This window comes from Symsagittifera roscoffensis, chromosome 7 (genome assembly GCF_963678635.1).
Source record: "Symsagittifera roscoffensis chromosome 7, txSymRosc1.1, whole genome shotgun sequence".
Classification (NCBI taxonomy): domain Eukaryota; kingdom Metazoa; phylum Xenacoelomorpha; order Acoela; family Convolutidae; genus Symsagittifera; species Symsagittifera roscoffensis.
Window position 1 is genome coordinate 14,581,459 of NC_087068.1, and position 72,089 is coordinate 14,653,547.

A 72,089-nucleotide genomic window follows, 5' to 3' on the forward strand; every position below is an offset into this window, starting at 1 on the left:
CTCTAGCTGATAATCCTTCAAGAAGCCTGGTATACTGGCTCAATTAAGTTTGCGGTAACTTTTCAGTTTTTTTCTGACTCCAGCTTCGTCCTATTAGGAACAATAAAGACAAAACTGATAATTAGACCTTAGAATTGTTTTGTTTTACGAGTAATTTTGTGGTAAAGTAGTTTTTTGTGTTCGGGTGTGTTTTAGTTTTTTTCTTTGTTTTTCACGCCAAATCAGTTATCACAAAGAATCACCGGAAATTTTTCCATCTAATCTAAAAATTTTCCCAGTGTCGAGAAAAACAGGTTTGAAATGTTTGGTTTTTCGTCCAATTTGGAGGTAGCGAGCATGCTTACAATAGTTTATTTTTATAGCATAAAAGCGTACAACTGCTTAATTTAAGCGGAAAAATTTAGTTTTATCCAACTAGAGCTCGTTTTAAGAGTATTTTAGCGCTTTTTTGAAACAAAAACGTCAAAAATTCAAAAAACTGTAACAAAAATTTGAAATTTTTTTTTTGAAAATTTTGTTGATTTTTTTTCTAGTCATTTTTCTACATTTTTTTCCAATTTATTTATTTTACTATGACTGTCGATTATGCCTGAGCTCTAGTTTTTCGTTCAGATCCTTTTATCGCATCACGTAAAAAAAACTACTATAATTTAAAAAAATGTGTTGTATTGTTTAAGACTATGGTCGGAACAATCTGTGCCACTTGTACAGCAACTGGGATCAATCAAATTTTAATTTTCAGCTGATTAAAGGCTTCTTTCAATTTCTCTGCAACCAATTCAGGCGCAGGGCTATTACTTTGACATGCGAGGAATGAAACTTTTAATTAGAATCGGATCAAATATTTTTTTTCCTAGGCTTTGTACTCGAAACTGGTTGGAGAGGCGTTCTTGTTGCTTTAAGATCCTAAAGAGTTTGAGTTAATGTAGCCTAGCTTTCTTTGAAAAGCTACGGATCTTGACAACCCGCTCATAGAGCTTAATCTTGCCTTGAGGAGGTCTGATAAAGTACTGAGTTCGTATGTGCTCATTGTCTTAAAATTTTCAAACTAGTTACTTGAATACTTAATTACTTTTCAAATCTTTCTTATGTCGAGAAACATGTATGTGAGGTATGTCTGAGAATTTTTACTTAAATTATTGGGGGAAAAGTAAAAACTGTGCAAAAAATCGAAACCAAAAACTGTTTTCTGCAAAAAAGGTAGTCTGTATTGAATTATCATAACGTAATGCCAATTTGAAGGTTCAACAAAAATTTTTGCTGTATTTTGGCATGCTATTAATCAGAATTGATCCGAAGTTGCAGTTCCCCTGATAATTTTGAACATCCCTCCCCCACAATGAATAACGCCCTTTTGTCCAAAAAAAGGCCCAAGAACCCCGGAAATATGTGACCCACGCGAATTAAAAACTCAATTTGTGTCAAAGATTGAGCCCTATATGTCAAAAGCCAAAAAAAAATGTAGGTTAAAAGGTGATACAAACGTGGAGAAAGTATTTTTACGTGTGTCATTGGCTCAAAACAAAAAGTTGTAATCAAATTAAAAGGAATCAAACTAAAAAATCACCTTTATGGCCAACTTAGCAAAACTGAAGACCTCGTCTCACAGAAGAGTTTTAGTTGTTCGAAAAGATTCCCTGACGTGGTATATCGGATATGCATCCTCAGAAATTAGATTATGCCTGTGGAAAAAAACAGCTCATAAAATAGTTTATAACAGTGTCCATGTTTAACCGACGAAATATCTGAAAGCTAGTCTGCTTTTACACTGGCACAGATTGCTATGTATAAACTATCTGCAATTCAGTTTAACATATCTAATATATTATTGAAACAAGTGTATTTTTTCGGTCAGTTTTTTACATGTCAAATATTTTCAATGTGGAGAAATTGTCTAAGCCGTTTATTGGAAACAAGTCAAAATATATTGAATGTAATCTAAATTAAATCAAGTTCCCTAGAAATTGAATTTCAGTGTTTGTATCGGAAAAAGTATTTTTTTCTCGTACATATTCATACAAAATGCACGAAATTTAGCCTTTTGAAGAGTTTAGTTGCTGCAACTTACTTCATAATATCTGCAAATTTATTTAAAAATCTCCTTAAATTGAAAAAATTGAGTATTCGGTTTTCCAGAAGTTGCAATGAGCGAAATCGATAGTGTTAATATAGCTGCAACTTCCAATAGCCAGTCGGCTGACCAGCAGATTACCTCCCAGTTGACCCCTAGGCTGGACAGTGGGTTGGTAGACAGGATAGGGTTTGTGTTGGCTGCCTGCGAGACTGATGAACAACTTGAAAATGCGGTGAACAAGTATTTGCTCACTCTGCTGGTCAATGTGTCGACCGAGGAGGTGGATACAAGAACCAAAGTGAGTACAAGTTTCTGAGCCATAGCCAGTCGATTTTAAACCCGAAATGAAATACTGGAACGAACGTCTGGCTTTCTTCTAATTTATTTTTCTATTTTCTTTTGATCTTCGAACTTGCTTAATATGGGAGCTTGATCTTCGAACTTGAAATATGGGAGCTTATGAATCTCGCAAATGTTTTTTCACTTATGAAACTCACTAATTATGGGGGCTATAGGAATTATATGTTCACTTTTCATTTTGTTGGACGACTTTTCAGTGAAAACAGAGCCGGAACAGCGATATTTCCTGTGCAACTTTTATTTTGATTTTTATCTTAATGTCGTTCTGGTTCAACTTTCCAGGAGTGGATTTGAGGAGTGGGGAGGCGGGGGATCCCAGAAATGCGACACTTCAACTGCTAAAAGAGCCCCTCCCTAGGAAAATTCTAAATCCGCCCTTGCAAGTCCTGATGAAGTTTTGTTACTGTTCTAGGTGATGGAGATTCTAGTGCATGTGAACAAACGCATCAAATCTCATACCGGTGTGTCCATACCAGTGAGGCAACTCATCTCTCAATTTCAACATACAAGTGCCACGCTATTTTTCAAGGTTATCATAAAGACTCTTTTCGTTTGAAGATATCTGAGTTTTCTTAAATATATCTAAAAATTATCTATCTATTCAGTATTTAACGCATTTCACCTGACACATGTGTTATAATGCAAATAAATTAAGGCGCGCTATTTTAGAACTGCAGTCGGGCGCAACGTTATAGAAATTGCTGTCACCAAAAAAAAATTTTAAGTCAACGCTCCAGAAAAAAATCAGCCGATTTAACTTCAAGGTCAAATGCTACCTCCAAAAAAAATCAGCCCGATTTAACTGCAAGGTCAAAAACACCTGCCAGTCAAATACTACCTGCCTCGTCGAAGTATTTAGTGAACATTTTCATTTCGAAGATCGGCGAGCGAGCTTAAAACATTATCCTTTTTTGTTGTAGAATAGCCAAAACCTACTTTGAGTGCTGTGCAATTTTTTCAAACAAGCCGTTTGATTAAGATATGGAAGCTGAGCTCAAATTCAAGTTTTTTGTTAACACGTGAACTCCGAAATTTTTTTTGAACCGATATGCGCTACGAAAGACAATTTTGAACATCCCTCCCCCGCAGTGAATAACGCCTTTTTGTCCATAAAAAGGCCCAACAACCCCGGAAGTATGTGACCCACGCGAATTAAAAACTCAATTTGTGTCAAAGTGTGAGCCCTATATCTGAAAAGGCAAAAAAATTGCAGGTTAAAAGGTAGCACACGTGGAGAAAGTATTTTTACGTGTCATTGGCTCAAAACAAAAAGTTGTAATCAAATTAAAAGGAATCAAACTAAAAAATCACCTTTATGGCCAACTTAGCAAAACTGAAGACCTCGTCTCACAGAAGAGTTTTAGTTGTTCGAAAAGATTCCCTGACGTGGTATATCGGATATGCATCCTCAGAAATTAGATTATGCCTGTGGAAAAAAAACAGCTCATAAAATAGTTTATAACAGTGTCCATGTTTAACCGACGAAATATCTGAAAGCTAGTCTGCTTTTACACTGGCACAGATTGCTATGTATAAACTATCTGCAATTCAGTTCAACATATCTAATAAATTATTGAAACAAGTGTCATTTTTCGGTCAGTTTTTTTTACATGTCGAATATTTTCAATGTGGAGAAATTGACTAAGCCGTTTATTGGAAACAAGTCAAAATATATTGAATGTAATCTAAATTAAATCAAGTTCCCTAGAAATTGAATTTCAGTGTTTGTATCGGAAAAGTTTTTTTTTCTCGTACATATTCATACAAAATGCACGAAATTTAGCCTTTTGAAGAGTTTAGTTGCTGCAACTTACTTCATAATATCTGCAAATTTATTTAAAAATCTCCTTAAGTTGAAAAAATTGAGTAATCGGTTTTCCAGAAGTTGCAATGAGCGAAATCGATAGTGTTAATATAGCTGCAACTTCCAATAGCCAGTCGGCTGACCAGCAGATTACCTCCCAGTTGACCCCTAGGCTGGACAGTGGGTTGGTAGACAGGATAGGGTTTGTGTTGGCTGCCTGCGAGACTGATGAAAAACTTGAAAATGCGGTGAACAAGTATTTGCTCACTCTGCTGGTCAATGTGTCGACCGAGGAGGTGGATACAAGAACCAAATTGAGTACAAGTTTCTGAGCCATAGCCAGTCGATATTAAACCCGAAATGAAATACTGGAACGAACGTCTGGCTTTCTTCTAATTTATTTTTCTATTTTCTTTTGATCTTCGAACTTGCTTAATATGGGAGCTTGATCTTCGAACTTGAAATATGGGAGCTTATGAATCTCGCAAATATTTTTTCACTTATGAAACTCACTAATTATGGGGGCTATAGGAATTATATGTTCACTTTTCATTTTGTTGGACGACTTTTCAGTGAAAACAGAGCCGGAACAGCGATATTTCCTGTGCAACTTTTATTTTGATTTTTATCTTAATGTCGTTCTGGTTCAACTTTCCAGGAGTGGATTTGAGGAGTAGGGAGGCGGGGGATGCCAGAAATGCGACACTTCAACTGCTAAAAGAGCCCCTCCTTAGGAAAATTCTAAATCCGCCCTTGCAAGTCCTGATGAAGTTTTGTTACTGTTCTAGGTGATGGAGATTCTAGTACATGTGAACAAACGCATCAAATCTCATACCGGTGTGTCCATACCAGTGAGGCAACTCATCTCTCAATTTCAACATACAAGTGCCACGCTATTTTTCAAGGTTATCATAAAGACTCTTTTCGTTTGAAGATATCTGAGTTTTCTTAAATATATCTAAAAATTATCTATCTATTCAGTATTTAACGCATTTCACCTGACACATGTGTTATAATGCAAATAAATTAAGGCGCGCTATTTTAGAACTGCAGTCGGGCGCAACGTTATAGAAATTGCTGTCACCAAAAATTTTTTTAAGTCAACGCTCCAGAAAAAAATCAGCCGATTTAACTTCAAGGTCAAATACTACCTCCAAAAAAAATCAGCCCGATTTAACTGCAAGGTGAAAAACACCTGCCATTCAAATACTACCTGCCTCGTCGAAGTATTTAGTGAACATTTTCATTTCGAAGATCGGCGAGCGAGCTTAAAACATTATCCTTGTTTTTGTTATAGAATAGCCAAAACCTACTTTGAGTGCTGTGCAATTTTTTCAAACAAGCCGTTTGATTAAGATATGGAAGCTGAGCTCAAATTCAAGTTTTTTGTTAACACGTGAACTCCGAAATTTTTTTTGAACCGATACGCGCTACGAAAGAATGATGCAAATTTTCGAATTTTAATCCCTTAATCTTAATGGTCAGAAGAACTCTGGGAACCGATGCACGTTATTTTTAACTTTTAATTTTTGAAGGTCATCGCTTGATGAGTTTGTTTGGAAAACCGTAAAAAATTGCAAACCGATAAGCAGTATAAAAAAACACAAGATTTTAAAAAATTTAATCGCCTAAGAAGTGTTTTTGCGAATCGATTCAAACTATAAATAAATTTTAATAAATATCACAAGTTTCATCGCCTGAATGGCGTTTTTAGAAAAAATTTCTAGATGTTAGCTAATTCAAACAAGAACTTGAGAGATTCAAAAACATGTCATCGCTTAAATACCTTGCTTTGAAACAATTTTATTCGGAGCGAACAAATTCAAACTATTAAAAGTTAGATTATTTTGAAAATTTCATCGCTTAAAATCTTGCTTGAATAAAATAAAACTTGCCTCATTTTTTGCGAAGCGATTCACAGAGTCAATCAATTTGAAACTTTTTGAGCGCGATCCCGTGATGAGCTTGCTTGAAAATTTTTCAAATTTGGCTAATGAAAAAATTTTGCGCCATGAAAACTTAATTAGTCATTTCAAAGTTTATTAGCTTGATTGGTGAAAGTTGAATTATTGATAAAAAAATACTGGAATATGAAAAAAAATCTATTTTTTCCTTAAATTATTTTTTACTGGATGCTAACGGCCTATGACATAGGTTGCGTTTACCTGACAATTTTAGTCTTGAATTATAGTTTTGATTGCGATATTTGCACTAGCGAACTCAAGTGAGCGTTAGTGTTATACTACGACTATTATTTTTTCTAACCTAAGTCGCAAATTTTGGTGCCACGCTTGAGGCACCTTTACCGTTTTTTGATAGAATGTGCTTTGACATTCGAATAGTAATAAGTTAACACAGTTGAGGCCTTTTAAATTCATCAAATGAACCAAAAAAACTATTTGTTTCAAAGAACATAACAATAATAAAAACTCGTTTTTTTCAACTCAATATATCTCGCAATTTTTTGAAATGAATAATTCATAAATAATGTGGCTTTATGCTTTTCAATTTATTAAATTCAAAATTAGTGTGCCTTCAGTTTGTTATATTCCAAAGTATTACTTGCAAAATTGTGTCTATTATGTTTTTGGTGCATAGCATTGGCCATTTGCTAGCATATGTAGCTGCTTTGTTTGTTACTGGTGTTTGCCAGTTTTTAAGCGTTCGTGGCAAAGAGGGCAGGGCGTGAGACTCAATTCTCGAGGTCGCAGGTTCGGAGCCGATGCGTAGCAAAGTTATACTAATTCGAGGCTTATCTCTATCTTTTATTATTTCACTTTACAAAGCTGCTGTTCTGTCGTGTTCTCGTCGCGCAGCTTCTAGTGTTTGCGAAGTGCAGCTTTGCCTCTGTGTTAAAGTTTTTTACAAACCAATTCTATGTTCGACGATCTGCTTTGATATAAAGGGTGTGAATCGAAAAAAAAATGATAGAGAAAAGATAATTCAATCAGGCAAAAATGTAATCATATTATTTTGTTTAGAATTTTGCAATAGTCTACATCAAAATGGGTTTCCATCGTCTCTCATATCCTGAAAAAGTGTGCCTGATGCCAGATCTACTCAAATGTCTCAATAATCAACAATTAAGCCACAAATGGGCTTTGATGACGCTTTTTGTATCTGTATTCGGAGACGCCAGCTTCGAGCCACAAGTCAAAATCAGTCCTGTGAAAGAACCGAAAAGTGATTTTCAAGCAGTCTTGACATATTTAATGGAGGTTATTATGAGATAAGAAAGAATTTGGTATGCATGAAAGTGACTCTTTTTCTGGAGTTCAGGGATAGAATATATTTTCGAATCGAAGTAAGAAAGATTTTTTGTATCATCAACAACCGTATGAAAACGTAGCTTTCGTTTTTGCACTATTTTTTGCTTGCGACTTCCCAAATCAGCTCATTAAATTTTTGTCATATTAAGAGGATGAATACACAAAATTCAGGAACAAGTGTATTTTGTGGTTAATGTTCGACAAATCAATAAAAAAGTGGCTAATTTTGCCGAAGTTTTTGTAAAACATTACCTAGATTATAATTATGTACTTTTTGGTGGCAATTTAAGTCTGCTTGAAATTAGCGGTCGAGTCTCAAATTGATCCAAGCAACGTGCTGAATGAGCACATAGTCAAAACTATGACAATGGAAACTCTTCGTTTTGTGACCCAGTTCTTTACTGATGTTCTCTTGTTGCCTTATGTCAGAAATCCGGATCAGGATAATATACCGGGAGGATATTCAAAGAACTCTTTCAAAGATGTTTGCCAGAATTTAGATACGACTTTCACCGAAGCTTATTTGGAAAAGGTGAGCGTTGCAAAGTTTTAACACTCGAAGTGTTCTAGTTTTTTTTCTGCTCTTTCAAGCATAGCTTTGGCTGCGCTCGTTTATATTATTTTTTCACAGTTTGACTTTTGGGACTTTGTTTTGAGTTTATGACAAGTGAAATGTGCTCAAAATCTTTCTCTTACTCCTAGTTTCAAAAGCAGCAGATTTCAAGTAGAAACAAAAAGTTTCAAGCGGTAACAAAAATATTTCTTAGGCCAAATTTTTAAAATCATCCTTTTGTAACTACCAAGAGGGATTTTTAAGTAGATTTTAGGTTTGAAATAAATTGCGATGCCTGCCTTTCGTTCTTGCTGCTTAACTAGATGTTCGGTTTTTGCTTTGTTAGGTCAAAATAGGAATTGTGCGGCTGCTGTTCAACAGTGAATCGACAAGTGAGCTCAAGTTCTCTCCTATCCTGTTGGCTTCAGCCGATTCACACTTCGCTGTGAATGACGTTGCCGAGAATGCACTGCGACTACTCAACGAGTAAGGACTACTATTATAGTTTGCATGGATAAAAATATTTTAAAAATATCGTATAAAGAACTTGCCCCCACACAATGATTTTTATATTCTATCATGAAACTTTCTAGTAAAAAGAAATGAAGCCTAGTGAGTTTTCTTATGGAGGTCTTGCTGTTTTTTTTTTAGTTATTTTTTTCAGGAAAAAGTTTTTAAAATTTGTTCACGCTCAATTTTGATTTTTTTCTGCGGTTTGACTTCTGATCAGTTCAGTGCATTTCTAATGTTAAAAGGATGGCAAACTTCACTATCGAACATCAAAATTGGGGTTCACAAAAAACGTGGTCGACTTCTAATTTTGAAAATGGAATCTATACCGAGCTCGTAAATATAATTTTTTGTTCTGGTGTTTTAGTTTTTTTTTTCGTTTTGTTTTCGACACAAAATCAGGTACCACATATAATGATCAGAATGGGTTGAGCGTTCAATCATGATTCGAATGATTCAAAAAATGTTTTCTCTCAAAAGTTTTTGAGAAAAACTGTTCAGAATTTTTTGGATTTTAGTCTGATTTCGAACGAGTAAGTCTTGTAATAAGTTTTTTATAGCTTACAACTCAAATTGAGCCATGCGAATATAGTTTTACACCAGAGAAAATTGTTTTCGAAGTTTCGTTTAGCGTATTTTTTAGAGAATTTTTTTTGAAATAAAAATCAACTTTTCTCCAAAAACATTTTTTACAGAAGCGTTATCAAATCGGAATAGAGGTTTTTTTTTCGGGTGAACAACTAGTTTAACAAAATCAGTTGAATCAGGTGTCATGTCTCATCCGATGGAATGCCCGGCAACATTTATTTTTTTGAGTTTTTCCGCGTTTTAGATGGCCGTTCCATTCGAACTTTATTTCCATTCGTTCCATTCTTGTAAACCAACCCTTATTTTTCTTTTCCTTTTTTCGCTGATTGTTTTCTTTATTTTCCAACTCAAGTTTTATTTGGCTTAAGTGGTTTCGACTGATGCGGCATTTGCTAAGTTGCCTCATAATTAGTCGTTTGAAGAGCCAAAACTTTTTAAAAATGTATTTGTGTTCTTGGGGAGATTTTGAATTTTCTAAAGCCCAAAAGCTTTTACAGCAATTTGAAAGAAAAAAATCGGGTTTTCTTCTAACTTTTTTGTTATTATTTTGATCTAAACATTCAGTGCACAGCAACCAGCTATCCTTGTTTAGTTTTGTTTTGATGACTGTTTTTTGTTTTGTTTTTTATTTTCAGTATGTTTAAACTAATAATTTCAAATCAATTTTTTTTAGGTCAGTGGACTTCAACAGCCTCAAATTAGTTCAGAAACTGTGTTTGATGTTCAGCGGAGATAAACGGCCGAAAACTGTTCGTATTGATATTGATTGATTTTCTCTTGAGTTGTTTCTATCTAAAAATGGTAGTTGTTTAGTTCTTTTTGAATGGACATTAAACGCTTAAAAGCTTGTTTTTGAAATAAAGTATAATATACTAAAATTGTAAAAAAAATTGTTTAATATACCGAATATATCATTTCGGAGAAAATTGTTTGATATACTGAGGATATTTTTTAAAATACCAAAAATTGTTTAATATACCGATTTGGTGCGTTTCAGCCTGCTGATGACAAAACTACCCCCGTGAATACAAAAATGAAGCTGAAAATCCTCCCAGTGCTACTCAAATCAAGAGTAGTGACTAACCAGGCTATAGATGTAATCTCTCTCGTGTTTGAGTCGTGCTTCGGAGTTGGAGTGACGAACAAGTTGCGTCATTCAGCGCTGCTGTTTGTTCATCATGTGGCCACTTTTGCGTCTGACGTCAGTTTGAAGACAGTCGGACCACTGATGAAGGTCGGGCCGATTGAATTTAAATCCGCTGAACCTGATTGATTGTTTTTTAAGCAACATTGACTGTTTTTGATTGATTTAGTAATATGCAACACGTCTGATCATTTTACATCCATTAAAATGTCGTTGTTATCTCGAAAACACAACTTAACTTTTGAGCCTGGGTTCTTTTTTTTGCAGAAAATGTCTAAATTTTTCTCAAAACTTTCAGTCGTTTTTTTTCTGCGATTGGTAGGTGTATTAGGCTTTGACAATAAGGTAATTAGGTATTAATAGTTTAAACTGTGTTAAATTCTTTTGTTGAACGAGCATTGCGTGGATAATGTTAAATGGAAATGAGTTTTTCTAATTGCAATTTATAGAGCTGTTTTGTCGTGTTCTCGCTAGTGTTAGCGAAGCGAAGCTTCGCTTCTGTGTTCATTGTAAAACGTTTTAGAGCTACTTTTTGCCGTTTTATTGCTTGTGCTTACGAAATGCTCCTTCGCCTCTTCTGTTTAATCTTTTGATTCGCAACGGTATTGCAATCGTCTACTAGACATTATCCCGTCGCAAACTTGGTTCAGAGATTTTACCAGCTTATTAATTTAAGCTTATAAAGTTCAGGCTGCTAATTTTCTGAAGTTCCTTCAAATAAAAACGAATAGTCGGACTATTTATAGTCAAATGGTATTCTGTCGACTTAGTTTTGATGTTTCCTTCTGATTAATACTGTTTTGCTATAAATTGATAGCCATTTTGGCGATTTATTTCTATAATTTCTAAATTACCATCTCCGATTTTGTATATTTTCCAATGTTGTTTTCTGGCGTTGTTTGAATGTTTTATTGTGAAACTTCAAGTTGAAAAACGTGGTTATTTTTTGGCTCGTCGGATGTCTACCCAAGTATTGATCAATGCTGGTTAAATGCTGAATATTGTGTTTCTGGACACTTTTTCAAAAATTAAGTCTGAAAAAATTATTTGGTTCATTTTTCGTTGGCTAGCTTGCCATGATCTCTGGCGTGGTATAGGCGTCTGTATAAAGTGCTTTAGTATGATAAATGGGCTCTGCTCAATATTTTTTTCTCCTGATTTTGCGTGAAAAAAAATTCTGTTTTTTATCTTGTTTTCCCCGTAGATCATCTTTTTTGTTTTTATAGCTGGTCCGACCTGTCTCCAAGCTGACTGGACCTAGCGTAGATTTTTTCTTATGGTTTCCAAGCACCCTAAATCAAGCAGGTAGTGCATCGAATCTTGTACTAGATTTTAGCGTTTCCAAAAATGTTTCTAAAAGGCTCCTTCAGTATGAAAAAAACTCATCTAGATTTTCTTTCTTTTCAGTCTGATTAACGCATGTGGTAATTTAATGAAAAAGGAGTGGTCGCCCAATCTGATTTATTCCAATCCCTTGCCCCTTGTCACTTATTTTTGTGGTCAGAATTTTCTGTGCTACTTTATGAGTAACAGGATATTCTTGGTGTTTTCAAATCATTTTTAATTTTAGACGGCGTGCGTGAAACTATTGGGTGAGACATTGGATCCTCCAGTGGATGGAAAAACACTCAATTATGCCACAATGGCTATCGCAAAACTGGCCGCAAGGAAACCAGACCTCATGAGAAAAGACCTCAATCTACTCGAGCAGTTCTTCAACAGGTACATCAGACCGAATGACCAATTTTAAAAAAAAATTGGCTCCCAAAAGCTAGTTTTTTAAAAGTTATACCTCACGGTCGTCTGAAAAATCAAATTTGTATGCAAATTTAGATTGGAATTGGCAGATTGCTTTTTCATAAATTCTGTTTAACTGATTTTATTGCAAATAATTAGACAAATCGTTATGGAACATGGAAAACCGGTTGCTGTGCAAGTAACCCCAGATTTTTCCGACCACAATAATTGAAGAAAAAAAATCAAAAATACAAAAAATTCTTGAATAACAGATAAAAGTTTTCTAATTTCACTTACATTTTTTAAAGGGTGAATGAATAACGTGAAAAGATAAAAATTATCATTTTAAATAACGTTGAAATTGTAGACCAATTGTGTTAGGATGTCAGCCAGTTTCATCTAAATTCATCACATTTCATCTAAGTTATTCTGAAAACCGAAAGTGTTCAGACCAATTTTTTTCGACAGAGAATCTTTTAAATGTAAAGAATGAAGCGCTCTCCAATTACGAATAGGGAAATGGCGCGGAAAAACGTGAACGATCGACTTCTAGTTTCAAAAGTGGGTTTTAGTTTTTAGATTTTCAAGCGGAAGAAAAAATTTACCCATTGATCCAGTTTTCTTAAATTGAGTTATTTTAAAAAAGTGCCAATTGTAAACAGTTTTTAAAATTGAATGAGGTTTAACTTGATATGTCGGTTTCCTTGTTCTTTTACTTTATCATCCTTCCGTTGGCTGTTTTAGAATATGAATTACGCTAAAAGGGCCTAATTATGATACCACACTTGACTACCAACGAGCTTTCCTCGAGGTTGTCAAATTTGGTTGAAACTGATTAGTTGCACAAATCAAGGAGAGGCTAATACTTAGGCCAAAGGGAACTTATAAGTTAAAATCTAGTGTTATACTTGAAGTTTTATTTCGGTTTTGTTCGAATCTCTCTTGCTTCGTCATCCTTCGCAAAAGTTGATTTTTATGATTTGTGTTACGAGATGTTTGGTTTCGATTTTATTCTCCCTGAAGTTAACTGTTGCGACGATAAATTAAACGTAAAATTCAGTTTATGGGCGTACTGTGTGTGTTTAGTACTCATTACTTTAAGGCGACCCAAATATCAAGTTTGGCCTGACATTTCTGAATTATGAATAATCTTACGGAAAAATGAAATAACTATATAACATGCTCTAAATTGGCATCGATTTCTAACATGAAAACATAGAATCCTGTTTGAAGTGTTTTGCTCTGCAAATTAAGAATAGTTATGATAACCAACCGAAAAAAAATGATACTAATTGAGCAATTAACTAATTTGTGGTCGTAAAAAGCTCAAGTTCTCGCATTGTGCCTTAATGATGTTTTTGTGTGTTTTCGAGTTTGTTTTTGAGCTTTTGTTTCCGAGGGAGGAGATTTGGAAAAAATGCAACGATATTCAAAGGGTTAACCGTCTTAAAGTTTTTTGAAGCTTGCTCATTTCAATACTGACATTCATAAACAATGTGATGACGCAGAAAATATAACCACTTCCACGAGGGACACAGAAACATCGATATCATTAATTTTATTAATTTTTTCTAGATTGCACGAGGGTGATCGAGATCAAAAGATGGCCCTTCAAGAGTCTCTGGCAGTTCTAGCCCCAGTCTACTCCAACCTTGAAAGTGAAGAAGAGTTTGAGAGAATGCAGACTATTTTGGACTCAGTAGTGCAATTGAGGGACAACTCGTCTGTGAAGCAGATTCTTATCAAGTACATCCTCAGCTGCTTCCCAATGCACCATGTCCCATCCAGGTACACATATTTTGTCACATTTACATCGAAAAGTTCTCGTGGAATGGATACTCTACAGGTTTTATCATCTGGTAGGTTGTTAGAAATCAGGACTGCAAATCAGTAAAAATATTCGAATTTTTTTTTTCTGATTTCTTTTCCCAAAGTAGCCCGGTGAATGATTATAATGTTAATTACATCCGATAAATATATTGCGCAGATCACTGAGAGGTAATCAAGAGATTTTTTTAAATTGAGTGTTGTTTTTATGTTTTTGCAGGTATTTCCTATTGGCCATAACAGATACATCCGATGATGTGTTTTCTCTACTTGTGGCCAAAGACAAACCAAGCGCCTCCTTCGAAACGTTCCTAGAACACATCAAATCAAACGAAAAAGTCCCCCTTAACAGTCTAACTGCAGAACACATTGAACGAGTATGTCACTACTTAAGACATTGCCTGATTAGCCGAGTGGATAAAACTGCAGATCTGAAATGCGAAGATTTGAAGCTACAGACGCGAATTTTAAGCAAGGCAATTGATGAAGAGTCAAAATCTGGAAAATTTTATGCCGCTTTTCTGATGATTCAAGCCGAGAGAAATCAAACGCCAAGAATGTTTTTCTACTTAACTGAGATTTGCCACGTTTCGAAATCAGTTTGCGAGGATATTTTTGCGAAGAGAATAAACTGGGCGAGAAGTGTTACTGTTTGTTTTTCGGATGCGTTGCGACTAGCCAGTACGGAGTATTACGGAACTCTGAAGGCGTGTATTGGGGAGAGCTTTACTGAAAGTGAACTGCAAATCTTTAACGAAGTGAATGATAAAAATGCGGAAAGATTCAGTGCAACTTGTCTCTCGTTGGCGTTTTATTTAGCTCATAAGAAGCGAGTAGAGAATGTCTTGGACGAAGATATGTGCAAGAAACTAGGTTAGCAAATCTCTGTTTTTCCAAATATCAAAAATTGTCTTAACGTAAAGTTCTAACTAGTACCCCCCCCCATTCTAACTCGGTTGTTAAAACTCATCTGAGAAGATTAAGCAATCAAAAAGTTTATTAATTAATCTCAATGTGCTTCAACAACCTCGAAAAAAATTTGAATTTCAAGTACTTGCAAAAGTAATGCATCTGTAAATGACTTGATTTTTTTGAAACCTTGCCTCAAAGTTTTTTTTAATCTGCCGCATATTTTAGTGGTTCTTTTGAGCAAAAACGATTCAAAGAGAGTGTTCGATGCAGCAGTGGAAGCTCTGGCCATAGTGTTCACTGAAGGAGACATGAGAGAAATAGTGGAGAAGGAAGCAGAAGAGAAGTTGTTTAAAGACATTGAGGCTATTCTGGGGTACACTGATGCTGTACATCTCAAGGTCAGTTGCGAATGTTGAAGTGGTTTCCTGGTAGTAGCTTGATGATGATGAGTCACACATTTTAAAGCTGAATTTATAATTCGTCTTCATCCTGACCTTACACTGTACGGCAATCTTTTGACCCTACAAGGTCACTGGAAATAGTCAAAACTAAAAGAAATAGTGTTGTGCAAAAGAACAAGAACAACAAGACTGCTCGTATCAGGGCGAAGCCCTGAATGTTCCGAATGCCTCTAAGGTGTATGGAGCAGTAATAACACGAAAAATTTAAATGTAATAAACAAAATAATTTTTTTTTTAATTTGAGCTTTTTTGTGAAAATCATCCCCGCACACGCCATATAAAACAAAGTGATAGATTTCGCTCCTAGTAACAAATCGATTATGGCAAATAAGCTTCATGAAACCAATTTGGAACGTTTTCTAAGACGGATTAAACCTCCGCTTACGCGTTAAGAGCGAAGTATATCGCGCGTTAATTGTCCCAAATTGGCCAAAATGGCAATCTTTAAACCCCCATAACTTTACGAAAAACGATCACAGGTAAAATATCTTTTCAAATTTAAGCTCAGGACAACAACACCTTTCAAACGATATTTTAAAAGTTCCGTTAAAAATAGCTAGTTAAAAAGTCGAAATTTGTCTGAAGAAAAAAACCCACCCCGAGCACAAATATTCCATTACTTTCGTTACGAAAGTCGGAACAACGAGAAATGTATTTTTATGATTTAAACTTCCACGAGATTAAAACAAAATTATAAGACAAACTAACTCAACATGTAAAGGAAATGAGTAAGTGTTTCGTTGGATTTCCTTTATTTCAAAACTAGTCGAGCATCAGGTTTTCCCGTAGATATGTCGTGATTATGCTCACCCCTCGTTTGAATAAAATTTTCGCCATCCATAGTTGCTGTTGCTCGGCATTTATGAGTCTGATATTTTGAGCAGTTCCAGTTAGTAGTGGTTTTGTTCATACGTTTAAGATAATACTCGTGACCTGATACCACTATTTTTTAGTCTCTGGAAGATAAAGTAAAATGGAAGGACGCTTCAAACATTATAGCTCATAGAATGGTAACAACAATCGTTCAAGTGTGAGGCAGTATGATTTTATGTACATTTTTTAAAAATTCCTGAGTTGCTTTCAATAAGCACCATGTAGGTTATCTCTGTTTTAAACGCGTGAATGAGGGATTGTTTGTCTAACTAATCGGAATGCAGTTATTTTTGAGATGCTGGGGCATGAAGTGAATTAACACTTGCTTTTCTGGCCTCAATTAGTGCACTTTATTATAAAATCCTGCACTTTAAAAAAGACTTAATTTGAAACAGATTATCGGTATTAAAAGGGGGTGAAATTACGTGAGGTTAAAGAGTGGGACACCCTATTTAGAACTTCAACGTTTCCACTTCTTGTGCACAATACTATAAAGATTAGGCCTGTGATATTTGATATAACACCAGATTATTTTGTTTGCTTATTAGGCCCTTGAATCCAGGACATCGAAATATTTTTTCTACGGAAATCAGTAAATGGGACTAAAAGTAACCTGAAAAGTGCTAGTGACTTATCAAAGATGAAATAATTTTGTTTTCTTATCTGTTGCCTCAAATAGCTGAAAAGCACTGATCTCTTTTTTTACGTGTTTCACTGGAACAATGATTTTTGTCACGTGTAATCACCATTTATGTTTGCACAGCGGAAGGAGAACGTGGTGAACTTCTTGGGCTCCTCGTGTATGGGTTTGACCTGTGCCGACAGTGAGTATGCGAAGAGAAGCATAGAAGTTCTGCTCAACTCCAGCAAGACCAAACAGCACGACGTACAACCAGTTGTGGGTGAGGAAAACTATCAGATTATTATTGTGGTTTTTAATTTGTGGTTTTTAATTTCCTAAAAAATGGGTTAGGTTTATATGCAATATTTTTGAGAAAATTTTACATACCATTCAATTGCAATGACCTCGTGTAGTTTGAAAATTAAAAATATGGCTGTGTGAACGTAAGACTATCATGTTTCAAGCTGTTTCATTTCTACAATCTGTGTTCATGATAAAGGAATTCGTTTTTCTTACTTTTTGTTAAATCTTTTTTTTTTCAGGCTCGAACTTGGTCAAGTGTGCTCTGGGCCCCAAGTATCCTTGCTGGAGGAGCTGGCTAGAGGAGCCAGAGTGGAGAAAGCCAATCACAGATGCCGATGGGGAGGGGGAGGGGGAGGGTGAAGGGTTTGGAGAGAAGAGAGGTGGTGACTTGATGGGTCACTTACTGGACAGGATCATCAAGGACTACAGCAACAGTGCAGTGCCTCATGTACCACAGGTAAATATAGAAGTGAGGGATCTCTTTAACTATTTCCCCCTTTTGCAAGGGGGGAGGACATTCGTTACTAGGTACAAAGCTTACATATGCCGAAATGAGTGGTCAACTTGAATCAAATTCACTGGCATCTAACACAGGCAGTAAGATTGTCGACGTGTTTTCTTAAGCGAGCTTATGAGCAGAGTCGTTCTTTCGCATACTTTGGTGCAGCTTTTTTGTGTATACTTTACGACGCGCCGCCAGTGCCGCCAATGTTCTTGACGCGCCAGTGCCGCCAATGTTCAAGGTATTAGACAGTAGGTTCAACCCCAAACAATTGATCAAAGGAATGAATGCTCTGCTTTGGATATCGCAACAAAGCTTTCGTTTCTCTGTTTTGGGTTCCAAATGGTTTATAAAACTATTTAAAATGATCTGAATGGATCAAAACTTGCAAAGTATGGTTTCTGAGGAGATATTTGGCTATTCAATCGCAAATGGTTATAAAAGTGTTCATACAGAAACCGTCTATTCATGCCTTGGAAATATTTTTTATGTGCTAGTTTTAATCATTGGCGCAGTACTAATCAATAATCAGTAGTGTTTTGTAGTAGGGCTCATTAACTTGTTTTTTTTGTTATTTTCCCACTATTTAAGGTTCAAAGATAGCAGGTCACTGTGCAACTAGCAAGAATGTTCCGACCATATTCTTTAAAAAATTTAACAAACAAGTTTTCCACGTTAGTGTCGTTTTTTGTGCGTGGTATGATAACAGGATCTGAACGAAAAAGTAGAGCTTAAACCTATTTGAAAGTCATTGTAAAATTAGAAAATTTGCCAATAATTTTCGTAGAAAAATGTCTAGAAAAACAAAAAATCAAAAAAAATTCGATAAAATGTTTTACTCTAAAAAGGCGCTGAAAAAATTTAAAAAAAAAACCAATTTTAACGGATTAAATTGAGCTATTGTAATTTTTTTAGCTATTAAAATAAGCTGTTCTAAGCCTGCTCGCTTGCTTCATTTGCTCGAATTATGACTAAAACTCAAAAATGTTGAAACTTTTCTCGATACAAGGCGAAGTGAATTTCCATTTGTTTAGGTCTGGTGTTTTTTGTTTCAGGAAAAAAATCAAAATTTGTTCATGCTGATCAAGAGTCAATGAACGTACATCAGACTCTTATAGAGGTCGCGATGTTTTTTCCCTTTTTTCAGGAAAAGTCAAATTGAGTTTTTCACGGTTTGAATTTCGATTTTTTTTAAGTTTAGTTTATTTCGTTTGTTATAAGGAAGCCAAACTCCACTATCTAACAGCAAAAGTGTAAAGGTCAGGGAAAACTTGATCGACTTCTCAGCGAAATAAAGAAAAAATTTTTTACATATTATTCAAGTTTTCTCAAACTGGGTTAATATTATCAAAAAGTGCCCTAAGGGCCTCGAAGAGCCTTAAGCAGCTCAAATAGCCTTAAGGGCATATATTTGTTCATTGAAATTCGAAATTAGAAACTTTCTAAAAAGGCGAATGACGCTTTTTTTTATTTAAAGTGCAAATGGCGCGAAACACTTGAATGACTTTTCACAATGGATTTGAATAGCAAGATTTACCGGTGGAATAAGAAAATGTTAACAATTGATCGAGTGTTTTCAATTTTTGTTACCGAGCGTGAAAGACATATTTTCCTACTAAGTCATTCAAGTTTTTTTTCGGTTTGTTGCATTTCCCAGCGACTGTTGGTTATGTTTTGAATTCTCAGTGGAAATATTACAAATATTTATCTCGGTTTCGTATAAGGTCCATTGAAATGAAATGGTCCTACTAACATTGAAGTTTGTGCATTAAAATGAGAATTTTGTTTACCCTTGCCTATTAGCACGCGTTATCAAATAGGAATTTAGACTTTTTTGGGTTAAAAACTTGTTTAACAGAATCACTTAATATCTTGTTTCCTTTTAAATTCAAATTTCTATGCGTCTTTGGCATACTTGGTCTGGAGGTAACGAGTACGTCTGGGACGACAAAGTCTTGGGTTCGAATCTGACCAGGACCTGTTTTTTCATCATTTTGTTGCAAAAAAGTTGTCGGCTCAGGATTTGGAAATATAACAACAAATATCTGTCTCGGTTTCGTTTAAGGTCCATTAAAGTGAAAGATCCTTACTATGATTGAATTTGATGACAAACGTATTAGGTAATAACATATGTATTGTGTTCATATGTCAAAATTTTTCGAAAAAATGCATATTTCCGAAAGTTTAAGTTTTTTTTTGCAATTTTGACCTAGCTGGTTTTTCTATACTGAATTTTGGCGAGTGTCCCACGAAATTCAGGAGTGGGCTTTCAGTCCTGCTGAGTTTTAACAAAATGATTTTTAGTGCAAATTTTTTTCTGACGTAAGCATTCAGTTTTTTCCAGTTTTTTCTTTCATTTATATCGTCTTTTATCGCAAATTATCCTGGTATTGTTCTTGTTAGATATGCAGCTTGTTTGGATGCAAAAATTTAAGAAAATTTTTTTGAGTACAAGTGGGAGTTTTTAGAATTCGGTTTTTTGACCAATTTTTTCTTCTGAGCGTGTAAATTTACTGGTTATGGAAAAGAAATGAATGGAATCCGTGTAGCCCGAATCGCTCTTATTTTGGTTAATTGATTTTTTTTTAAATTGGAAAAATTTTAAATTTTTTAAGCATACGAATTTTTAACAATTCATTTAAGTTTTTTTTGTTTGATACACATTATCTTTCGGTTCTTGGCTTTTTTATTTGTTACAAATGGTCGAAACTCAACTACGCCTCTGTGATAACATTTTTTCCAACTGTCTGTCAGTAAGTTTTTTTTAACCTTTTTTGTATCTGTTTTAATTTTTTTTAATCATAACATTTATGATGTACCACGAGATCTTTTTCTTCATCTCAGTCGCACAATTTTGTTCAATAAATTGTTTTTTTTTGCTGGCGTATTGATTTCTGCCTAATTTTTGTCGGCTTACTGGCCAGGTGTTTTGTTTCTGTTTTTTTTTGGTAGCTTCATTAGTATTTTATAAGTTTTCAAAATGCAAATTTAGCTCATGTTATCCTGATTTTTGAGAGCACGCCAAGACTTTTTGTTAGAAAAGAAAGAATTTTTGAAATTAAAAAACTATTTCTGCATTTAATTTTATAGGTTTTGATCATTTTTTCACGCTCATTTTTAACTTTGAGTTTTAACTTTGTTTCTTTTTTTAGTTCACTTCATTTTTTTGTTGAAAAGAAGGCAAAATCCACTATCGAACAGCAAAAATGTAAAGGTCACGAAAAACGTGATCGGCTTTTAATTTTGAAACTGGTAATTAATCGTCAAATTTTCCAGAGAAATAAATGTTATAATTTTTGATCCAGTTTTCTCAAATTTGGTTAATTTTATCAAAAAGAGTCAATCATAAACTGTTTCATAAATTCAAAAAGCTTGAAGGCCATCTTTTTTTTCTTCCAAATTCAGAAGTTAAAGGTTTTCAAAAAAACAAGCCTGTTTTTTTTTCAGTATCCTTGACTTCATTACTCTTTTCCAACTGTCAGGTGTTAAGAGCAATGAACGTAGTGAGTACTCTTATAAAGGACTCTTTTCGGTTTTTTGGAAAAAGTTTAAAGTTTGTTCATGCTCAATTTTCATTTTTCGCGGTTTGACTTGCGGTTTCTTTTTCAGTTCACTTCATTTCTTTTGTTAAAAGGACGCCAATCTCCACTATCTAACAGCGAAAGTGTAAAGGTCCGTGAAAAAAGTGATTGACTTCTAGTTTCGAAAGTGGAAATTAATTATCGAATTTTCCAGCTAAATACAATTTTTATCTATTGATCTAGTTTTCTCAATATGGTTTCTTTTTTTAAACAAAATAATGTCACTCATAAATTGTTCCAAATCAAAGAGCTTTAAAGCCATCTATTTTTTCTTCGAAGATCAAAAGTTGAAAGTTTTTCAAAATAAGTCAGTTTTTTTTTCAGTTTCCTTGCGTTCATTGCTCTTTCCAACTGTCAGGTGTTAAGAGCAATAAACGTAGTGAGTACTCTTATATAGGATTTTTTCAGTTTTTTAGAAAAAGTCTAAAATTTGTTCCTGCTCATGCTCAATTTTCATTTTTCGCGGTTTGACTTGTGATTTTTTTTCAGTTCACTTCATATCTTCTGTTAAAAGGAACCCATCCTCCACTATCTAACAGCGAAAGTGTAAAGGTCCGTGAATAAAGTGATTGACTTCTAGTTTCGAAAGTGGAAATTAATTATCGAATTTTCCAGCTAAATACAATTTTTATCTATTGATTTAGTTTTCTCAAAATGGTTTCTTTTTTATCAAAATAATGCCACTCATAAATTGTTCCAAATCAAATAGCTTTAAAGCCATCTATTTTTTCTTCGAAGATCAAAAGTTGAAAGTTTTTCAAAACAATTCAGTTTTTTTTTCAGTTTCCTTGCGTTCATTGCTCTTTCCAACTGTCAGGTGTTAAGAGCAATAAACGTAGTGAGTACTCTTATATAGGATTTTTTCGGTTATTTAGAAAAAGTCTGAAATTTGTTCCTGCTCATGCTCAATTTTCATTTTTCGCGGTTTGACTTGTGGTTTTTTTCAGTTCACTTCACATCTTTTGTTAAAAGGAAGCCATCCTCCACTATCTAACTGCGAAAGTGTAAAGGTCCGTGAAAATGATTGACTTCTATTTTCGAAAGTGGAAATTAAATATCGAATTTTCCAGCTAAATACAATCTTTTCTATTGATCAAGTTTTCTCAATATGGTTTCTTTTTTTATCAAATTAATGTCACTCATAAATTGTTCTAAATGAAAGAGCTTTAAAGCCACCTATTTTTCTTTGAAGATCAAAAGTTGAAATTTTTTCAAAACAAGTTAGTTTTTTTCAGCTTCCTTGCGTTCATTACTTTTTCCAACTGTCAGGTGTTAAGAGCAATATGAACCTAGTGAGTACTCTTATATAGGACTTCTTTTGGTTTTTTTGGAAAAAGTCTAAAATTTGTTCATGCTCAATTTTCATTTTTCGCGGTTTGACTTGTGATTTCTTTTTCATTTCACTTCATATCTTTTGTTAAAAGGAAGCCATCCTCCACTATCTAACAGCGAAAGTGTAAAGGTCCGTGAATAAAGTGATTGACTTCTAGTTTCGAAAGTGGAAATTAATTATCGAATTTTCCAGCTAAATACAATTTTTATCTATTGATTTAGTTTTCTCAATATGGTTTCTTTTTTTATCAAAAAAATGCCACTCATAAATTGTTCCAAATCAAAGAGCTTTAAAGCCATTTATTTTTTCTTGGAAGATCAAAAGTTGAAAGTTTTTCAAAACAATTCAGTTTTTTTTCAGTTTCCTTGCGTTCATTGCTCTTTCCAACTGTCAGGTGTTAAGAGCAATAAACGTAGTGAGTACTCTTATGTAGGATTTTTTCGGTTTTTTAGAAAAAGTTTAAAATTTGTTCCTGCTCATGCTCAATTTTCATTTTTCGCGGTTTGACTTGTGATTTTTTTCAGTTCACTTCATATCTTCTGTTAAAAGGAAGCCATCCTCCACTATCTAACAGCGAAAGTGTAAAGGTCCGTGAAAATGATTGACTTCTGACTTCTAGTTTCGAAAGTGGAAATTAAATATCGAATTTTCCAGCTAAATACAATTTTTTTCTATTGATCAAGTTTTCTCAATATGGTTTTTTTTTAAATCAAAATAATGTCACTCATAAATTGTTCTAAATGAAAGAGCTTTAAAATCACCTATTTTTCTTTGAAGATCAAAAGTTGAAAATTTTTCAAAACAAGTCAGTTTTTTTCAGCTTCCTTGCGTTCATTACTCTTTCCAACTGTCAGGTGTTAAGAGCAATATGAACGTATTGAGTACTCTTATATAGGACTTCTTTTGGTTTTTTTGGAAAAAGTCTAAAATTTGATCATGCTCAATTTTCATTTTTCGCGGTTTGACTTGTGATTTCTTGTTCATTTCACTTCATATCTTTTGTTAAAAGGAAGCCATCCTCCACTATCTAACAGCGAAAGTGTAAAGGTCCGTGAAAAAAAGTGAGTGATTTTAGTTTCGAAAGTGGAAATTAATTACCGAATTTTTCAGCTAAATACAATTTTTATCTATTGATCCAATTTTCTCAATATGGTTTTTTTTTTCAGAATAATGTCACTCATAAATTGTTCTAAATGAAAGAGCTTAAAGCCACCTATTTTTCTTCGAAGATCAAAAGTTGAAAGTTTTTCAAAACAATTCAGTTTTTTTTTCAGCTTCCCTGCGTTCATTACTCTTTCCAACTGTCAGGTGTTAAGAGCAATATGAACGTAGTGAGTACTCTTATATAGGACTTCTTTTGGTTTTTTTGGAAAAAGTCTAAAATTTGTTCATGCTCAATTTTCATTTTTCGCGGTTTGACTTGTGATTTCTTTTTCATTTCACTTCATATCTTTTGTTAAAAGGAACCCATCCTCCACTATCTAACAGCGAAAGTGTAAAGGTCCGTGAATAAAGTGATTGACTTCTAGTTTCGAAAGTGGAAATTAATTATCGAATTTTCCAGCTAAATACAATTTTTATCTATTGATTTAGTTTTCTCAAAATGGTTTCTTTTTTTATCAAAATAATGCCACTCATAAATTGTTCCAAATCAAAGAGCTTTAAAGCCATCTATTTTTTCTTCGAAGATCAAAAGTTGAAAGTTTTTCAAAACAATTCAGTTTTTTTTTCAGTTTCCTTGCGTTCGTTGCTCTTTCCAACTGTCAGGTGTTAAGAGCAATAAACGTAGTGAGTACTCTTATATAGGATTTTTTCGGTTATTTAGAAAAGTCTGAAATTTGTTCCTGCTCATGCTCAATTTTCATTTTTCGCGGTTTGACTTGTGATTTTTTTCAGTTCACTTCATATCTTCTGTTAAAAGGAAGCCATCCTCCACTATCTAACAGCGAAAGTGTAAAGGTCCGTGAAAATGATTGACTTCTGACTTCTAGTTTCGAAAGTGGAAATTAAATATCGAATTTTCCAGCTAAATACAATTTTTTTCTATTGATCAAGTTTTCTCAATATGGTTTTTTTTTAAATCAAAATAATGTCACTCATAAATTGTTCTAAATGAAAGAGCTTTAAAATCACCTATTTTTCTTTGAAGATCAAAAGTTGAAAATTTTTCAAAACAAGTCAGTTTTTTTCAGCTTCCTTGCGTTCATTACTCTTTCCAACTGTCAGGTGTTAAGAGCAATATGAACGTATTGAGTACTCTTATATAGGACTTCTTTTGGTTTTTTTGGAAAAAGTCTAAAATTTGATCATGCTCAATTTTCATTTTTCGCGGTTTGACTTGTGATTTCTTGTTCATTTCACTTCATATCTTTTGTTAAAAGGAAGCCATCCTCCACTATCTAACAGCGAAAGTGTAAAGGTCCGTGAAAAAAAGTGAGTGATTTTAGTTTCGAAAGTGGAAATTAATTACCGAATTTTTCAGCTAAATACAATTTTTATCTATTGATCCAATTTTCTCAATATGGTTTTTTTTTTCAGAATAATGTCACTCATAAATTGTTCTAAATGAAAGAGCTTAAAGCCACCTATTTTTCTTCGAAGATCAAAAGTTGAAAGTTTTTCAAAACAATTCAGTTTTTTTTTCAGCTTCCCTGCGTTCATTACTCTTTCCAACTGTCAGGTGTTAAGAGCAATATGAACGTAGTGAGTACTCTTATATAGGACTTCTTTTGGTTTTTTTGGAAAAAGTCTAAAATTTGTTCATGCTCAATTTTCATTTTTCGCGGTTTGACTTGTGATTTCTTTTTCATTTCACTTCATATCTTTTGTTAAAAGGAACCCATCCTCCACTATCTAACAGCGAAAGTGTAAAGGTCCGTGAATAAAGTGATTGACTTCTAGTTTCGAAAGTGGAAATTAATTATCGAATTTTCCAGCTAAATACAATTTTTATCTATTGATTTAGTTTTCTCAAAATGGTTTCTTTTTTTATCAAAATAATGCCACTCATAAATTGTTCCAAATCAAAGAGCTTTAAAGCCATCTATTTTTTCTTCGAAGATCAAAAGTTGAAAGTTTTTCAAAACAATTCAGTTTTTTTTTCAGTTTCCTTGCGTTCGTTGCTCTTTCCAACTGTCAGGTGTTAAGAGCAATAAACGTAGTGAGTACTCTTATATAGGATTTTTTCGGTTATTTAGAAAAGTCTGAAATTTGTTCCTGCTCATGCTCAATTTTCATTTTTCGCGGTTTGACTTGTGGTTTTTTTCAGTTCACTTCACATCTTTTGTTAAAAGGAAGCCATCCTCCACTATTTAACAGCGAAAGTGTAAAGGTCCGTGAATAAAGTGATTGACTTCTAGTTTCGAAAGTGGAAATTAATTATCGAATTTTCCAGCTATATACAATTTTTATCTATTGATTTAGTTTTCTCAATATGGTTTCTTTTTTTATCAAAATAATGCCACTCATAATTTATTCCAAATCAAAGAGCTTTAAAGCCATCTATTTTTTCTTCGAAGATCAAAAGTTGAAAGTTTTTCAAAACAATTCATTTTTTTTTTCAGTTTCCTTGCGTTCATTGCTCTTTCCAACTGTCAGGTGTTAAGAGCAATAAACGTAGTGAGTACTCTTTCTTAAATCAAAATAATGTCACTCATAAATTGTTCTAAATGAAAGAGCTTTAAATTCACCTATTTTTCTTTGAAGATCAAAAGTTGAAAATTTTTCAAAACAAGTCAGTTTTTTTCAGCTTCCTTGCGTTCATTACTCTTTCCAACTGTCAGGTGTTAAGAGCAATATGAACGTATTGAGTACTCTTATATAGGACTTCTTATGGTTTTTTTGGAAAAAGTCTAAAATTTGATCATGCTCAATTTTCATTTTTCGCGGTTTGACTTGTGATTTCTTGTTCATTTCACTTCTTATCTTTTGTTAAAAGGAAGCCATCCTCCACTATCTAACAGCGAAAGTGTAAAGGTCCGTGAAAAAAAAGTGATTGATTTTAGTTTCGAAAGTGGAAATTAATTACCGAATTTTTCAGCTAAATACAATTTTTATCTATTGATCCAATTTAAATTTTCTCAATATGATTTTTTTTCAAAATAATGTCACTCATAAATTGTTCCAAATCAAAGAGCTTTAAAGCCATATATTTTTTCTTCGAAGATCAAAAGTTGAAAGTTTTTCAAAACAATTCAGTTTTTTTTTCAGCTTCCTTGCGTTCATTACTCTTTCCAACTGTCAGGTGTTAAGAGCAATATGAACGTAGTGAGTACTCTTATATAGGACTTCTTTTGGTTTTTTTTGGAAAAAGTCTAAAATTTGTTCATGCTCAATTTTCATTTTTCGCGGTTTGACTTGTGATTTTTTTTCAGTTCACTTCATATCTTTTGTTAAAAGGAAGCCATTCTCCACTATCTAACAGCGAAAGTATAAAGGTCCGTGAAATTAATTGACTGCTAGTTTCGAAAGTGGAAATTAAATATCGAAATTTCCAGCTATATACAATTTTTATCTATTGATTTAGTTTTCTCAATATGGTTTCTTTTTTTATCAAAATAATGCCACTCATAATTTGTTCCAAATCAAAGCGCTTTAAAGCCATCTATTTTTTCTTCGAAGATCAAAAGTTGAAAGTTTTTCAAAACAATTCATTTTTTTTTCAGTTTCCTTGCGTTCATTGCTCTTTCCAACTGTCAGGTGTTAAGAGCAATAAACGTAGTGAGTACTCTTTCTTAAATCAAAATAATGTCACTCATAAATTGTTCTAAATGAAAGAGCTTTAAATTCACCTATTTTTCTTTGAAGATCAAAAGTTGAAAATTTTTCAAAACAAGTCAGTTTTTTTCAGCTTCCTTGCGTTCATTACTCTTTCCAACTGTCAGGTGTTAAGAGCAATATGAACGTATTGAGTACTCTTATATAGGACTTCTTTTGGTTTTTTTTGGAAAAAGTCTAAAATTTGATCATGCTCAATTTTCATTTTTCGCGGTTTGACTTGTGATTTCTTGTTCATTTCACTTCATATCTTTTGTTAAAAGGAAGCCATTCTCCACTAACTAACAGCGAAAGTATAAAGGTCCGTGAAATTAATTGACTTCTAGTTTCGAAAGTGGAAATTAAATATCGAAATTTCCAGCTAAATACAATTTTTTTCTATTGATCAAGTTTTCTCAATATGGTTTCTTTTTATCAAAATAATGTCACTCATAAATTGTTCTAAATGAAAGAGCTTTAAAGCCACCTATTTTTCTTTGAAGATCAAAAGTTGAAAGTTTTTCAAAACAAGTTAGTTTTTTTCAGCTTCCTTCCGTTCATTACTTTTTCCAACTGTCAGGTGTTAAGAGCAATATGAACGTATTGAGTACTCTTATATAGGACTTCTTTTGGTTTTTTGGAAAAAGTCTAAAATTTGTTCATGCTCAATTTTCATTTTTCGCGGTTTGACTTGTGATTTCTTTTTCATTTCACTTCATATCTTTTGTTAAAAGGAAGCCATCCTTCACTATCTAACAGCGAAAGTGTAAAGGTCCGTGAAAAAAAGTGATTGACTTTAGTTTCGAAAGTGGAAATTAATTATCGAATTTTTCAGCTAAATACAATTTTTATCTTTTGATCCAGGTTTCTCAATATGGTTTCTTTTTTCTATCAAAATAATGTCACTCATAAATTTTTCCAAATCAAAGAGCTTCAAAGCCAACTATTTTTTCTTCGAAGATCAAAAGTTGAAAGTTTTTCAAAACAAGTCAGTTTGTTTTCAGTTTCCTTGCGTTCAATACTCTTTCCAACTTTCAGTCGGCTTCGTTTTTTTTTAGCTTAAAGTGCATGGATCTAGTGTTAGCTACAATTTATTGGTAAGTTTCAGCGTTTCTAAAATCGAATCTAGTTGATGGCATACGTATTATTTTCAGATGTCAATTTTTTTTGAAGCAACTGCATTTTTCAACATTTTGGTTAATTTTTTGAAATTTTGACTCGGGTGGTTTATCTATAAAGATGAAGGCGAGTGTCGCACGCAATTCAAGAGTGGGTTTTTTTTCCGTCTGAAATTTTAAAAAAATGATTTTTAGTGTTTTTTTCTTTACGGGAATTTTTAATCATTTTTTCTTTATGTTGCGTAGCAATCTCATGTTTGATAAGTTTGAAATAATTGGGTTTTTGTTAAATTTTCCGATGTTTTTTAGTTTTTTTTCTATCGTGGAAATTTTTCCAACTTAAGCATTCATTTTTTTGTTCCTTTTTTTTCATTTTTTTTCTTTAACTTTCATCTTCTGTTATCGCAAAATTTCCTGTCATTGTTCTTGTTATTGTTCTTGGATATGCAGGTTGTTTAGATGCAGGAATTTAACAAAAGTTAAGGAGTACTTTTGGAAACTCGGTTTTTTGACCAATTTTTTTTGAGCGTGTAAGTCGATTGGTTATAGAAAAGAAATGAAAAGAGTTCGTGCAGCCCAAATCCTTCTTATATTTAGTTAATTGGTTTTTCTAAAAATTGCAAAATAAATTTCTAATTTTTCAAGTCTACGATTTTTTCAACAAATCATTCAAAATTTTCTCTTTTGGTTTTGGCGTTTTTTTGTGTCGCAAGTGGTGCGAAACTCAGCTTCGCCTCTGTGTTAACATTTTTTCGGTGTTAACATTTTTTTCCACCGTAGTTTTGTATCTGTTTTATTTTTGTTCATAAACAAACCCTTGTGATGTACCACGAGATCACTGTTTTCGACGAAGTCTCACAATTTAGTGTTCAATGTGTGCAAATGTTCTATTCAATTTCAGTATGTTGTATGCTGCTCAAATTCTGTTTGGTTTAGTAGCATTCGCTTTTTTCCGCTTTAAAAGTGCGCATTCAGTGCTGCCTATTTCCGACAGAAGTTCACTAGTTGGCTGATTCTTTTTAATTTTCAAAGTTTGTTTTCTTCCCATATTCATTCTTGTATATGTTAAGCTCTTTTTTGCCGTTTGTTGCTTGTGTTTGCGAAGTGCAGCTTCGTCTCGGCCTTCTTGAAAGTAGCAAATCATTATAGCCTCTGAAGTTTCGCCCTAGTAATGATTGAAAAGTTTATGCTCCATTTAGACATGTGCCTACTGGTTGTCCGAGATCCTGAGCAACTGTCCTCCTCACAGTGCAATTCAGACAAGAGCGAGACAGCTGCAGGCCAGTTTAATGCAGCTGCTGTCCAATAAGAACGAAACAGTTCAGGTGACCTTTTCTATTGGAGTTCTTTGGCTCTAACGCATATTTTGATAGGTTTTCAGATTTTTTAAAGAGTACCTTTTTTAATTATCCAAATTTTTCTCCAGTTTTTTTTGGGTGAGTGCTTCTTATAGCAGAGAAATATGAGAGTAATATAATTTGACGTTCTCGGTTCTCATGTCTTATAACTCTTTTCTAGTCTGACTTGTGTTGTGTGGTAGGATCTGGCCTCATCGGCCTTGTCCAGTCTGTTCCACGTCTGTGGGGAGGAGGAGAAGCAGAGATTGATTGAACACATGATGGGAATGTTCATGGACGGGGGCACCGGAGGAACCAACCAGAAGAGCAACAAAGTCAAAATCACCTCGGGTGAGTCAATCGATCGAAGTCATGTAGTTGCAACAAATTAAATAATTAATATAGCAATTAAACTATAGCATTATTACTTATTAAGACTATTTATCCACGGTTGGAATCCCTAGACTCTTTAAGGAGAAGCTGTTGAGCTCCTGATTAAGAACTGCATCAGTTTTTTGGCGTTGTTTCCTGCAAATAAAGAGTTACATGCAGTTTCATGGAGTGAATTCGACGTGGAGTAAGTTCTTGGAAAAAAATAGAACCAGATTTATGTCCTCTTTCAAAAATTTTGAAATATTTTGCAAAATGTCTAAGTTTGGCTTTTTCTTCCGCCTTGACGGTTCAGTTTTTAATTTATGCTCTGTTTGTCTGTCTTCAGGAGACGAAGAGATCTTTTCTGAGGGCGAGGTTGGGAAGACTCCTAGTGGTGGATCCATCTCAACTTACAAGGATCTCTGTTCTCTGGCTACCGACATGAACAAGCCAGACTTGGTCTACAAGTTCATCTCCCTATCCAACCACAACATGATGTGGAATTCACGCAAGGTGCAAAAAAGAGTGTTGCAGATCTTTTAATCGTGCTTTTTTGTTCAGGCTCAAATTGATTTTATCGTGGTTTGATTTTTTATTAAGTTCCCTTCATTTCCTTCGTTAATAAGAAGGTAAACTCCACTATCGAACAGCAGAAGTCTAAAGGTCAAGAAAAGTTATCGACTTCTAATTTTTAACGTGGATTTTCACTTTCAGATTTCTCAGCGAAAAAAATTTTTACCTACCGATCCATTTTTCTGAAATTGAGTTAATCTTATCAAAAAAGTGCCACTGATAGATTGTTCTTGAATATTTTTTTTCAAAAAAAGTCGGTATATGTTTTGTTTCCTTGAGTTTATTGTCTCTTTTCCAACTCTCTGTTGGCTTTGTTTTGAAATGTAATTTTTTGGAAAGTGAAAGATAGTGACACAAAACTCAATTAATACAAATGATAACACTTGCAAATATAAAACTAAATTTATTGATATTATATTTTTCTATGTTTGATAAAGTTAACTTTTTAGAAAGTTGGGATTTATCTGAGATTGTACATGAGATTTATATCAGAGAACTAAATCATGTGGAGCTAAAATTTCCTTGCGTTAGGGTGCGGCTTTTGGCTTCTCCTACTTGGCAGAGCAGGCGTCGGCTGAGTTGGAGCCACACCTGCCGAAACTGTTGCCGAAGCTGTTCCGATACAAGTTTATCAAATTAATGTCACTCATAAATTGTTCTAAATGAAAGAGCTTTAAAGCCACCTATTTTTCTTTGAAGATCAAAAGTTGAAATTTTTTCAAAACAAGTTAGTTTTTTTCAGCTTCCTTGCGTTCATTACTTTTTCCAACTGTCAGGTGTTAAGAGCAATATGAACCTAGTGAGTACTCTTATATAGGACTTCTTTTGGTTTTTTTTGGAAAAAGTCTAAAATTTGTTCATGCTCAATTTTCATTTTTCGCGGTTTGACTTGTGATTTCTTTTTCATTTCACTTCATATCTTTTGTTAAAAGGAAGCCATCCTCCACTATCTAACAGCGAAAGTGTAAAGGTCCGTGAATAAAGTGATTGACTTCTAGTTTCGAAAGTGGAAATTAATTATCGAATTTTCCAGCTAAATACAATTTTTATCTATTGATTTAGTTTTCTCAATATGGTTTCTTTTTTTATCAAAAAAATGCCACTCATAAATTGTTCCAAATCAAAGAGCTTTAAAGCCATTTATTTTTTCTTCGAAGATCAAAAGTTGAAAGTTTTTCAAAACAATTCAGTTTTTTTTCAGTTTCCTTGCGTTCATTGCTCTTTCCAACTGTCAGGTGTTAAGAGCAATAAACGTAGTGAGTACTCTTATGTAGGATTTTTTCGGTTTTTTAGAAAAAGTTTAAAATTTGTTCCTGCTCATGCTCAATTTTCATTTTTCGCGGTTTGACTTGTGATTTTTTTCAGTTCACTTCATATCTTCTGTTAAAAGGAAGCCATCCTCCACTATCTAACAGCGAAAGTGTAAAGGTCCGTGAAAATGATTGACTTCTGACTTCTAGTTTCGAAAGTGGAAATTAAATATCGAATTTTCCAGCTAAATACAATTTTTTTCTATTGATCAAGTTTTCTCAATATGGTTTTTTTTTAAATCAAAATAATGTCACTCATAAATTGTTCTAAATGAAAGAGCTTTAAAATCACCTATTTTTCTTTGAAGATCAAAAGTTGAAAATTTTTCAAAACAAGTCAGTTTTTTTCAGCTTCCTTGCGTTCATTACTCTTTCCAACTGTCAGGTGTTAAGAGCAATATGAACGTATTGAGTACTCTTATATAGGACTTCTTTTGGTTTTTTTGGAAAAAGTCTAAAATTTGATCATGCTCAATTTTCATTTTTCGCGGTTTGACTTGTGATTTCTTGTTCATTTCACTTCATATCTTTTGTTAAAAGGAAGCCATCCTCCACTATCTAACAGCGAAAGTGTAAAGGTCCGTGAAAAAAAGTGAGTGATTTTAGTTTCGAAAGTGGAAATTAATTACCGAATTTTTCAGCTAAATACAATTTTTATCTATTGATCCAATTTTCTCAATATGGTTTTTTTTTTCAAAATAATGTCACTCATAAATTGTTCTAAATGAAAGAGCTTAAAGCCACCTATTTTTCTTCGAAGATCAAAAGTTGAAAGTTTTTCAAAACAATTCAGTTTTTTTTTCAGCTTCCCTGCGTTCATTACTCTTTCCAACTGTCAGATGTTAAGAGCAATATGAACGTAGTGAGTACTCTTATATAGGACTTCTTTTGGTTTTTTTGGAAAAAGTCTAAAATTTGATCATGCTCAATTTTCATTTTTCGCGGTTTGACTTGTGATTTTTTTCAGTTCACTTCATATCTTCTGTTAAAAGGAAGCCATCCTCCACTATCTAACAGCGAAAGTGTAAAGGTCCGTGAAAATGATTGACTTCTGACTTCTAGTTTCGAAAGTGGAAATTAAATATCGAATTTTCCAGCTAAATACAATTTTTTTCTATTGATCAAGTTTTCTCAATATGGTTTTTTTTTAAATCAAAATAATGTCACTCATAAATTGTTCTAAATGAAAGAGCTTTAAAATCACCTATTTTTCTTTGAAGATCAAAAGTTGAAAATTTTTCAAAACAAGTCAGTTTTTTTCAGCTTCCTTGCGTTCATTTCTCTTTCCAACTGTCAGGTGTTAAGAGCAATATGAACGTATTGAGTACTCTTATATAGGACTTCTTTTGGTTTTTTTGGAAAAAGTCTAAAATTTGATCATGCTCAATTTTCATTTTTCGCGGTTTGACTTGTGATTTCTTGTTCATTTCACTTCTTATCTTTTGTTAAAAGGAAGCCATCCTCCACTATCTAACAGCGAAAGTGTAAAGGTCCGTGAAAAAAAAGTGATTGATTTTAGTTTCGAAAGTGGAAATTAATTACCGAATTTTTCAGCTAAATACAATTTTTATCTATTGATCCAATTTAAATTTTCTCAATATGATTTTTTTCAAAATAATGTCACTCATAAATTGTTCCAAATCAAAGAGCTTTAAAGCCATCTATTTTTTCTTCGAAGATCAAAAGTTGAAAGTTTTTCAAAACAATTCAGTTTTTTTTTCAGCTTCCTTGCGTTCATTACTCTTTCCAACTGTCAGGTGTTAAGAGCAATATGAACGTAGTGAGTACTCTTATATAGGACTTCTTTTGGTTTTTTTTGGAAAAAGTCTAAAATTTGTTCATGCTCAATTTTCATTTTTCGCGGTTTGACTTGTGATTTTTTTTCAGTTCACTTCATATCTTTTGTTAAAAGGAAGCCATTCTCCACTATCTAACAGCGAAAGTATAAAGGTCCGTGAAATTAATTGACTGCTAGTTTCGAAAGTGGAAATTAAATATCGAAATTTCCAGCTATATACAATTTTTATCTATTGATTTAGTTTTCTCAATATGGTTTCTTTTTTTATCAAAATAATGCCACTCATAATTTGTTCCAAATCAAAGCGCTTTAAAGCCATCTATTTTTTCTTCGAAGATCAAAAGTTGAAAGTTTTTCAAAACAATTCATTTTTTTTTTCAGTTTCCTTGCGTTCATTGCTCTTTCCAACTGTCAGGTGTTAAGAGCAATAAACGTAGTGAGTACTCTTTCTTAAATCAAAATAATGTCACTCATAAATTGTTCTAAATGAAAGAGCTTTAAATTCACCTATTTTTCTTTGAAGATCAAAAGTTGAAAATTTTTCAAAACAAGTCAGTTTTTTTCAGCTTCCTTGCGTTCATTACTCTTTCCAACTGTCAGGTGTTAAGAGCAATATGAACGTATTGAGTACTCTTATATAGGACTTCTTTTGGTTTTTTTGGAAAAAGTCTAAAATTTGATCATGCTCAATTTTCATTTTTCGCGGTTTGACTTGTGATTTCTTGTTCATTTCACTTCATATCTTTTGTTAAAAGGAAGCCATTCTCCACTAACTAACAGCGAAAGTATAAAGGTCCGTGAAATTAATTGACTTCTAGTTTCGAAAGTGGAAATTAAATATCGAAATTTCCAGCTAAATACAATTTTTTTCTATTGATCAAGTTTTCTCAATATGGTTTCTTTTTATCAAAATAATGTCACTCATAAATTGTTCTAAATGAAAGAGCTTTAAAGCCACCTATTTTTCTTTGAAGATCAAAAGTTGAAAGTTTTTCAAAACAAGTTAGTTTTTTTCAGCTTCCTTCCGTTCATTACTTTTTCCAACTGTCAGGTGTTAAGAGCAATATGAACGTATTGAGTACTCTTATATAGGACTTCTTTTGGTTTTTTGGAAAAAGTCTAAAATTTGTTCATGCTCAATTTTCATTTTTCGCGGTTTGACTTGTGATTTCTTTTTCATTTCACTTCATATCTTTTGTTAAAAGGAAGCCATTCTTCACTATCTAACAGCGAAAGTGTAAAGGTCCGTGAAAAAAAGTGATTGACTTTAGTTTCGAAAGTGGAAATTAATTATCGAATTTTTCAGCTAAATACAATTTTTATCTTTTGATCCAGGTTTCTCAATATGGTTTCTTTTTTTTATCAAAATAATGTCACTCATAAATTTTTCCAAATCAAAGAGCTTCAAAGCCAACTATTTTTTCTTCGAAGATCAAAAGTTGAAAGTTTTTCAAAACAAGTCAGTTTGTTTTCAGTTTCCTTGCGTTCAATACTCTTTCCAACTTTCAGTCGGCTTCGTTTTTTTTTAGCTTAAAGTGCATGGATCTAGTGTTAGCTACAATTTATTGGTAAGTTTCAGCGTTTCTAAAATCGAATCTAGTTGATGGCATACGTATTATTTTCAGATGTCAATTTTTTTTGAAGCAACTGCATTTTTCAACATTTTGGTTAATTTTTTGAAATTTTGACTCGGGTGGTTTATCTATAAAGATGAAGGCGAGTGTCGCACGCAATTCAAGAGTGGGTTTTTTTTCCGTCTGAAATTTTAAAAAAATGATTTTTAGTGTTTTTTTCTTTACGGGAATTTTTAATCATTTTTTCTTTATGTTGCGTAGCAATCTCATGTTTGATAAGTTTGAAATAATTGGGTTTTTGTTAAATTTTCCGATGTTTTTTATTTTTTTTTCTATCGTGGAAATTTTTCCAACTTAAGCATTCATTTTTTTGTTCCTTTTTTTTCATTTTTTTTCTTTAACTTTCATCTTCTTTTATCGCAAAATTTCCTGTCATTGTTCTTGTTATTGTTCTTGGATATGCAGGTTGTTTAGATGCAGGAATTTAACAAAAGTTAAGGAGTACTTTTGGAAACTCGGTTTTTTGACCAATTTTTTTTGAGCGTGTAAGTCGATTGGTTATAGAAAAGAAATGAAAAGAGTTCGTGCAGCCCAAATCCTTCTTATATTTAGTTAATTGGTTTTTCTAAAAATTGCAAAATAAATTTCTAATTTTTCAAGTCTACGATTTTTTCAACAAATCATTCAAAATTTTCTCTTTTGGTTTTGGCGTTTTTTTGTGTCGCAAGTGGTGCGAAACTCAGCTTCGCCTCTGTGTTAACATTTTTTCGGTGTTAACATTTTTTTCCACCGTAGTTTTGTATCTGTTTTATTTTTGTTCATAAACAAACCCTTGTGATGTACCACGAGATCACTGTTTTCGACGAAGTCTCACAATTTAGTGTTCAATGTGTGCAAATTTTCTATTCAATTTCAGTATGTTGTATGCTGCTCAAATTCTGTTTGGTTTAGTAGCATTCGCTTTTTTCCGCTTTAAAAGTGCGCATTCAGTGCTGCCTATTTCCGACAGAAGTTCACTAGTTGGCTGATTCTTTTTAATTTTCAAAGTTTGTTTTCTTCCCATATTCATTCTTGTATATGTTAAGCTCTTTTTTGCCGTTTGTTGCTTGTGTTTGCGAAGTGCAGCTTCGTCTCGGCCTTCTTGAAAGTAGCAAATCATTATAGCCTCTGAAGTTTCGCCCTAGTAATGATTGAAAAGTTTATGCTCCATTTAGACATGTGCCTACTGGTTGTCCGAGATCCTGAGCAACTGTCCTCCTCACAGTGCAATTCAGACAAGAGCGAGACAGCTGCAGGCCAGTTTAATGCAGCTGCTGTCCAATAAGAACGAAACAGTTCAGGTGAGCTTTTCTATTGGAGTTCTTTGGCTCTAACGCATATTTTGATAGGTTTTCAGATTTTTTAAAGAGTACCTTTTTTAATTATCCAAATTTTTCTCCAGTTTTTTTTTGGGTGAGTGCTTCTTATAGCAGAGAAATATGAGAGTAATATAATTTGACGTTCTCGGTTCTCATGTCTTATAACTCTTTTCTAGTCTGACTTGTGTTGTGTGGTAGGATCTGGCCTCATCGGCCTTGTCCAGTCTGTTCCACGTCTGTGGGGAGGAGGAGAAGCAGAGATTGATTGAACACATGATGGGAATGTTCATGGACGGGGGCACCGGAGGAACCAACCAGAAGAGCAACAAAGTCAAAATCACCTCGGGTGAGTCAATCGATCGAAGTCATGTAGTTGCAACAAATTAAATAATTAATATAGCAATTAAACTATAGCATTATTACTTATTAAGACTATTTATCCACGGTTGGAATCCCTAGACTCTTTAAGGAGAAGCTGTTGAGCTCCTGATTAAGAACTGCATCAGTTTTTTGGCGTTGTTTCCTGCAAATAAAGAGTTACATGCAGTTTCATGGAGTGAATTCGACGTGGAGTAAGTTCTTGGAAAAAAATAGAACCAGATTTATGTCCTCTTTCAAAAATTTTGAAATATTTTGCAAAATGTCTAAGTTTGGCTTTTTCTTCCGCCTTGACGGTTCAGTTTTTAATTTATGCTCTGTTTGTCTGTCTTCAGGAGACGAAGAGATCTTTTCTGAGGGCGAGGTTGGGAAGACTCCTAGTGGTGGATCCATCTCAACTTACAAGGATCTCTGTTCTCTGGCTACCGACATGAACAAGCCAGACTTGGTCTACAAGTTCATCTCCCTATCCAACCACAACATGATGTGGAATTCACGCAAGGTGCAAAAAAGAGTGTTGCAGATCTTTTAATCGTGCTTTTTTGTTCAGGCTCAAATTGATTTTATCGTGGTTTGATTTTTTATTAAGTTCCCTTCATTTCCTTCGTTAATAAGAAGGTAAACTCCACTATCGAACAGCAGAAGTCTAAAGGTCAAGAAAAGTTATCGACTTCTAATTTTTAACGTGGATTTTCACTTTCAGATTTCTCAGCGAAAAAAATTTTTACCTACCGATCCATTTTTCTGAAATTGAGTTAATCTTATCAAAAAAGTGCCACTGATAGATTGTTCTTGAATATTTTTTTTCAAAAAAAGTCGGTATATGTTTTGTTTCCTTGAGTTTATTGTCTCTTTTCCAACTCTCTGTTGGCTTTGTTTTGAAATGTAATTTTTTGGAAAGTGAAAGATAGTGACACAAAACTCAATTAATACAAATGATAACACTTGCAAATATAAAACTAAATTTATTGATATTATATTTTTCTATGTTTGATAAAGTTAACTTTTTAGAAAGTTGGGATTTATCTGAGATTGTACATGAGATTTATATCAGAGAACTAAATCATGTGGAGCTAAAATTTCCTTGCGTTAGGGTGCGGCTTTTGGCTTCTCCTACTTGGCAGAGCAGGCGTCGGCTGAGTTGGAGCCACACCTGCCGAAACTGTTGCCGAAGCTGTTCCGATACAAGTTTGACCCCAACCCTCAAGTGAGGGAGTCTATGGGCAGGATATGGAGTGCACTCTCTTCCAATCTAAAAGATACGGTTAGTGGATCAAAATGGGAATAATTCATGGGGGCTTTTCTCAAGCGCAAAGGACCGAATGATTCTCTGTATACTTATCAATGCAACCAATGTACACTTAGCAACCAATCAATGCTCTGTACACTTTCCTAAACCAACCAAATTTAAGCGCTGCAAGTTTTGAACCTAGTTCTGAATTCCTCTGCCCTTTTTTGCGATAGAAGGGCATAGCTAGGAAAATATGACGATACCCGAATTTTAATAACGATTAAATAAACTGGTTTCTGCATGATATCAAGGTTTAGTTTTACACAGCTAACTAGAATCCTCGGAGCCTAAATGTTTGATTAACGCCATAAGCATCCGCTTGTTTGTTGAAATTAGTCTCCATTGAATATGTTATAACTTAACAAAAAAAAATTACTTGGTTTTTCTGTTGAAATAACAAAGCCGCTAAGATCTCGTCTAAAGCTTTTTTGAGTCTCTGAGAAAAAATTATTGAACTTATGTACGTTTCTCATTGCAGAAAATATCAGCCCAGGTTAGATTCCTTTAAATATGGTAGCACTATATCAATTTATGGTTAAGTCCTTTTTGGTGACGGTTGAATAGATATTTGATGCAGTGAATCTTGGAATACCTTATTTTGAAGTCAGAAGATTTTCACTATGATCATCTTATAGCTAACCCACGATTAAATTGTTGCTATAATTTCATGGACTTAGGGTTAAAGTGTGATGGATGATTTGGTTTGAAACGTAATGAGGGCTATGGAATGGCGCGGGTGAATTTGATTTTTCAAAAGTTCCCTGGAGTCAGATCTTTATTAAATTGTGTTATCTTGAAAAGTATCGAAAAAAGAAAAGCGTTTACTCATCAGCGTAGCGATAGCTCAATAATACTTTTTATTCAGCTTTCATGTTTTTCTCAAAGTTTATTTCTTTAGTCTTGTTCCCATTGCGCATTCTAAAAATTTTCTACGTGTATTTTTTTTTGAACTTCAAAGTTTATAGTGTGTCCGCTTTTCGCCATGGTTTTCCGCCATTTTTTCATCAAGATTTTTCCACATGTTGTAGGCTATTATACGCTCTGGTTTGGCCTCAGTTTACAATCTATTTAGATCTAATATTGATTACTTTTAGGTTGAGAAGTATGCATGTGAGATCTGTGTGGAGCTGCAGACCTCGCTCGAGAGCAAAGAGTGGAGGAGTAGAGAGGCTGCATGTCTCGCTCTCAGTGACTTCGCCTCCCACCTCTACTCTCCTGCCTGTTCCCATTTCATCAGGGACTCATGGACACTCTGCTTCGACAGGTGTGACGACATCAAGGTAAATGAAGCTGACTTGAAAGTTGAAGTCTAAAACTCCACTGCGGAGATGCCCGTTAAATGATATAAATCAACCACCTAGTCCACTCTAGTTCCGGTCAGACATAAAGAACAACTTTGTTGTCCAAGTCGTATACAAACTTTTTTTTCTGAAAACCAATTGACTTTGAAGTTTATCCCTTAGTCTTATTTAGTACCGATTAAGATTAAAATTAACCGATGTGAACATTTGTTTTAATTAATCCACAGTGAGGTAGAATGTTAGAAGTCGTTTTTAGGATTCCGTGCGTGTTGCGGGAGAGAAGTGTCTCTCTTCTCTGAGCAGAGCAGCAATCAAGTGTTGCGGGGCAGACAGCGTGCTGGGACCCCATGCCAAGTCTCAAGTGGTGTCCACTCTAGTTCCAGTACTAGTTGAGAACGGACTGGCGGCTAAGTTGAAGATAGTCTCCGACACCAGGTAATACAACTGGTCCAATTTATGGCTATAGTTTTTGGCTCGCTTATTTTTAGTCCTAAGCTGAGTTCGAAATTATAGCTGAATTTAGCGCCAAATTTGTCATTTAAATATTCAAGGACTGACTTGTTTCACGTTTTACTATTGGAATAAAAATGTTCATCCGGTGTTCTCGAATTGAGTTTCCCGGAATTTTATTCAGAATCTATCATTCAGGGTGGGGTATTACTCACGAAAAACGAAGTAACAAAAGCGGAATAAAAAGTAACCTCTTGATCCAGTTTAATTTTATCAAACAAGTGTCAATCATAAATTGTTTTTGAAATTGAAAGAGCTTTAAAGCCACATTTTTGTTACTTTGAACTTCGAACGTTGAAATGTTTTCAGAAAGACAAGTCACTTTTTTCGGTTCCCTTGCGTTCAGTGACTCTTTTCCTACTGTCTGTTGACTATGTTTATTTTTGTCCTAGTTTGAACGCAATAGTGGAATTGTGCGGGGACGAGAGGGCTGGGGTATTGAAACCCCACCTGGCCCAGATGATGAGTGCCTTGCTGGACTCTCTGAGTGACACAGAGGCATCTGTGCTCAACTATGCCAGTATTCGGGCAGGCGAAGGATCTCAGATACAGACCGCGGTCAGTATGGTTTTTACGCATTTTCATAAAATTCAGATAGATCAAATTGATCAAACGGATTTTCAGTCAAGCTTATATGTGCATGTAATCTTCGAAATATTTTTCCCCATATGATCAAAAAAAATTGCATGGTGAAAACCAGTGATGAGAGGACTGATACGTTAGTTTTAAGTCGACTGATAGCAAAAATCAAATTCAAAGTTTATTCGCAAAAGTATATTTGAAGTCTTTGTGTAGCTTGATTCTGCGCGTGCCTCCTCCGCGCGAGCTTCTCGACCTATGGACTGTCTCGTCAAACTGACCAATCAGATAGACCAGTCCAACATCGATGAAGTTATCAGTGTGTTGTGTTCAACTGTCCAATCAGCTGTCGGGTTCTCAACCAAAACAGGCGCAGCCCACGTGATCACTCTGATGACGTTCAACTGCGGCAGAGAGATTGTGGAGCCACATGCTAGTGAGTACTGACGGCAACAGTTCTATTTTTTCATTTTATATTGTGTTGAAAACTCAACTGAGAACAGGGAAATACGTGCAGCAATTGTTCATGAGAGTTTACAGTTGGTAGTCTTATTGCTTGGTCTGCGACATCTCAGAAGATGGAAACGGTGAATTTGGTTTATTTCGGTGCATAAAAATTTGTCTTAACTGTGAACAGGTTCTGTTCAAAGATACTTTTCTAAGTTATTTCTGCTATGACACTCCTTGAAAAACGCGTTCTCTTTTTGAGCCTTTCGCTAGACGTGTAGATGTCGAACTAAACCCAGGTCCAATGCTTTTATACGACAATGTTTTCAAAAAATGCTTAACTTTACAATCAAATTTAAAATTCCTTCGTGTAAATGGCCAAAGTCTAAAAAAAACATCTTCAGATATATAGACTGGCAAACGACTTAGGCCACAACTGTGTTTTTGGGTTAAGTGAAACATGGCTAACATTTAAAGACAACTCTGACGCGAACAACCACAAAAAAGAACTTTTCAAACTTTCAGTTGTGATGGCTCGGATAACCCAAACAAAAAGGGAGAAGACTGCTTTTATTAGTGCGAAAAACATGAAGGCACGGTTAAGGCCTGGTTTAACACTTTGATTCTCGGTTTGAAAGTTTGTGGATCGATATTCAAGTTAATCGAAGTCAAACAATTTTAGTAAATTTATTTTACTGTCTTATGAAAAATCTGTATACTGACTTTCTTGAACAACTTGCAAATATTAGCAGCCATAGGCAATAGTAAGTTAATTCTGATGGGTGACTATAATTTGAATTATCTGAACAGTTGAAAAATTCACAAAACTAAAACTTTCTGTGTATAAAGAATGCAAGCAAGATTATGATAAGTTATACTACCAACTAATTGAAGCAGCCCCATCAGATAGAATAAAATGGAACCGTATAAACGAAGTGAGGAATAGAAAAAAGACTGCGTGTGATATCCTTTCGATGAGAAATTCGTTTGGCATTGTTTCAGCTGATAGAAAACAAACAGTAAATTTATTGAATTTCGAGTTCAGTAAACTCGGTGAATTTTTATTTGAACCGAACTCATCCAATTATTGTAAAACCAAAACATTTTTATCAGCAGGGGGATCTTTTTCTTTAAGGTTTGTTACCAGACATGAAATACCAAAACTTCGTCTTGCTTCTCGGATCTTTGTAAAATACCAGCATGGGCGTTACATTATGCTGCTAATGAAATAGCATATCCAGTAACTCAACAAGTTAATGAATACCTCGCTCTCAACACTTTTTGGATAGGCTTAAATTGGCTAACATAAAACTTTTGCTCAAAAAAGGGGATTTCGAAGATGCAACAAACTACAGACGAATATCTATTACTCGTGCACTGGCAAAAGTTTTTGAAAAAATTCTTCAACAACAAATGATCGAGTACCTAGATTATTTCCACTTGATGAGCAGACATCAATTTCAATTTCGAAAACAGTTTTCTTCCACCGATGGTCTAATGTTACTGACAGAAACAATCAGAGCGTAAGTCTAGTGTAAAATCCTGGTTGCGGGTGCTCTTCTTGATTTGTCTAAAGCTTTCGAATCAATTGAGCATAATTTTCTATTAAAAAAGTTTGAATACTTTGGTTTTGATTCAACTGCCTTATTCTTATTCAGAGTTATCCGACAAACAGAAATCATAAAGTTGTCCTAAATGGAACAGAATCAGATAGGCTCACAGTCATAAGAGGAGTTCCTCAAGGTACAGTCCTGGGACCACTTATTTAATCTATATGTCAGTGATATGTACAACACGGTAAACTGTGATATCTTACCATATGCAGTTGATACAATACTGCTGAGTAATGGTCACAAAATTAGCCAATGCACAGAAAATTGGGAAAGTAACATGGCCAATTCGCTTAGCTATTTTCGTCAATACTCTTTGAAAATCAATCAGGGTAAAACTGAATTTATTGTTTTTGGAAATAATTCAAAGAAACCTGAAACAATGCATATTGGTGATCAGATTATAAACGAGCTCAATGAAATTAATTTTTTAGGCGTCCTTACTGACAACTGAGTCACTTACTAAAATCGGGTTAAAAGTTTTTTGAAAAAATGGCACGGTATCCAAACCATATACACTTTTCGGGAAATTGTGTCATCCAAATTAAAAACAATGCTCATTAATTGTCTAGTACTCAGCCATTTACAATATTGGGCTATAATTCTGAGTACGATATCATAAAATCTATTCGTTACTCAAAAAAACAACTCAGCTTGGCCGTAAAAGACTGCAATTGTTTGTCTTAGTTTCAATCGTCCGCAAATCTAAAACTCGAATATTAATTTTTATCTCTTCGTTTTTTTTGCTTGATTACAGCTCATCGTTATACATTCACTATTGTTTAAGTTTTCAAAAGTCTGCTTTTCTGGTTACTAAAGGTGGGCTCGTTTTACCAACAGCAAATTTTTTTTTGCATCAGAGAACAAATTTTTTCACACCGTTTTCTGCAATAGCCAATACGCAAAAAAAAGTGTTTTAGAAAAGGTATTTTATTACATAATGATCACCAATTATTTGAGCAATTTTTCGCAAATGTACTTTATTGCACATCAAAAAAAGTAAAAAAAACATTTTTTTTCTTTGAACTGATTTAAGAAGGACCCAAGCCAAGTGTCGTACGCAAAGCTATCATTGGACACATTTAAGTTCTCTTAAATCATGTCTTTGAGCTATAATGCCATAGTACCTTTTGTCTTGTTTTTGTCAAAAAGTCGTTCAATTTTCACACTGCCTGTAAACTTTGAATAACATTTGTTAATATATATCAATATTCAGGAAATTCAGTGTTCTTTTCTACACTTGCGAAACAATGTGTTATAGTACGAACTTTCTTTCTTTTTCCAACCTAAGTGGCAAATTTTGTTGCGACTTAAAGCAGCAATACTTGCTGCGTCGAGTTTGCTGCATCGAAACGGCAATAAGATATTTTGATATTTTGTTGCACCTTTGATATTTGTTACCTCTTTACAGCTTATTGATAATGTGTACTTTAGTTATAAGTTTACACGAATAGTTAACGCGAATGTTTATAAAGTTACACAGTTGATGCATTTTTAATTCATTCAGTGAACCGAAGAAAGCTATTTGTTTCAAGCAATATAACAAAAATAAAATCTCGATTTCAGAAATTTTCTAACTCAATAGATCTCGCAATTTTTTGAAATACATAATTCATACATAATGTGGCTTTATGATTTGCACCTTTTTACATGCAAAGTCGTATCTTTTTGTACTTGATGCTACTATTACTGCATCGAATTGGCAATTTATTAGCATATGTAGCTGCATTATTGATGGCCAGTTTTTGGTGATTTAAAGCATCCGTGGCTGAATGGTTAGTGCGTGAGACTCAAATTTGCTAAGTCGCAGATTTTTGCTAAGCCTCGAGTTTTTGCTAGTTCGAGGCTTCTTTCTACTTTTTCTCTCATGTCACTTGATAGAGCTGCTTTTTGGTCGTGTTCTCGCAAGTGTTTGCGAAGCGCAGGCTCGCCTCTGTGTTTAAACTGTTTTAACCCCTATTGCGAAGGGTGATAATTTCGCAAACTGTTAATCATTGAATTAGTTGTTTATAGCGGTGGGATTTCTTTACTAGTTAGCATAGTAGGCGGGACTAGTTAATGGAACCCATAGGAGGTGGAATTGTTAATTACTATTCTTAACTTAGACAAACTGGTGAAGAAGATGACCAGTCGTCTGATGGACAAGAACGGAGTGGTGAGGGGAGTGTACAGCAGTGCCATCCCAAATGTCCTCAAGGTGTCCAGATCAGCAGTGGCACACAAGTACTTCTCCAAAATACACACTTGGACCATAGAACAACACGGTATGTTAAGCAACGGCATCTGCTGCTGTTACATGTTGATGTTATCTATATCTTCATCTAATAATTTTTGTAGTAATTTATAATCTGAGTTATTTATACTAAATTGACAGAAAATTTTCAGTCGATTTCATCTATTGGGATTATAATTCTGACCCTGAATTGTTCTACTACGTTTTGCAACTACTCCAAAAGTTTTCAGGCACTAAATCTTTTTTTTTAAAATTGTGATGCGATGAGAGCCATTCAAGCTTCGATAAAGTTTTTTGTCTCTTTTTATATTTGGTTGTCTTAACCGGAGCAATTTTATTTCAAACTCTTCAAAAAAATTCCAGCCACAATACCGGTCATCATCCCTTTAAATGCTACAGGAGATCGCATTTAAATGCTTCAGGAGATCGCATTCTAAAAATCATTTTTGATTTCATTTCTATTTTGCAAATATAAATCCTCTCGGGTCACCAAGAATTCGAAAAACCACCTTTGAATCTGCGCTTTTTCAACAAAAGCCAACCAAATATACGGTATAATACCTATAGTTAAATTAAATATTTTAACTGAAGATTTTAATTGAAGACACGAGAGATTTTATTTGAATGTGTTTCAGATCTACCGACTCAGCTGACGTGTGCCAAAGCACTCTCCGATGCATGCAGGAACTGTCCAGATGTAGTCAGTGAACACTTGAACCTAGTTGCTCCTCTCTCTTTTATGGGACAGGTAGAATAGTTCGCATCGTTTTTTCACTTTAAAGTTTGTAATTATAGACAATGAAAATGAGTTTTTCAATTGACTTTTTGATCAAAAAGAAATAACATTAATTCATTTGCATGAATGAAGGCCGAACAATTTAACTCATCACATTTTCATTCCCTACCATTAATTAATTTAACAACTTCAAAGGTCACATTTTTAAATGCTACATTTTAACGCCATTATCAACTATCAAACCGTTTTAATCCAAGATAAAAACAGAAACTTAGATCAAAGAAGACGTCGGCAGCAAAGAATATAGCGAGAAAAATATTTACCATTTAAAATCAAGCCTTTGAGCGCTATTTAATGAGCGTAGGTTGTGAACGAGAATGGCATGCCAATCATTCCGATTGCTGATATGACGCTAACCGTAAATGAGGAAACTGAATAAAGTTAAAAGGATCTCTAATTGATCAAAACTATTTCTCCCAAAAGTTCCATACTTTTCTTTCACTATGACTATGTTTTGGTTTTTTCGTTGAAAAATAGAAAAAGCAATGTCACCAAGCAAAATTAAAACTTACTGTTCCAACTTTCGAAAAAAAAATCGGAATATTTATGCTTGGGGTGGTTTTTGTTTATTCGACTTTTCAACCCAGCGTTTTTTACGAAATTTTTTCATACCATCTGAAAGATATTGCTGTTTAAATTTTAAATGGAGCTCAGTTTTAAAAAGTTATTTTCACTGATCGTTTTTTGTAAAGTTATAGTTGTGTGAAGGTCGCAAATTTAGCCAATTTGGGATAATTAACGGTCGATATAGTGCAATCCTATAATAAGCGTAAGCAGTGGATTAATGCGTACCTAATTGAATAGAGGCAAATCGTTTTGTCTTACTATTAGGACGCTAAATATGCCAGTTTATTGTTCAAATTAGCGCATGGGATTCTAGCAAAAAAAATTAATTTGTTTTTTTTTTCATTTATTTTGTCAAATTTTCAACAACAAAAAATTATATTTCCAGTTGCCTTTAAGTGCTGTCGAAACGTTCAGTGCTTTGCCCTGATATAAGAGCAGTCGTGTTTTTTTTGCAAGTTTTTAAGCGAGATTTTAGGCATGATAAGGAAAAGTCGTGTAATTGTTTTACTTCTTTTGATAAACAATTTTATCGGTGAAAAACTTCTTACTGGCTGCAATACTCTCTTATTTCTTCGGTTTAAAAGTCGGAACTCAGTCATTACACATTTTTTAAATTTTTTTAAATCTGGAAAGAGACTTGAAGTGCTCTAAAAATATTCGGTCACTTGTTCGAAAATTGGAAGAAACCCTACAGAAGTGCATTCAAACATTTTAATACATTTATAAATGCACTTAGGTACATGCCTACCTTTCAGCAAATGAAATTGAATTGAACTCTAAAAGTGCACAAAATGCGCTCTACAAACACTAAAGTAGAAGTGCGCTAAAAAACGTGGAAGACATCTAGAAAGTAAAAAATTTAGTTTTTAGTTTTCCAAGCGGAGTAAAAATTTTATCTCTTGATCCAGTTTTTTTTTCAAATTGAGTGAAATTTATTTTTAAAAAGTGAAAATATTGAATTGTTTTTGAAGTTTTCAAAAGGCTTTAAGACCACATATTTTTTTTCTCTGAAATTTGAAAATTGAAATCTTTGTTTGTTTCCTTGCGTTCATTGAATGTTCTCCAACTGTCTGTTGGCCGTGTTTTTTTTTAAAATAATGGGTCGAATGATCGAGAGTTTTTTCACGCTCAATTTCGATTTTTCGCGGTTTGACTTGTGATTTATTTTTAAGTTCGGTGCATTTCTATTGTTAAAAGGAAGGCAAACAACTCCACTATCGAACAGCAAAATTGTAAAGGTCTTTCTACAAATTCAAAGAGCTTTAAGGCCATCTTTTTTTCCTCCGAAATTCGAAAATTGAAGATTTTTGAAAAAAACAAGTAGGTTTTTTTTCAGTTTCCTTGCGTTGATTGCTCTTTTCCAACTGTCAGTTGGCTATGTTTTGGTTTCAGTAATGTCTTTACGTATAGTAATCTTAAACGTACTTACAAATGAAGTCCTTTAATTTAATTTGACCGATTAACTTATTTTAAAATTTTTATTATCTAGCTCGAAGTTTTTTTCCTGCTTCTTGAGAAATAGTTTCATGTTTCAGGTATTTGTGAGTCAACAGGTGGAACAGTCGGGTGACCAATCAGAGAAGAGTAAATTAGAGGAGACGAAAGAGCTGTATGGGTCTGTATGGACCAGCGTCGTCACAGGTTGGAATTGAATTGACAAATTTCACTATCGGTTTCAATGTTTTAGCTTTACCTCGATTTTTTTTTCATCTTGCAGCGGTCTTTATAAGAAAAAAAAAGACTCAGCGATCGTGATGTTGTGAAAACAAAATGTTTACTAAATTAGCAAGCTTATTAAAAGTTAGTCAACGAAGTCAATTTTAACTCGTCTAGGTTGTTTGGTTTTAAGGGTCAACCAGCGAATAAGAATTCAAGACGGTTTTTCAGGTATTGTGTTTTTTTTTGGTAAAAAAGTTTCAAATTTTGTACACGCTCAAGCTTGATTTTTCGCTGTTTGATTTTTTAGTTTTTGTTAAGTTCAAATCAAATTCATTTGGTAGATAGAACAAGAATTAAGCTCTACAACAGCAAAAAATGCGTAATGGCGCAAAAATGTTTGGCCGATTTTTTTTTTGAAAGTGGATTTTGCTTTTTTTAGTTTTCTTAAGTGCTTCATAAATAATCAGTCGTTTTTAGGTTTTCCTGAATTCATTTACTCTTTGGCAATTTCTTTAGGCGTTTTTTTTTCAGAAAAAATGGGAGCTTGATTTTTAATTTCAAAGGAGGATTTTGGTTTTTAAGAGTAATGAACGCAGTGGAGACTCTTATATAGGTCTTGCTGATTTTTTTAATTCAGAAAAAGTCTTAAAATGTGCATAAAAGTCTCTAATTACTACAGATGTGCATTCATACATATTTCAAAGTCCAACCAAACCCCCTTCCCCCGCAGAATGAATGAACTAAGGATTAAAGTGGTGATTGCTATTAGCAAAAAACACGTGAATTTCAGTCTTCCATGACAACGCCGACTCTTTATAGTTTCTATTTCAACTACCAATAAATAGTTCATTAATCTTTTTAAGAGTTATGAACGTAGCGAAGACTCTTATATAGGTCTTGCTGATTTTTTTTGTTCAGGAAAAAGTCTTAAAATATTGATCCACTAGGTATATATGCATTTTTTGAAATCAATTGAAGTTCATCGGCTGAAAGTGGCGTAAATAGCACTCTCCAAATACGAACGTAGAAATGGCGCAAAAAAAACGTGCACGATTTCTAGTTTGGAAAGTGGAATTTAATTTTCTTATTTCCAGCGGAATATCAACTTTACCTGTTGATTCAGTTTTCTCAAGTTGGGTTAATGTTATCAAAAAAGTGCCAATCATAACTCGTTCTAGAAATTCAAAGAGCTTAAAGGGCTTTTTTTTTCTTTTAAATTCAAATAAGAGACTTTTTCAACAAAATGTGTGTTTTTTTATGTTTACTTGCGGCGTTCATTACTCTTTTCCAATCTTCGGTTGGCTCTGTTTTGATTTCCCGGCTGAATAAAAAAATGATTGATCCGGTTTTTTTTCCAACTGAACAGCGTTATCCAAGCGGTATATTTACATACTTATTTTTTTACAGGTTAAGGTTAGTTAAGATGATGGTGATTAGTTTTTGAAACTTTGGTTCAGTTCTTCACCCTCTCATTACACCTACAAAAACAAGTTTCAAAAAATACCAAATGTTTTTCAGTATATTTTGTTTCTCTAATATTCCTAGCTGGAATTTTGCGTGGCAACTGGTTTTTTGTTTGGTTATAATATTTATTTTACAGGCACGTTGACTGGTCTCAAACTATATCTGGACGAAGTCATCACCCTTTGCGAGACACTTTTTGACAGCCAATCGTGGGACCGCAAAGCTCAGGCAGCCTCCGCGATAACCTCAATCGCCAAAAACCTCCTGGGCTCGCAAGAAGCACAAAACAGTGATGTGATCAAGCCTCAGATGGTTAATAAATTAGTGAAGCTGCTGGTTAGTAATGCAAGTGGTAATCGGTTCTGGAGAGGGAAGGAGTTGGTTGTGAAGGCGTTGGGGTCTGTTTGCGAATCAAGTGCAACTTTGATCATCAAACATCCTGAAGAGATGCGTCATACAAAAGAAGAGGTTTGTGTGTTGTTTATAGAATTCAGCTTTAACAGTGTAGCAAAATTATCTGTGTTAAATTACAAGGATTGGAAAAAAACATCGAATGGCTGAGAGACAAGATTTTCTGTCAATTTCAGGTTTTTGCTTGCAGTACAACTTAAACTTAATTGCAATGTCATATCATTACACAAGCAGCTTGCAAGCATTATTTTATATAACGAGTCGATTTATTTTCCAATCCTACACGCATATTATAGTGCTTATTTTTGGTGGCATTTTTGCTGCGAAGTATTGCTAGTTCGATCAGAGGTGTTCTCCGCTGTTTCAGTCGGTTCCTTAAGCGTCAGTAGAACAGTTCTGTACTGTAGTTGACTTGGATTCTCGAGGCCACAGTGGTTTAATTCTCGTAGAAATCTTTTTTCGTAGCTCATTAAAATTTTTACTTACACTTTTTAAAATGTCGATGAACGTACTTAAGACTCTTAGATTGGTCGTGATGATTTTTTTGTTTTGATTTTTCAGGGCAAGTCTTGAAAATTGTTCACGCTCAAATTTGATAATTCGCAGTTCGACTTTTGATTTCTTTTTAAGATGAAGGCAAACTCTACTATTGAATAGCAAAAGTGTAAAGGTCACGCAAAACGTGATTGACTTCGTAATTGTATTTTAATTTTCAGATTTTCCAGTGGAGTAAAAAGTTTATCTTTTGATCCAGCTTCCTTTATTTTAGTTAATTTTCTCAAAACAAAAATTTCAATCATAAATTGTTCTTGAAATCGAAAGAGCCTCAAGGTCATATATTTTCCCTTTGAAAGTCATAAGTTGAGTTTTTAAAAACACGTCAGTTTTTTTGTTTCCTTGCGTTCGTTAAATCTTTTCCAACTGTCTGTTGGCTATATATGTTTTTTCCGTTTTGTTGCTAATTCTTGCCAATTTAGCGTGTTTGTTTCTGAAGTCCAATTTCACTTCTATTAAAAAAGCAATCTTTACGCTGGCGATTAGCAGGTGTTATCAAATCGGAGGTAGGTTTTTTTTCAGGTTAACGACTTGTTTAACATCAAATCTTGAAGCATTTAGTCGAATCTGTGATTTCGTCTACAACGTAGATTTAAATTTTTACATTTTCAATAATTTTTCCGGATCTTATTAACTACCCTACCTCAATCGAACCTTGTTAACTATTTATCACATATAACGTGCAATATTTTTTGTTTCTGACAACCCTTTCTTTTTAGATATGCATTTAAAAAATGTCAGCAATTAATTTGGTTTTCGTTTTGGTGCGTTCGTAATGGTATTTCTCACTGTTTAAATGTTACTTAACAGAAAATTGTGTAAATTTTTTAAAATGTGTCATTTAAAGTTGACTTTCTGAAAATCGAAATAGTGGAGGGGGAATAGTTAACAATTAAGATTTCTCTCTATTCGATTTTTTTATATAGGTCGTATATTTACCAACTCCGATATGGTCTGCCTCAGTTGTTTTTGGCGTTATTTGGTATAAAATATGTAGGCTTATCGATTCATATATCGGCTTAGTCTACTCATATTGCGTCGGTTGATGGTGAAATCAATGTGCTATTGGCTTGTGTATGTGGGCGACCATTTCAAATTGTTTGATAGCAAAAAATGACATGATGTTAAGCAGCAATTGTAATCAAATACGTTTTGCTTAGTACAAAAAACCGCCTTCAAAAAAAAGGTAATTCAAAAAATTGTCTCGTCTGCTTTTTCTGAGGAATGTGTCTTTTTGAATTAGATTTGGGACATAGTGTATCAGCAATGGAGTAGAACCACGGACCGACACTTGGACTGTGCTTGTGTCGCTTGTGTGGCCTCTCTCACTTACCACTTTCAAATGGACCATACCCACCTAGAGCGAGTTGTGCAATTATCTGCAGAGAAACTACAGGTTGGTTTCTTAATTTTTAATTCTCCTTTTAGGCGCTTTAATCCAATTTGTTTTGTAAAAGAATTGGAAGGTTTCCAGAAAAAGTGCTGGCGTTTTCGGCAACTTTTTGCAGTGACTAATTGGAAAACTTAATGTTTGTGTTGGCTGCTGTACGAAATTTCCATTGCTAGAGCCGTTGCGTTTGATTTGAATCAGAATCCCAATGTTGAATTAGCCGCATGCCATGTCTGTTATTTTAAAACATTGAATTGTCAGATTTACTTGAACTTGTATGTCGTATCTGAAAGTTTTTCATACGACTAAATGTGAAGAAAACATCACTCATCTATTCAATTTTTTATTGTTGGAATCGTTTTTCAGAAGTATTTCTCTGCGAAGGAAGACAGAAGAATTGACGATGACAGTAACGACTCATCAAATGCAAAAGTGCCTCTGATCAAGTTACAGAAACAAACCATCCAGGCGAGAGATTTGTATATTCAATTTCAAAGCAGAGAAATTAATTACTAGATCAATGTCGAGAAAACATCTTGAAAAAATGCGACCTCAAAAGCGCGAATTCATAGTTCCTTTGCGGAGATTCGGTACTCCGCGCTACTCTGTCGGGACCCCGCAGCACAAATCTACTTCTTCGTAGACCCTCCGCCCCCTTATAATTCGGTCACACCCTCCAAATTAGGAGGGTCTAAAGAGACCACACCGGAATTGAATACCATCAAATTTTTTGCCTAAAGTTTTCGAACAATACGCTGTTTTTAAGGGGTAACGAAAATATGAAAACGAAACTATTTTTTTTTAAGTTGAAAACGAAACTTAAAGTTGAAAATGAAATTGATTTTAAGTTGAAAACGAAAGTATTTTTTCAAGTATGCATCAAAATACAACACTTCATTTAAATATTGATATTTACGAAATTTTTTTAGTCGTTTTTGGAATGTGGTGAATCAAAATTGATCCGAAATGCGGGACGCTTGATATTTTTGAACTCTCCGCAATGAAAAATGCCTTTTTTTACAAAAAAAGTCCAACCGCAAAAAATGTTACGAATTAAGTACTGCAGAGTAGTTGAAGTGGGTTGTGTAAATAAGGGATTCCGCGGAAAGGTAAGTGTGCGTTTTCAAATATGCATTTTCTAATGAAACCATTGTATTGAAATTTATTTACTGGTTTCATTATCTGCCCACTAGTATAGGAAAAAAGTTTCATTTGTTCATAAAGTTTGGACATTGCTGCTCTAGGCACTGGCTTCTGCTTTTCCTGGAAAAGACCACTACTTAATATCTACATCCCTCATGCAGACTATATGCGACATATTTATGGAATATTTGCACAAATGTGGGGACAAAACAGCGGTCAAAGTAGGAATCGATTCGCTGGAATCGATCTGGAAGAAGTTTGATATGGATGGGAATAGCTGTGAAGAGTATTCTACAGTTTGGCTTAAGCTGGCTGAGAAATTGACCGAAGCATATTCAAGTAAGATTATAGTGTAGTGTTATTACATACGAAACAAGTTTGACTGATGGGCGTTTTGCAAAAATGTTCGAATACAGAATGATCGGCAATAGGAAGAAAATCAAACAGACAGAGTTGAGTAAAAAGCACATTTCTTGAATCTTGAAAAGGAAAAGAATGCCCGTAAGATTGAAGCTATAGACTATTTTGAAACACGAAGTTTATTTGACAAAGTAGCTTTGTCATGCAATTGGTCACTTATTGTATTCGAGTTTATTTGTTTTTGCTACCTCGTGGCAAATAATCGTACCAATAAGCTCGTAGAATATATCGTATGCGGCGCAATCGAGATTTTTCATGCAGTTTTTCGCCCTTTTTTCAACCTCTTACGCTTTAATGTTTCAGCTGTGATCACAACAGATAGTCTCAGAACAGTGTTCCTGTCTCTGCTAGCACAAATAGTGTCGAAAGCAGGTCAGTCGAAGAAGTTATTTCAAAGTTCAACCAAACCCCCCCCCCCCCCCGCAGACTTGCGGAAGTTGGAATGAACTAAGGTTAATGTGTTGATTGCTAATAGCGAAAAACACCTGAATTTCAGTCTACCATGACAACGCCGACTATTTATAGTTTCTATTTCAACTACCAATAAATAGTTCATAAATCTTTTTAAGAGTAATGAATGTAGTGAAGACTCTTTTATAGGTCTTGCTGATCAGATGAAAGTCTTAAAATATTGATGCACTTTTTTGAGTTCAACTGAAATTCATCTGCTGAAAGTGACGTAAATAGCGGTTCCCAAGCTTATCACCCCGTGTTTTGTAACCCCCTTTTTCTTAACCCCCTCTCATATAACCCCGAAATTAGATAACCCCACTACAATTTAACCCCTTTTTAAAATCAATTGCTAGAATCAAAGTGAAACTTACTTGAAAAGGATTCGGAACCATATCGTCGGTAAACATCAAAGCTTTAATTGCGAAAAAATTTGCAAACCAAAATGAGTTAATATGCACGCTGCTAAATGCGTTTTAGATTTGAACAGAAATGACCTTGCCGGTAGTCTAGACTTTGATATGAGCTTGAAAACGAATCCGACCGAGCTGATTCTAATTGGTGCATATACAAAACAGTCCCATACAAAACAGTCCCATACAAAACAGTCCCATACAAAAGAGTCCAAAACATCAAAAAAAGGTTCTAAAAACAGTCCCATACAAAACAGTCCAAAACCATTTGAATTTCTCGGCCTTAATCTTTTGGCGCCGACAGAATTGATCTACGCGTTTTAGATTTGAACAGAAATGACCTTGCCGGTAGTCTAGACTTTGATATGAGCTTGAAAACGAATCCGACCGACATGATTCAAATTGGTGCATATACAAAACAGTCCCATACAAAACATTCTCATACAAAAGAATCCGAAACATCAAAAAAAAGGTTCTAAAAACAGTCCCATACAAAAGAGGCATTTATGGGTTTGGTACTTCGAGCAGTTCCAATTTGTTGTCTTTTTTTTCCGTATAAGGTAATACTCGTGGCCTGATACCACTAGCATTTGTTTGTTTGTCAAAGATAAAGTAAAATGGAATGACGCTTCCATTTTACTTTATCTGATCTGATAGAGTGGTATAACAATGGTTAAAGAAATAGGCAGTATGATTTTTTATAAAACTAACAAACGTCTTTTGTTGCCTTCAGTTAGCACCATGTAGGTTATCTCTGTTTTAAACGCGTGAGTGATGGATTATTTCTCTAACTAATCGAAATGCAATTAGTTTTGAGATGCTAGAGGCATCAAGTGAATTGAGACTAGCTTTTCAGGCCTCAACTAGTAAATTTAATTGGACTACTCCTGTACTTAAGGACTTAAATTGAAACAAATTATCGTCATTAAAAGGGGGTTAAATTGTTGTGGGGTTATCATGTTACGGGGTTTTAATATAGGGGGTGTAAACACAGGGTGTTAAATATCGTAGGGTTAAAGAGTGGGACACCGTAAATAGTATTCTCCAAGACGAATGTACGGTGCATAGACATTTGTTTCCCAGACATTCGTGTCCTTGACAAAACAGTTCGAAATTATAAAATTGTACCAGACATTTATGTTCCAGACAAAATTGTCCGAAACTGTTTCGCGAACTTTCTTTGATTTGACCTTGTGATCTTTAATGCTTTGTTCTTTTGAGGTTGTTTGATTGCTCTTCAATTAGATTCCATGCGTACCAATTAGCCATAGAACAGTCAAAGTTAGACAAAACTTTCAAGAACAATTTGAAATTTTAAAGCGCATTTGGCCGAGAAATGAAGTCATAAGTTTCTAGGTCAAAAGGTCTGAAGTTCAAATCTCGGCTCCGACAAAAAATTTTCGTAATTAAGTCAATATTTGAAATTAAAAAACCCAAAATTGGGTAAACTAGGTCAAAGTTGAAATGGGTTGACTTGATTGAGCCAAAAGAGAAGAGGATGGGAAAAGCTTGATTACATTGATCATTTTACCGTTTTCAAAACGGGTCTAGCTCAGTTTTGAAAATTTTTGGGAAAAAGTTAAACTTAGAAAAATTTATTGAAAATTATTGCTTCGCAATATCAAACTTGGAAAATAAATTGACTTTGAATTATAGTTTGATGTTGCTGCTGCACCCTTTTAGGAATTTCAAAAGTTTAGTTGGGTTGTAGGCCGCAACTAATTTGGAATGGTTTTTGTCAAGTTTGACATAAAGAGGTTTTTTATAACGTGACACTCTTTGCCCGGCACACATTTTTTCGATCAAGATTTCAGCGTTTTTCAGTTCGTCTTGAAATTTTTCTTTGAGTTTGGGAAATGGTGGGTGCTTGCAGTTCACGAGCTTGACGAAGTTGCTATTCCAACCTTCAACAGCATTGTTGGTGCTGGGTCGCCCGGTTATCACACGTTGATGACAACTCTAGCTGTCAACGTCAAATCTGGGGTTTTGACGAGTTCCATTAGCCGCCGAGAGCCGACCATTGTTATTGTCCTCAAAATAATTGAAGATTGGGTGGGCTGTCTCAGGGCATGTCTTCTGAAGAGTTTCAAAAGCAGTAGAAACATCACTTACAGGGAGGAAAGAGATACTCTGCAGCATTTGGACATGCTCGCCGAATTCTAGATCTAGTCTGTAGTTGTTTGTATTCCCAGTAGACTGAATGTGACGCCAGACGCTTTGGCTCAAATGGAAATAGCAGTATTGAATTTGTACATTTTCGAATACTCATTTGAACGCATTTTTGACCGCTATTTCGAAATCAATGGCGGCTCGTTTGGGCAATTCAATGTCGAAGCAGCTCAAAAGGCGAAAATACGTTCCTTCTTTCTTGTCTGGAAGCAATGCATACACAATAGGAATCAAAATTCCATCGACTGATACCCTCCGGTCATTAACTAGTTTGGCAACAGCTCGGACAGTTTTGTCTGGGAACTAAATGTCTTGGACACTTTTTGCATTTTGGACTGTTTTTGCCGGGACATAAATGTCTGGGACACAAATGTCCTGACACGCGAATGTACAAATGGCGCAAAAATTCGTGAAAGATTTCTAGTTTCAAAAGTTGAATTTAATCTTAGGATTTCCAGCGGAATAAAAACTTTACCTGTTGATCCAGTTTCCTCAAGTTGGGTTAATGTTATCAACCAAGCGCGAATCATGAATCGTTCTAGAAATTCAAAGAACTTAAAGGGCATCTATTTTTTCTTTGAAATTCGAAAGTTGAGATTTTTTATGTTTAACTTGCGTTCATTACTCTTTTCCAATCTTCGAATGGCTATGTTTACTCTAGCGATCAGCGTAGTGTATTATTATGCACCTTCTTTTTTTTCTAAACTAGCTCTAAATTTAAAAAAATTACTCTTTTGGCGGCACTTTGTTTTCATGCCTAGTGTCGGCAATTTAGTAGTTGCTTCCTTGCTGGTTAGTTATAGTGTATTTTCAAGCTATCGTGGCGCAGATGCGAGGACGTGAGATGTCTAATATTCATGTCGGATGTTTGACTCCGACACAAGGCAAAAGTTTTATCTTTAACCCCTCGATTGAAAATGGGGAGAAACTTTGTCGTTGGATGTTTTAGTTTTTTTCCACGCAAAAGCAGGTGTCACAAATAAATATTGGAGTGAGTCGAGTGATAAATCATATAAAAGTATTTTCAGTGGCAATATGAACGACATTAAAAGTTTTCCGAAAAGTTGTCCCAGTGTTGAAAAAAACTTCTGCAGATTTTTTTTTTTCAATTTCTAATGAGTCGATAAACGTATTCAATACTTTTTTATAGGTCGCGATGATTTTTGATTTTTTGGAGTTTGCCTTCCTTTTAACAAAGGAAATGCACTGAACTTAAAAAAAAATCAAACGTTGAAAAATCAAACTAGAGCCTGAACTCTACCAACTTTTCCGGCCAAAAATTAGAGTTCAGGCTCTGGTTTGATTTTTCGCTGTTTGATTTAAAGTTCAGTGCATTTTCTTTGTTATAAGAAGGCGAACTCCACTATCGAACAGCAAAAGAAAAACATGATCGACTTCTAGTTTCGAAAGTTGGTTTCAATTTCGAAACCCAGCGGAATAAAAAAATTTACTTTTTGATCAAGTTTTTTCAAACTAGGATAATTTTATCAAAAAAATGTCAGTCATTAATTAATCTTGGAATTCAAAGAGATTCCGGGCCATATAATTTTTTAAGAATTCGAAAAATGAAGCTTTTCAAAAAAGAACTGCTTTTTTAAAAAAATCCCATGCGTTCATTGACTTTTCCAACTGTCTGTTGGTGAAATGTTATTTTTCTAGTCATTTCTCGACAAAAGCTATTGTTCAGTTTGCCTGTTTTACTTTGACTGGGTAGTTTTCTCAAAATCTAGGCTTTAATTCAGTTCTTTTTATCACATCACTCACTAAAACTACATTAAAATGAAAAAGTATTAAGGTAGTTTTTTGTAAGCATTTGGTTGGCAAATTTAATCGGCTGTCCTTGTTTTTAGGTGTTTTTATGTGAGAATCGTTTAAAGTCAACTAGTATTGAGCGATTGAACTCTAACAATTTGTTTTTTTTCTAATACAGCCTAAAACTATTCACATTTTAGGAAGTTCAAAACTACAGCTCTATAATGATCAAAATGAACTTTAATACTGGAAAAATTTATTCTTTCTTACCTTCTCCGCTGGTGTACGAGTTTGTTGTTGAAGGATCAAGGATTTTTCTTACTACTTTGAACTACAAAATTGTGTTTTGATAAAACTGTGTATCGATATTAAGTGTCGGTGAACTTAGTGATGGCAAAAAACGTGAATTACTTCTTGTTTCAAAAATGGATTTTAATTTTTAGATTTCCCGGTGGAAATGAAAAAGTTACTTAGTGATTCATTTTTTAAGAGTGATGAACGTAGTGGATACTTTTATATAGTTCTTGCTGATTTTTTCAGGAAAAAGTCGTAAAATTTGTTCACGCTAAGTTATGATTTTTCGCTGTTTGACTTGTGATTTCTTTTTAAGTTCACTGCATTTCTTTTAAGTTACTGCAACAGTGAAATTGTATCGACTTCTAATTTTGAAAATGATCAGATTTCCCAGCGAAATATAAGTTTTACCTTTTCATCCAGTTTTCTCAAATTGGGTTAATTTTAACTAAAAAGTGTCCATCATAAATTGTTCTATAAATTCAAAGAGCTTTAATGCCATGTAATTTTTATTCGAAAATCAAAAGTTAAAGATTTTTGAAAAAGCAAGTCGTTTTTTTTCTTAGTTTCCTTGCGTTGATTACTCTTTTCCAACTGTCAGTTGGCTATGTTCTCAATTTGGGATAATTTTATCAAAACTTTTCAGTCACATATGTTTTTTTTTAAACAAAGAGCTCTGAGAGCATGTCTGTTGGCTATGTTTGTGATAATTCAGTGGTTTTTGCTTTAGTTTTTCTGGTCCTCTGTTTCAGATAAAAAGCAGCTGAACGATCCTCTGGAATCTTCAATATTAAAATTGGTGGTCCCTTTGCAGTCCTCACACAAACAACACCCACTGATGACTCAACATATCAGCAACATACTGAAGTTTATACAATCACATGACTAACTGATTAGTTGGTGCTAGAGTTTAGTGTTTTTGGGATTTCTCTTAGAACCCCCTTTCCGCCTCCTATAAATGACTATTTCAGCGATGGTTAAGCAAACATTATTCACGTTAAGCAAAGACGGGGAGAAATCCTGAATTAAGTAAATTCTGCTTATGTACTAATTGATTCTAAAATACAAGCAGATTTAACGCGCAAATCGGATTTAGTCGTTATTTAAGTTAATGGAAAAACCTAATAATCAGATGAATTATGTTTTGGGATAGTGATTTCAGCATATGTATATAAATATAAACTGACATTAATTTTTTCACTTGAATTGAGACTGAATTAAAAGTGCGAGTGAGTCAAGAATTGTTTAAATTGGGACCAAAAAAGTACAATTGACAACGACCGTTTAGTTCTATATTCATGCATGCCAATAAAAAAGTGCTCGTTCGATAATTCAAATTTCATGAAGGCATAAAATTCTCAAGTTATTCGAAAGGCATATAATCGGGCCGCAAATTTTAGCAATATGTGAATTTTCGTATATAAAAAGCTGATAAACAGCATCTTCAAACGTTTTTGCTCCGACTTTCGATACGAAAGTAACGGAATATTTCTGCTCGGGGTGGGTTTTTTTTCTTCAGACAATATTCGACTTTTTAACTAGCCATTTTTGACGGATTTTTTAAATATCATTCGAAAAGTATTGTTGTCCTGAGCTCAAATTTGGAAAGACATTTCACCTGTGATCATTTTTCGTAAAGTTACGGGGGTTTAACAATTGTCATTTTGGCCAATTTGGGACGACATATTTTGCGCTATTAACGCGTAAGCGGAGATTTAATACGTCTTAGAAATCGTTCCAAATTGGTTAAAAGAACTTTATTTGCCATAATTGGTTTGTTGAAAGGAGCGAAATCTATCCTTTTGTACTTTAAATGGCGTGTGGGGGGATGATTTTCTTTAAAAATTTCAAATTTTAGAGAAAAAAAAGTTTTTCATTTTGTTTCATTTCATTGAATTTTTTAATGCTTTTACTGCTCCATAAACCTTAAAAGGCAGTCGGAACATTCAGTGATTCGCCCTGATACGAGCAGTCTTGTTGCTTATAAAATGCACCGGTTAGTCTTTTCGTTAGAAGTAGTATTGTAATCCGCCGTGTGTCCTTAGGGGGGGGGGGTCTTTTCGACGGAAGGGGTCTTTGGGGTCCTACCAAAAGTAGGGTCCAAAAGGACCCATCTTTTTTAAAGACCCCAAAGTACCCTGCCCGAAATAAAAAGACCCCTCTCTTGGGACACCCGACAGACAAAATACTTTGGTATTTATTTTCGCGCGGTGGTTAAATTTAATCTCTTCCAAACTTTCCCACTGTTCAACTAAATAAGTTTGAGACCCCATTAAAAAACTGACCTGCTTGAGAAGGAGGAAGGACGTGACAAATAATAAGAGGGTAAGAAGGTAAAGAGGACTTGATAAATAATAGATAAAGTAACATATAAAAAAAAAGAAAAAAATAAAATAAAAACGGAATGTTGACAGGAGTACGGATAGGAGAGCAGAGGAAGGGTTTACGGCCACATCCGCATGTCGTCTTCGGGATCCGACCAAGGGACATGAAGAATACTGACTAGACGCTCCATTTGAAATTTGAAGCGCCACTCAGTACTCTCGAATCCCGCACCCAGAGACTCGCACAGCCAGAAATTTTCCATGCTCCCCACATCAACACACACATATTCAAATATGCTCTCCTTTTTCTCAAATGCAACCTCAATGTAATGCAGCTTAAAATTCGCTGCAGTGGTGGCCGGGGTAAACTCTACGGTCACACCAAAGATATTTTTGCCTTCGTGAGTTCCAGGTCCCACATAAGGCAAATCAATGGGTGACTCGTGGAGACCACCAAGGGGAATATCCATCTAAACACATGAAAATAGGTTGAAATCATTAGTTAGAAATAGGAGTGAGTAAGTGGTATCTAGAAGGTTACTTTCATTTCCACTGGCTTGAAATTCAGCAGGTCGGAGAAGTGCTGGAAAAAAAAAATGAAATTGGAAAAACGTAGAGTTACTTCAGAAGACTTGGAAATTATTCATGAAATTTTTATTACTTTGAAAAAAACCTATCCGGAAAACACCAACCGTCGAAATTATTTCTTAGCTGCATGTTCACTGTTCTTCTTCTCAACTACTAATGATATAAATTACGATGTTGCTATCAAGTTGAGACCCTATGGGGGTCTGATCGGTGTAGACAATTCTTTTTTGGATAAACATTTAAATGATTCGAAAATTTTACGAATGCATGCTATTTTACACGATGCCGCCGGTTTTTTCCGCGAAGTTTATAACACTGGTCCCACATACTGCTATGTTTTACCATGGAAATGCAACAGTAGTTTGATTGGTCACTTGAGTGGAATTACGTTTTGTTTGTATATCAAACTGAAGAAACCGAAACTTTACCATTTATTAGAATGCTGAAGGAAAAATCAGTTGTGTTGGATTTTGAGGGATTTCGACACCAGAAAAACACATTTATAGTAAAAGAATTAGCTATAACAACTTCCGACTACAGTGATTCCCTAATTTTTCTACCTCCAGTTAATTTCAATTCCCTTCCAAAATCTGAACAAAAAGCCTACAACTGGCTGACAAATTATTTGCACGGACTTCATTGGGATAGCGGTGATTATTTATACCTGAATTTGAACCAAATCATTCAAAGTTTTGTCTTAAGAAACCCCAATGCTGTATTCTACGCCAAAGGAAAAGAAAAAGCTGATTTTTTATCCAAAAACTTAGACCGCAAAGTTGTGAATCTTGACGATTTGGGCTGTCCACGAGTCGAACAATTATATTTCAAGAATTTTGTGAATTGTAACAAACACCTACCGCACCATAACTCTAAAAATCATTGTGCATTAAAAAAAGTCGAAAGCGTTCTTTGATTGGTTGAAAAATGAGTGTCAACAACGAGCGTCAGGGGAAAGTGGAGACATACATATCTCCAAATTCAGTTCTTTCTGCTTGGATGACACCAGAAAGTAACATAAAGATTTCATTGACCAGGATTGAACGCCTTGATTGTAGAGGCCAAGTAGTTCAAGGAAAAGAACAAGTTACACTTTCTGAAGAAGAGTTGTGCACTTTGAGGAGGTTCTTCCCCGTGATTGGCCAATTCATCTACATTCAACTATTCAAATACATCAGTAATGTTACCGGCAAGCGCGGTCTTTGTCTTCCCAAGCTAGTCTTAGTGCCCAAACGTCAACCAGGAGTTCAAATGGATCTAACCAGCAGTGAACTACCCAATGAGATTCAAAAAATAATAAGAGAAGATTCTGTGAAGAAAATTGTGTATCATGCCAAAACTGATCATGTCCCAGCCAATTATGTTTTGGAAATGCACTATGATTTTGATGATGATAATAAACCGAGTGTCTATACAGGTTATACACGATATGAAATTTATTACTGTTCAGATGCTCAATTAATTTTCTTATATATGATATATATTTTTCATTCTGCAAGTTCGAGAGTGAGAGAAAGCGGTAGGGAAATTGAAATGAATGACACGGTAGTTGACGAGACTGATGGAACTATAGTTACCGATTTTGTGTATGACGAAAATCATATGGAGAAAAAATCATGGAAATTTTGCAATAACGTGACTGTACCACAATCTGAAGTGGTTTTCATGTCACAAATGGTGTTAATTCTGATTTTATTGGCTTTTTGTATCTGTAAACTTTCATTAACGCAGTTAACTTGTGAAGAAACCTCAGTTTGGTTCTCAATTTTATCGGGTTTAGTTGGTTATGTATTACCAAATCCAAGAATATGAATAAAGTTATTGATACATCTACGAGACTTTTTTTAGCCATCGTGGGCCCCTCGGGTTCTGGAAAAACAGAGCTGATATTCAAATTGTTGAAAGGAAAAACATTTTATCCCAAATTTCAAAGAGCCCTATACTTTTACAAAGAGATTCAGCCTCTTTATAGTGAAAAATCCAATACCCACAGCATTGATCTAACTTTCATAAAATTCAATGGCTTTGACAGTTTGCGAAACCTTGAAAACATTCTTCTAGTTTTTGATGATTCATGCGAAGAAATCTATAACGATAAAGACTTTGTCAAACTTGCAACAGCAGGAAGACACCGAGGACTAGATGTAATATATGTTAAACATAATTTGTTCCAACAAAGCAGATGGTCTCGAACAATTGATTTAAACACATCACACATCATTCTGTTCAAATCACCTCGTGATATTCAGCAACTTGATCATCTTGGAAGACAATTGAACAACACTAAATTTTTGAGACACTGTTATCAGCTCGCTACAAAAGACACATACGGTCATCTTTTAATCGACTTGGATCCGCGTACATCCGATTGTTTGAGATATTGTTCAAACATTACACCACCTGGTCCCTCAATTTTTTACTTACCAATAAATCAGGCAGAGGTTACACCTCTCACAAATGAACGCGAAAAAATTATCTATTCTGCAGCACATGGTACAATTGAATCCCAGCCAGCTCCGAAGCTTCATTAGAAAAACAACAAATCCTCAAGTTATTTCAGATATATGTGAATGTTTGCTCAATGTAGTCAATGGCAATGTATCTGTTAATATTCCAAACATTGAAAATTTCGAAGTGGCATACAAACTTTTAATCAGCCGAAAAACAAAACTTGAACGAAAACGAGCAATTATTCTAACGAAACAAGGTTTCAACTTGATCAGACTGATACTTTACTTCTGCTACAGATACTTACCATCGGCATAAAATATGGCAGCAGAAGAGTTTGTTTTAATTCCAAAACATACATATATCCGTGAGCAACCGCATGCATCACAAGTGCTATTTAACAGCTCAATTAAACACAAAAAGCCCCAGTTATCTTACTTGAACCGCATGAGACCTCTAATACCCACGAAGCAAAATTCAGTATCGACTGAAACTCTTCCACTACCCCTTCCACCAACACCTCCCTCAACGCCTATTGTTGACCCTGGGGAACAATCAACAGGACTTCTTACAGAAGATGAAACTAATCAATATCAGGAAGGTGGGGAGGAAGAGGAGAAGCGGATTGTGGATGAGAAGGAGCGAAAGGATAATAAAATAAACTATGAACGCATTCTATTACAATTGCAAATAATGGAGGATAAAAAATTCACGAGAGCTAAAAATATCCTGGAGGTTATCAAAAGCTCAACTCGAGTCTCAATAAACGCCATGGATGAAACAATTTATGTTGACAATGTACCAACCGGTCTCAAAGCAGCATCGTTTTTGTATGATATACAACAGCAAACTAAAATACTACACAACCCCGCTTACATAATGATTTTATCCGCTCTCGAACTTACCGAAGAGTCTGTTATTAACAAGTATGCCAAACACGCGGTTCAGTCAAAGATTAAAGAACAGGCCCAACGAAGAACCAAAAGTCCAACCAAATCTCCGTCAACCTCGGGCAAAACAAAAACCCTCGACAGTAGTAAGCCATCATCAAGTTCAAAGCAAACCAAACGACTCAAAACAAGAAAGAAAGCCACCACGGAAAGAGTCAAAGAAAGAGAGAAAGACGAAGACGACACTAAATCGTACGGTACGCCCTATAACGATTCAGATTCTTCAACGTCAGAAAAGACGGAGACGAAAGTAAAAGATGGGAAACCTACACCAACTGAGGAAAAACTTTTGAAAAAGAGTTACACAGATAAAGGTCCAGCATTGTTCGGTAGTGTTAAAACTTTGAAGGCTACAACGGTCATACCAAGACAAAAAGTTAAACATTTTTTACATACAGAACCATCTTATACAAAATACCGAACAGTTCGCCGCAAAATAGCTCGGCTTAAAGTGATAGTTTATGACATAAACGAAATATGGTCAATCGATTTGGCATATGTTGATAAACTAGCAAAATACAACAAAGATATATCTTTTAGTTGCAGTAGATTGCATGTCCCGTTATCTTCGCGTGCAGCCACTGAAATCAAAGTATGCCACAACAACTGCAGAAGCGTTCAATCAAATGATAACGACAGAGAAACCGAAAAAAGTTTGGGTAGATAAAGGCACCGAGTTCAAGGGGTCATTCAAAACTTTATGTGAGAAAAAGGGTATCAAGACATACACAACAGAGAGTGAAAAGAAGTCCGCTTTCGCCGAGAGGAACATTCGATCACTAAAAAGTTTGATTTATAAGTATTTGGAGGACAAATGGACCTACTCTTACATCGATAAGCTTCAAGACTTTGTCAACACAATAAATTCGAGAACAAACGGCGTCATCAAATTAGCCCCCAATAAAGTGACAAAAAAGGATGTTCGACGTCTAATTTCATTAAGAGCGGAACAATCATTGAAACTAGTTCGCCGACCAAAGCTCTACGTTGGCGATTTTGTGAGAATAGCAAAAATTGACATCCTTTTTCGAAAAGGTTATAAACAATCCTTCACTGACGAAGTTTTTGAAATATTTGACATACCAACAAGGAACCCACCGACTTATAATCTTATCGACGCTGATAGAGAACCAATAGAGCGTAAATTTTATGAGCCCGAACTAATCAGAGTATTGGAAAAGGAAGGGTCAAGCTAAACAATGTCTAGCAACTTTGGAGGTGACAAAGATTCCTTTAGTATTACATTGGTGTCATCAGCCTCAATGAATATCTTCATTGACAACTCACTAGCGAGTTTTAAAAACCTGCTGAGTGAAGATATCGATCTGCAAGGCGAATGGAGAGTTGCATTGTCAGAAATAACGTTTCCCACTCATTTTAACAATGTAACAGATACTAAAATAGTGTACTATAAAAAAGACAAAGTTAGAGCAAGTCTTAAAGTGGCAAAAGATAAAAAATCTAGACCATATGATGGAGAGAAAATTGAAATAACAAAGGGTGAATATGGCGAAATCGAGAAATTATTCAACGAAATCAATCGGAAGGTTGATCTTGATAATTTCACTTATAGCATCGACCCCATTACCAAACATCTTTCAATTTGGATGCATTATTGGGAAGGCATTACCTTTGAGAGCCCACAAATTCTTAGTATTTTGGGTTTCAAAGGTATAAGAGATGGAACGGGCTACCATATCGGCTATAAAGAATCCAGTCATATCCAAAGCACTCTCACATCGCAAAACTTCATTTCCGACTACCCTGTCGATATCTCTGCTGGAACCCAAATGATGTTTATCTACTTGGATATAATCCATTATCAGATTGTGGGTGACACCAAATCACCGTTGCTCAGAGTCATTGATACTAATCGACGAGTGAAAAACGGTTACGTGTGCAGCATTGAACCAAATCATCGCAAAGTTTTTAGCAACTTAGATTATAAAAAACTCCTCGTGAATAACATCCAGAGCATTGCAGTAAACCTACGAACAGAAACCGGTAGACTTGTACCATTTGCGGGAGGAGGATGAAAAGTTGTTTTGACTTTAAAATTTCAAAAGTTTTCTGATTAAGATTATGGAGGCATACTATCATAATCAAGCGACCATGCCTCACTTCTCAGGACATTACAGACAGCGGGGTGGTGGCTTCGGTGCTCTGGCTATGGGTATTGGACGAGTAGCACTTCCGTTAGCTCGGAAATTTATAGTACCAGCAGCAAAACGTATTGGAAAAGAATTACTTGTTCAAGCAGCACCCGAATTAATAGACATAGCAACCAGGAAGAAACGCCCAAACAAGCCTTGAAAAACACAGTAAAAAACACAATCAAAAAACAAGTTGGAGCTGGACGCAGTAAGTCCCATATGAGCAGAAAACGGAAGAGATCAACAACAACAACAACAACAACAATAAAAAGAAAAACAAAAGCTCTCATTCCACAGAAACGAACCCCACTGAGAAGTCGGTCCAACTTTTTCACCAAAGTACGAAATGATTTCTAATTTATTGCCAACTGAAGCAACTCACAGCTCATTAGATTTATTTGAAAAGCCTCCTCTACTCGTTACATTTGAAAATGCGTTCACTCAAAAATTTGGTCCATCTTATTCACCTGATGGTCCTATGCTCGAATTTGAAGTTTTAGGAGATAGAAACAACTTTATCGATCTTCAACGAACTCGCTTGGAGATTGTAGCACGCGTTGTTCAAAATAATGGTAATGTACTGCGAACTCATGCTACATAGGCAGCACAACGAGACACCCCATATTTGGTTAACAATCCACTTTCATCTTTATTTTCCGAATGCACAATGTCCTTGCCCATAAGAGTTTCATTGAGACCGAATTTTCACATGGTAATGATGCAAAGAAAACAAGGCTTGCTTGTCAAGGTTATTATTATGAAGATAATCCATCAGGTATTGATGGTGCTAATGGGCGAGCTGAAGATGTCGCTGAACGTAAACGAATCGTAGCTGCATCAACCGAATTCCGTTTATTTGGTAAAATAGCTTGTGATTTTTTATCATGTGACAAACATCTTATCAGCGGTGTTACAAAAAGACTTTCTCTGAGACGATCTCCTAATGACTTTGTTATCATGTCTGAGCATAGAGATAAACATTACCGTGTTGAAATCATAGAGGCTAACCTATATGTGCGCAAAATGACAGTAACCGATTTTGTGCTATCGTCGATAGAAAAAACTCGGTTGAAAACACCCGCAATATACAATTATATTGAAGTTTTACCGAGAACTTTTTTGGCCACAACTGGTGTGCAAAGCTGGCGACAAGAAGACGTTTTTGCCAAAGAGCCAGTTCGTCGAATGATTTTAGCAATGAACAAACCCGTTTCATTATCAAAAATTTCAGCTGAATGAAATCATTGTTTACCGAAACGGTCTGCCCATTGCAGGAAACTCCTGTGTCAACGACTGATAACAAAAGAATATACTATAAACACATTGGAAGCTCTAGACTTTGTTTTCAACAATAGTCATGGAATCAGTTTGGCTAATTATCACAATCATTATATTATGGCATTTGATCTCACATCTACTCAGGAGGGCTTCACATGACTTTATTCATCCTGAATTGACCAATTGCACCATTTCAGTAGAAACTAAAAGTTTGATGCACCGCTGGGGGAAAATGTAGAGTTACTTTTCATGGGAGAGCGTGCATCAACAGTTTACGTGCGTTCCGATAGAAAAATAGCTAAAAACAACTCTAATGAGTTGACTCGGTGAAAAAAAAATGGACAATTTACAGATTACTGAGCTTATTCACCGATGCAAGCATTTGAAACATCGATTTTGTGGCATTTTTACCGCTAACTTTAGCATTTAATACAATATTGAAAACGTGACAATACTTTCATGATAGTGAACGCATCAAACTCAGGACCAGCCAGGAAACTCATTGGTTACTGTTTGCTCAAGCTGGTGGTCAAATCTTTTTTTGCAGATCCTCTTGGGACGAAGCCTACACAACTATCCACATGTATACAAAAAATATGAGACGTTTCTATCCATGAGGGAAAACCAAATACTGATGAATAAGCCAATCCAATCAGCTAACTCGGTCTTGTGCGGACTTTATTGTATTTATGTTTGCTCATGTTTATAATTTCATCTAAATTTCCTATAGGTTTTCAAGGTTAATGGACCATGACATGATGCGTTTTGCTAAACATATGATGTTATTACTTTGTGATACTGATGCATTTCTTTAATGATTTATAATTTGTTTTTTAAGAAAAAAAAACATGTTTTATGGTTGCTAGAAACACTTGCCTCTGGCGTTATCGCAGGCTCTAAAAAACCGTTTTCAGAGTTTAAATTTTTTTTTCCATTATAAATTTAACAAACAAAGTATTTGAATCAATCTCTAAACGACCATACCCACTCAAAATGATATCAATAATTTTTGAAAACTCGGCGGCATTATCACCATTCAAAATATTAATGAAGCGTTCAATTGTTACATTAGTGATTAAATCAGTTTGAGTTTGAATGGATCGAGTTTGTGAAGCAAAGCAAACTTGTGGCAATCTTCTTCGTAGAGAAAGCACCGCCAATGTCAGTTCAGTTGTTAATACAATTGTTGTAGTTGACAGCAATTTTTTAATTTTTTCCATCAGGGGTCCCGAAAGGTGAAGTTTTACTGCAACCCAATATTAGATGCTTGAAAGATGAGAGTAGACAAGGTGCAACGAAAGTGGTTGAGGTCATCTTTTTCACTACGTCGACACAATCCTTGGTTACTTCGATGAGAACATGGATGTGGGGATGGTCATTGTCGAGCAATTGGGGCGCAAGACTCGTTTCTGAATTGAGTGGGTTGCAAATGCAAAATTTGTGTTTAGAGGGAGTTGTGAGGCGTCGGGTTCGTTGTTCAGAATAAAAAATTTAAAATTCTTTCGAAATTTTTTAAAAAATTCAGGCGACTGCTCATACATTGCTTCAACTATTCTGCTGGTTAAATCAAATTATTCAAACGTTTTTTTTTCTGTTTCAGGCAACTCTACACTTTTTATTATTCGAGTATTCATCATCAGCATCGTTTTCATCGCCACTTTCAGCACATTCTTTTTTGGGAGGGACTAATCGTTTTGACGTGTATCGTCTTTTATGATGTTTATCATTTACAGCTGAGGAGGATGAGGAGGAGGAGGAAGAAGATGAAGTCTTTTCACCAGTTTGTTTTTTAACCAATTTTTTAATCTTTGAATAATTATCTGCCAAACAATCAAATTCTCTTGTCGTTAAGGTCACTGCTTGATAACATTTAAATACACCATCTTCATTCTTTTTATATAACTTAACTGTGATATATGTACCCGTTTTGTCAAAAGTTTTCGTTCCAACCCGTACAATGCGTTTTTCTCCCGAAGATATATCTTGAAAATCATCGTAAAAGTCTGTATCATTTTCCAGCGACGAGTACATAGTGGTGGTGGTAACGGTAGTGACTTGTTGGTTCAACTGTTTTATGATAGAATGAAATGAATAATGAATTGGATAGAAGATAAACAAATATCTGTGGATTTACTTTTATGGCGCCCCTTCAACCTATAGCGGGAGAATTTAATTAGTTTTTGCAATTGGATTTGTATAAGATAAAAGCGTGTTTATTGCATCTGTCATTTCTGTCTGGAAAGCACTTGAATGGGTCATAAATCTCAGTTAATGTTACATGTCGGCATACATGTACTCACTTTGAAGTGGAGACCTTTAAAGCCCCTCGTCCGGGGGACATAAAAAAAGGCGTCATGCACTCTATTTGAAGTAGAGATAGCATTAGCTTGCATCTGTCTGGCAAATTACCGTTTTAGCTCATAAATCTCAACGTTTTTACCCTGGCGGCATGCATGTTATCTCTTTGAAGTGTAAAATTTTTGTCATTTTGTGCTTAGGGTATCATAAAAAGGCGCCATGCTGTTTCTTTGAAGTATAGATTTTCAAAGCGTTCACATTTCTACTTAATTGCAAAAGCCCTGAAAACATATTAAAATTTCACAAAACCAGATTTATGGTAATTGGCTTAATTTTAGACCACCAGCAATAAAAAACTAAAAGTGGTAGGTCAAACTAAATCTACTCACTATTTTTATTCAATCTCTCAAAATCAATACAAAATTTTCAACGATGGCAACTCCACTGCAAATCATTTCAATTAATTCTCTTGAAAGAGCTATAATATACCAAACTTATACCAGAGATTCTATCGTAGTGGTTCAACAGGAACGGAAAATGCGTCATCGAAAAACAAGTCCTTTCAACGATCTTGATCCAGGAAGCAGAGAATTCGATGAATGGGTCACTAAAAACCATATGATGTTACCCAACTATTTGCTAGATCAAATTGGTATACTAATACAAAACAGAAAACAGGTCTACGAGAGTTGCTGTGTGACTGAATCGTATCCTGCGCTGAAGCGCACAGATATTCAAGACCCTACTTGCCTTGATCGTTCACCGAGAAAAATACTGTTTAACTACGATTGCCAATCGATCCCCTTTTACGAAAATCAGGAAGGATCCATTAGAGATTTAGCAGAGCGAGAAAGCTACTGGAACATTGAGTCGATTGAATCACCAGATTCAACAGAGAAAAAAGATGAGGACCAGCAGACGCCCAAAACCCCAATAAAACCGGATATTTTTTCAATCACTCAACAACAGCAGCAGCATACTTCTTCTACTTCTTCTTCCGGCAGTCAAAGTCCCACTGCACCAAACTTAGTGGCTGAGACGCCGCCTATCAATGCTTGCTTTGCGCCGAAAAAACGCAAACTGCAATTTAGAGATCTCTGAAAACTCAAAAAAAACTTTGTTTCCACCGAGAGTGCACCAGTTTGGGGGTTTATTATTTAGTTTGATAAGTTTTTATTATTGTGGCTGAATCTTTGTTTACGTTTTGCTTATGATTTTTTTCTAATTTAAAGTTTGCTTTGTGATTTTCAATCAATAGAAAGGAAATAAAAACAAAAGAAAAAATTAATAGAAAAAAATCAAAATAACTTTAAAAAGTCGGCATAAAAGTCTAAAAGTATAAATTCTGATAAATTTCTGGTCAAATCCAACTTAATTATATCAGTTTTTTTTAATGCTCATTTCGAAAAATCAAAAAAAATAAACTGAATACTCTTCCTAAGATTTTATCTAATGATGTTGAAACAAAAAACATAAAAATGTTTTTGTTATGTTTTTTCATAATAGTTTTCAAAATATAAATATTAACACAGAAAAAGATAAAGAGAGAGAGAGAGAGAGAGAGAGAACTGAC

At 34.6% G+C, this 72,089-nt stretch overlaps 1 protein-coding gene across 1 annotated transcript; it reads left to right on the forward strand.

Moving 5' to 3' along the window:
* Window positions 1-2,139: 2,139 nt before the first annotated feature.
* Window positions 2,140-59,672, forward strand: LOC134851900 (proteasome adapter and scaffold protein ECM29-like). The gene is made up of 36 exons (XM_063868175.1): window positions 2,140-2,372; window positions 2,847-2,943; window positions 4,317-4,534; window positions 5,027-5,143; window positions 7,220-7,421; window positions 7,813-8,039; window positions 8,407-8,546; window positions 9,832-9,907; window positions 10,156-10,392; window positions 11,873-12,024; window positions 13,615-13,827; window positions 14,087-14,739; window positions 15,004-15,176; window positions 16,876-17,014; window positions 17,277-17,494; window positions 29,526-29,651; window positions 29,867-30,014; window positions 30,382-30,548; window positions 36,505-36,630; window positions 36,847-36,994; window positions 37,362-37,528; window positions 38,120-38,290; window positions 38,796-38,810; window positions 39,412-39,597; window positions 39,875-40,053; window positions 40,521-40,686; window positions 40,924-41,143; window positions 44,870-45,028; window positions 45,633-45,745; window positions 47,896-48,001; window positions 49,620-49,951; window positions 51,693-51,845; window positions 52,206-52,307; window positions 53,084-53,321; window positions 53,706-53,774; window positions 59,233-59,672. The coding sequence occupies exons 1-36, from the start codon at window positions 2,145-2,147 to the stop codon at window positions 59,367-59,369; spliced, it is 6,318 nt and encodes a 2,105-aa protein (XP_063724245.1). The 5' UTR covers window positions 2,140-2,144; the 3' UTR covers window positions 59,370-59,672.
* Window positions 59,673-72,089: the final 12,417 nt, after the last annotated feature.

Bases quoted from the DNA above. Each gene is read 5' to 3' on its own strand.
- LOC134851900 (XM_063868175.1), top strand. From the start codon at position 2,145: ATGAGCGAAATCGATAGTGTTAATATAGCTGCAACTTCCAATAGCCAG. The intron at 4,535-5,026 runs GTGGATACAAGA...TTACTGTTCTAG, and splicing joins TCAATGTGTCGACCGAGGAG to GTGATGGAGATTCTAGTACA. The intron at 37,529-38,119 runs GTGCAAAAAAGA...TCCTTGCGTTAG, and splicing joins TGATGTGGAATTCACGCAAG to GGTGCGGCTTTTGGCTTCTC.